Source organism: Puccinia triticina, chromosome 10A, assembly GCF_026914185.1.
Source record: "Puccinia triticina chromosome 10A, complete sequence".
In the NCBI taxonomy this organism is placed as follows: Eukaryota; Fungi; Basidiomycota; class Pucciniomycetes; order Pucciniales; family Pucciniaceae; genus Puccinia; species Puccinia triticina.
Window position 1 is genome coordinate 185,027 of NC_070567.1, and position 70,826 is coordinate 255,852.

The 70,826-nt window shown below is 46.3% G+C and overlaps 8 protein-coding genes across 8 annotated transcripts; 4 read left to right on the top strand and 4 right to left on the bottom strand.

Annotated features, from left to right (window-relative positions):
* Positions 1-20,010: 20,010 nt before the first annotated feature.
* PtA15_10A18 (uncharacterized protein) lies at positions 20,011-25,838 on the bottom strand (the record flags this gene model as incomplete). The annotated part of the gene is made up of 13 exons (XM_053160341.1): positions 20,011-20,042; positions 20,311-20,605; positions 20,684-20,764; positions 20,834-20,964; positions 21,048-21,224; positions 21,303-22,290; positions 22,370-23,122; positions 23,197-23,529; positions 23,600-23,745; positions 23,837-25,232; positions 25,322-25,416; positions 25,501-25,626; positions 25,697-25,838. The coding sequence occupies 13 exons, from the start codon at positions 25,836-25,838 to the stop codon at positions 20,011-20,013; spliced, it is 4,695 nt and encodes a 1,564-aa protein (XP_053024154.1).
* Positions 25,839-27,028: 1,190 nt separating this feature from the next.
* Positions 27,029-35,744, bottom strand: PtA15_10A19 (uncharacterized protein; the record flags this gene model as incomplete). Its single annotated transcript, XM_053160352.1, has 12 exons — positions 27,029-28,090; positions 28,167-28,207; positions 28,286-29,699; positions 29,877-30,164; positions 30,225-30,614; positions 30,677-30,835; positions 30,914-31,369; positions 31,451-31,678; positions 31,748-32,480; positions 32,547-34,977; positions 35,055-35,259; positions 35,334-35,744. 12 exons carry the CDS (start codon positions 35,742-35,744, stop codon positions 27,029-27,031), a joined length of 7,818 nt encoding a protein of 2,605 aa, XP_053024155.1.
* A 747-nt stretch (positions 35,745-36,491) lies between these two features.
* PtA15_10A20 (uncharacterized protein) lies at positions 36,492-36,864 on the top strand (the record flags this gene model as incomplete). The annotated part of the gene is made up of 2 exons (XM_053160364.1): positions 36,492-36,660; positions 36,764-36,864. The coding sequence occupies 2 exons, from the start codon at positions 36,492-36,494 to the stop codon at positions 36,862-36,864; spliced, it is 270 nt and encodes an 89-aa protein (XP_053024156.1).
* Positions 36,865-37,426: 562 nt separating this feature from the next.
* On the top strand, positions 37,427-38,488 carry PtA15_10A21 (uncharacterized protein; the record flags this gene model as incomplete). Its single annotated transcript, XM_053160374.1, has 2 exons — positions 37,427-37,549; positions 37,625-38,488. The coding sequence occupies 2 exons, from the start codon at positions 37,427-37,429 to the stop codon at positions 38,486-38,488; spliced, it is 987 nt and encodes a 328-aa protein (XP_053024157.1).
* Positions 38,489-40,687: 2,199 nt separating this feature from the next.
* On the top strand, positions 40,688-41,257 carry PtA15_10A22 (uncharacterized protein; the record flags this gene model as incomplete). Its single annotated transcript, XM_053160385.1, has 4 exons — positions 40,688-40,730; positions 40,815-40,854; positions 40,926-41,080; positions 41,148-41,257. The coding sequence occupies 4 exons, from the start codon at positions 40,688-40,690 to the stop codon at positions 41,255-41,257; spliced, it is 348 nt and encodes a 115-aa protein (XP_053024158.1).
* A 627-nt stretch (positions 41,258-41,884) lies between these two features.
* Positions 41,885-42,777, bottom strand: PtA15_10A23 (uncharacterized protein; the record flags this gene model as incomplete). Its single annotated transcript, XM_053160396.1, has 5 exons — positions 41,885-41,928; positions 42,048-42,112; positions 42,218-42,389; positions 42,501-42,593; positions 42,756-42,777. 5 exons carry the CDS (start codon positions 42,775-42,777, stop codon positions 41,885-41,887), a joined length of 396 nt encoding a protein of 131 aa, XP_053024159.1.
* Positions 42,778-43,031: 254 nt separating this feature from the next.
* Positions 43,032-44,151, top strand: PtA15_10A24 (uncharacterized protein; the record flags this gene model as incomplete). Its single annotated transcript, XM_053160407.1, has 6 exons — positions 43,032-43,106; positions 43,182-43,307; positions 43,389-43,436; positions 43,502-43,550; positions 43,643-43,764; positions 43,828-44,151. 6 exons carry the CDS (start codon positions 43,032-43,034, stop codon positions 44,149-44,151), a joined length of 744 nt encoding a protein of 247 aa, XP_053024160.1.
* Positions 44,152-51,013: 6,862 nt separating this feature from the next.
* PtA15_10A25 (uncharacterized protein) lies at positions 51,014-52,376 on the bottom strand (the record flags this gene model as incomplete). Its single annotated transcript, XM_053160418.1, has 9 exons — positions 51,014-51,021; positions 51,086-51,208; positions 51,293-51,425; positions 51,500-51,658; positions 51,733-51,742; positions 51,851-51,960; positions 52,069-52,084; positions 52,169-52,226; positions 52,343-52,376. The coding sequence occupies 9 exons, from the start codon at positions 52,374-52,376 to the stop codon at positions 51,014-51,016; spliced, it is 651 nt and encodes a 216-aa protein (XP_053024161.1).
* Between the last annotated feature and the right edge of the window lie 18,450 nt (positions 52,377-70,826).

A 70,826-nucleotide genomic window follows, 5' to 3' on the forward strand; every position in this document is an offset into this window, starting at 1 on the left:
CTCCTTAATAAAGGTGGGTAGGGGCGCTCAATGTTCAATATAATATCCACTTCATGGCCTATAACTGCCCCTAGTGGGTCTTTATCTGATGCAAATGCATTCTTGTTCCTATATAGCATGTTGTGTAACTGTACTAATTGGTCTACACTCAGTTTATCATTAAAGTTAGCTTCTGCTAGTTGTTCTCTTCCAAATCTCTCCTTTTCTTCATCCTGTATTTCTACTTGTTCTACAGGTAAAGGCTCTTTGGATTTAAATAGGAATTTCTTCTTTTTATTGTAATTTCCAATAGTAAAGTATCTTTCTCTGCTATTAGTTATGTCAAAGCCATAGATATTTAAGTAGTCATTCCCTAGTATGAAGTGTTTACTGACTGTGTCTTCTATCACAATAAATTCCACTGTCATTCTAACTGATCCTGTTGGGTGAGGGATTATTATTGGGCATTCAAATACTCCTATTGGCTTCATGATGCTGCTGGCACTGTTTATTCTTACTTTCCCTAGTGGTAGAAGGATGTCTCTGTAGTCTGGGCATAATTTTCTCAAGTATGTCTCAGGTACTACTGAGCAATATGCTCCACTGTCTAGTAACATTTCTGCTTCTCTACCATTGAACAATATGTGTGTAATGTTTGTTTTACCAGCTGTGTAGCCTTTCCCTCTTGTGGGTTTGGTCTTCATCAGTCTTGCTTCCTGGATGTTTCCTATAGGTTGTCCGGGATGCCATGCCTGTGGTAAATTCTGCTCTGTTTCAGCTTCAGCCACTTCTATGTCTATGTTAATCATATTACAAGACCCTGATGAGACTGAAGACCCATCATCATGTGTTTCCTCTGTGTCTGATTGGGTCTTTTCTTCAGCTGTTTCTTCTGCCTCTATTTCAACATTGTTAATGTTTTTCTTAGGTTGAGGGCAGTTTGGTGAAGTGTGTCCCATTTTGCCACAGATGTAGCACTTCTTATCCTTCTGATAACTCTGGTCTTTTGAAGAGGATGGTTTTTTCTCTTCTGTTTTCTCAGTTTTATCTCCTTGGTATCTAGGCTTATATATTCTGCCAATGCGTGTACGTGTAGTTATATCTTCTAATGTGTTGACTATATCTTCTGTACTTGCATTGTAGGGTAGTCTACTTTTAATGGCATGTTCTAGATCTCCTCCACATTTTTTCAGGATTCTCAGGTGGACTTCATTGTCTGTTAAATTAGGCCAAATGGCTTTCAGCCTATCTTTCTGAGATATTACCCATTTCAGTGGATTGTCCTTTTCAATGTCAAAGGTGCTCTCATCAAATTTATTTTCAATTTTGAAGCGCCATGCTGGGCTTCCCCATTTACTGTTAATTTGTTCTTTCCACCATTCCCAAGATTGTTTGCCATTTGTTGAGTGTAGGTCTGTAAACCAGCGCTTGGCACAACCTTTGAAAAGACTGTTAAGCCTTCCAGTGATTGAGGAATCACTCAGTTCAAAATCTTCTTGGTATAAATCAATTGTTTTAATAAAGTCCAAGTGATCATATTCTCCTTCACCTCTAAATGATGGCCAATCTTTAATTCTAGGTACATCTTTAGAGTTGTCTCTCATAGTTTGGATACTAGGATTATATGATTGTTCTTTGAAGAATGGTGTTGGTGGGACTGTGTACTCTTTTCTCAAGGGTGTTTCTTCCTCTGCCATTCTTCTGAAAGGATTACTAGATTGATGTGGTGGTACATCTTTCATTCCTTCTTTGTATGGTGTCTGAGTTTGAGGTTGCACTTGTGTATTGTGGCCAATTTTTTGTGCTATGTTATCCATGCTGGCCATGAGTTTACTCTGCATTTCATTAAACTTATTGTTAATATTGATGATTTCATCTGCCATAAGTTGTTCTAGTTTATCAACTTTGTCCATTATCTCAAGTATGTTTTCATCTTGAGTTTCACGGTTTTCTGACTCATGCTCACTATCTATTTTTAATTGGTCCAATTTACTGGTAATATCCAATCTGTTAATATCAGTATGTATTGCATTTAATTTGGCAATTACTGTAGTTTCTTTTGCATTTGGATGAATTTCTGTGGTAACTTTTTGTAATTTATTATTATAATCTACAAGTCCTAATTTAATATTGCTTATTTGTTGTATAATTCCTGTGGTTTTCTTAACCTCTGGTACAATAATTTTAATATCTTTAGCGCTTTCTACCGCATTTTCTGCTAAGTTTTTAATTTTAAAAGCGCTATCATGTACATTAAGGTGGATAGCATTGATTTTACTATCAATGTGCTCAATATTTTTAATCAAAATTTGATTAAAAAAATCTTCTACGCGTGCTAAAGGCTCATTTGGGTCAATGATCTCTTCGATTTTCTCAGTCTTGTCCTTTTGTTTAGGAATACTGTTCATTTCTTGGGCTATAGCATTGGATTCTTTATTGTTAACATTAATACTATGTTTCTCTCAAACTTGTGGATAGGAATTAATACTAGTTTATTTAGTAGACAGCAGGACAGGTTCTTTAACAGGTAACGCGGTCTCTTTATTGGACGGAAGGACATGTTCAGTGGTAGGAAAAAGATTAGAGTTTGAAACTACAGGTTCTGTGTTGACAAGATGAGGTTGTTTGCCTGTAATGTCCGGATTACTATTCTGATATGTAGATTGTACCGGTATATACTTGTCGGGATTATTACCTATTCCTCAATTGCATCCTTGACCTCCATGAGAACTCGAGCCATGCGGAAAGTTTCTTTCCACTTGTTCTCGCCCTTTTTTGGCTTTTGCTCGTAGGGTTTTGGCTTCGATCCCGACACTTCTGGTTTGGATTGGTCAATTTTTGGGATCTTGTACGGTTTCTTTGGATCGCGCTCTTTGCTTTCCTTTGCTGGCTTCTTGTTGTTCTCGAGCACTTTGATGTGTTTTCTCTCCGTGTACGGGTTCCACCCGTCCAAGTACTTCGCAAGTATTTCCTTCCAAGGGAGGAATTTCTGAATGACCCTGAACAAAGAGATTACCTGTTTGAGATAGGACTTGAGGAGGTCCATCTCCTTGTAGTTCTTTGCGTTGAGATAGGCAGCCTTCGTCGCTTTGAATATTGCTACCGCGTCCTCCTGAGCTTTGTTTAGGACTGGGGCCGAGCGACGTTAGTATGGAATCTTCTATGTCTCTGCTTATCTCTTTTGGGGGTGTGTAAACTGACCTCGAGGGGGTTCCTTGGTTACTACCTCGAGCTCGTCCTCCTTGGCCTCCCCTTCCTCGACCTCTTTTGGTGGGGGGAGGGTTCGCTGAGTGGTCTCTTCCTGATCTGGTGTCAACCATATCGTAAGAATACTAGTTAGCTTGGTTTTTGTTTTTGGTAGTCTTTTGTTTTTCTAATTACTAACCTTTGAGTAGCTCAAGCGCCGCGGCCTTTGGGTCAAACTGTTGTTTGATGATTCTGGCGGGTAGCGTAGCCGGGTGCAGTCATTTCCTCTCTTGGTACGGGCTAAGGAAGAAGCCCAGCGGGAGTGAGGAGGTGCGTTTGGCTTTCTTCTCCGGTTTATCGGAGATTGCGGTCTTTGGATCAGCGGATTTGGTAGTATCCGGGTAGTTATTGACTAGCTTAGCGGTTGGCACAGGAGCAGACACTAAAGTCAGGGTGAAGAGATAAAATGGCAGAAATATGTTTTTAATAGTTTAGTTTTTATGTGTTTTATATGTATTTTACTTTTTTTATCTCTGTTGCGCAATTAGTCAAAAACAAGGAAAAAAAACTCTTACTTGTTTAGTGGTTTTAATGGTTTTTTATGTAAAAACTGAAGTACTGACGGCAGAATTATGGGGATAATTGCTAAAAATAAGGAAAAAACTCAGGAAAAAATCAGTTTTATCCTTGACAGGTACTCTGGGTAAAAAAACACAATGAGGCCCCCAAATGACAGCTCTGTTTATGAAGCTTAGGGCAAAAACCCGTCAAAATTAAGGGTTTTGGGCCCTAGCACTATGACTGTGCTGATTTAAACACTAGTAATGTAAATTACTAAACTTGTTACGTGGTAAATAAGGCCACTACAAGGGTTTTAAACACTCTTTTAAAAAGAGGAGGATTTATTATGTAATTAATAATATATCCAAGTTTATTAAAGACACAGTTTTTCCAAAACTAAAAAAATCAAGATCAAGGGTTTCCCCTTACAATTACACAAAATGAAGAAAAAAAAAAAACATGGGTTTCCCCATTAACAAAATATCAAAAAACAGTTGGTGGGTTTCCCCATCACAAAAAAGACACACAATTTCTCAACCCAGCCTTCCAACAGCGGCAAAGCCGTGCCCACAGGCTCAACACCCAGCCCGTGTCAAGTGCACGGGTCAAAAGTGATGGACGTGAAGGCCCCCGGCCCACAGCAAAGGCTGCAGACCCGTGGGGGGCCCACTCTTTGCCCCTCAGACTGCGCACGCGCAACAGCGGAGGGGTTGAGGACAACGGATAGCTGGAAGTGCAGCATCTCCAATTGCCTGGGGATTCAACTCACTGTCAAACTATCTGCCTTTTAAGCTCCCCGCTCACAGCCCCTCGACTCAAATTTCAACCTACTCTGGCCAGAACGCCCGCTCCCCCCTACGCAAACGCCACGCCGCGGCCCCGTAACCGTTGTGGTGCTCCATTCCAAACCATAAGTAGTATTTTATTGCTTTCCTTTACATATATTCATCATTACATTGCCTATTACCCCATCACCCCTTCACAAAAACCTCATTATTATTGCATATTCAGATTCTACGCCAAATTTCACCTATAGTCACTTATACATAGTACCCCCTTATATTCAATGGTTCAATAGTTATAGAGGATATAAGACTTACAGAAACCCTACAGTCTTCATTAGTTACAATAATCATTTCATTAGTAACCTACTTGAATCATTACAGTACATTCCTTTTACATAGTTATTCTCACATACTAAATCCTTTACATACATTGCTCATCATGTACTATGCCTATTGTACACATTACATCATTGGATCTGTGCTTACCCTTTTCAGTAGTGCTCATCATTACAAGTTGTTACTATTTTCTCATCACTCTTCCCCATTAGTACATTCTTTTATTCCCATAACCAACATTCCCCTTTCAGCATTGCTCATCATTACATACTGTTACTATGTTCTCATCACTCTTCCCCATTTGTACATTCCTTTATTCCCATAGTCAGAATGCCTCCACTGTCTGTGCTCATCCTTTCTTCATATAAGAACTGTCCTTCCCCCCTCACTTGTACCCTATGCAGAGAACTATATGCAGAATTTATAGATAATTTTAGATACAGAAATTATAAGTGCCCATTCTCATCAACCCCTTGCCATTAAACCTTGCCATTGCATTCCCCACTCTCATCACTCCTCCAACTCTCTTACCCTCAGTAGTCAGTAGTTAAAGCTCATAGTACTAGCTCCTAAGATCAAGCAGAAATCAGCCACACCTTTTCTTTCTTTTTCTTAGTGTGACTCTCATCCCCTCAGCATTAGTCAGGAAGGCAGCCTCATCAGCACCCTTGCATAGCTTACATTAGTACTAGTGTTGCTATCCATTTCCCTTCCAAGCTCTATTCTCCCCCTTGAGTAGTTCCACAAGTGGTGTCCCAACAGTGGCCTTTCTATACTTCAGATATCTTCAGCTCTAGTAACACTCTTACCATCAGCTACATACTACTTCACCTACACTCCTCATACTCCTTTCTTTACAAATCAACTCCCTGCTTTTAGAATCAACTTCAACCAACAGTAACACTATCAGCATCTCCACTATCAACCTTCAACACCCTTCAGATTTAGAGTCAACTTATCTGCTTCAATCATGTCTGCCCAAGGATCTCCCAACACCAATGTTGCTCCCAGTCTTTACCCTCCAGTGGATCCATCCAGTAATGCTGCAGTTCAGGACTCCACCACTTCCAACACTGGTCAGACTCAGGTTCCTCCCAATGGTCCAGGTTATCAACCTTCTTCCAATGCTCCAGATCCCCAGGGTTCTTCTACTCCACAAGTCAACTCCAGTTCTTACAGACCTCCACCTGGACCTCAGACTTCCAGTATCCCTAGATACACAGGATATAGAGATACCAATCAGCTTTCAGAAGATTCAGAAGATTTAAATGCACCACCACCCCGCTTTCCCAGGTTCCAGCGCCAAATGGATGACTCAACACACTCTACCAGGTCCAACACTCACTTTTTAAATAGGGAACCAGCTATGCCTAGGTATGAGGATCCTGTCAGCAGAGGAGTAAAGATCAAACCCATGGACAAAGAGCTCTTCTTTGATGGAACCAACATGCCTGTGGAGAAGTTCATTAGAAGGTATGAAAGTGCTGGAAGAGATGATGGTGCTAACTCTAAGGAACTGGCTGGACAAATCATTGCTTTTATCAAAGGGTTGGACCTTAAGGATGAAGTGGAAGACATGTCAGGCCATGAAAACTTGGATTGGGAAACCCTGAAGAAACAGCTACTCACCAGGTTTGGAACTTCTCAGCCATTGGTCAGATATACCAGGGAGGATCTCAGGAAACTAGTCTACAAATCTGCCCAGGATGGAGGAATCAGCACCTTGGAAACCTTCAACACATTCAGAAACAAGTTTGAAACCATCACTCACTAATTGGTAAGAATGGGGTACAGTACCAGCCTGGAGGAATTCAGACACCTTCTTTTGGAAACTCTTCACAAGGATCTGGATCAAAGATTTACTAGGAGCTTGATGAGGGACAATCAAATGCTAGCCTCAAAGGATGGAGGTGATATCTTGCCAGACACTGAAACTCTTCTTACCTACATTCACCAGGAAGTTTACTCAAGATCAGTGGTCAATAGAAGGACTGAATGGAGGGCAGAAGAGAAATTCACTTTGGACAACTCACCTAGGACCTTCAAACCCACACCTGCTACTCAGGGAACTGCTCCTACTGCTTCTATTTCTCTGGACAAACAAGTGGAACTCCTTACCAAACAACTTGCATCCCTCACTGCTGGCAAAGGACTACCTCCCCACATGGACAAACCTGCTAGGACCTGGCCATTCAAATGCTATTATTGTCATCAGGAAACCCATGGAACCAACAGCTGCTCTCAACTTGCCCAGGACATGTCTAGTGGTGCTGTTATCAAGGATGGCAGAGATTACAGACTTCCAGACAAATCAGTTATTCCCTGGATTCCAAGCAGACCAATCAGAACCCCAGTGGAAGAGTACTCTAAAACTAAGCTCACATCTTCTTTTGGCCAACTAGAGGAGGACCCAGCCTATTATCAAACCCACAGTTATGAAGCAGACCTTGGAAAGAGGACCAGAAACAACTCTAAGGATCAGGATGAGGAGGAACCAGCCAAGTCAGACAAAAGGATCAGGAAGGAGAAACAGGACCTAATGGACATGGATACAGAGGAATTACTTCACATGACACAGCCCCCTACTCCTAGTGCTTCCAAATCCCCTACTTCAAAAGGCTCCCCTCAAGTCAGATTCCAGGATAAGGACAAGGATTCAACCACTGCACCTAAGGACAAACCAGTTAAGAAGACCTATTTGGAAAAGACTTTGGCCAAGGAGTACCCAGGAATTGAGGAGGAAGTGGCTAGTAGGATGTTGACTGCAGGAAAGATGGAGTTGGCCTTTGGAGAAATCTTTGCTATATCACCAGGAGTTACTGACTGTATCAGGAAGAAGATAACCAACAGAAGGGTCCCATTGGATGGTGTCAAATCAGCAAACTTCACAGACATGGAGGATGGAGAAGAACCAGCACAGGAGCAACCCACTACTCACTACTCCTGCCCCCTTGGATACATCACCATCACTATTGGAGGAGAGAAACATCAAGCACTCTTGGATACTGGCTCTATGGTCAACATTATTCCTGAAACTCTTGCACATAAACTTGGATTAGTACTCACTGCTAAATCTATGAAGCTCAAAGGAATTGGAGGTCACCTTACTGATATACCTGGAATTGCTGAAGATGTGGAGGTAACCATTGGGAAAGTAGTCAGGACAGTTCATTTCTGGGTAGCCAAAGGACCAGTTCAGATGATTATTGGAAAGCCCTTCTTGATGGATGTCTCAGCCAACATCAACTACAATGGAGCCAGAGGAGAAGCACTTTCAATTATGGATTCAGCTGGTCAGATTTTTTTGGTTCCAATCATACTCCCCAGTAATCAGAAGTGGGAAACCAGCATACCTTCCAATTCTGGACTGGTAAATTTTTTAGATTGAGACCAGGTTTTCAGTTCCCTTCCCTTACAACTGCAACCCTGGAAAACAACCAAAAGCAACAAACTGTAGTCACTCATTCAGCAAAGTATAAATCAACTCTAAAAAAAATAAAACCAGTAAACCAACCAATGCCATTATCTCTCAATCCCCCATTATCAAGGCCACCACTCTCAAGAGATCCTTACCTCACTCCTTTAAGCCCTTTTCCTCCACCATTCACTCCTACCTCCAAGATTACTCAAGAAAGGCTGGACCTCATCAATTTTGGACCTCCTGGATGGCTTTCTCCTCAAGAATATCTCCTGCTGGTATGGGTAATTGTGATTAGACAAGGTGCTTTGGCTTTTGTAGAAACAGAAAGAGGCCTTCTTAAACACACTTATGGACAGCCTTATATCATTCCAGTCATTCCCCATGAACCTTGGCAACAGAAACCAATTCCAATCCCTGCACCCATCAAAGACCAGGTTATAGAATTGGTAAGAGAAAGACTCAGCACTGGCCTCTATGAACAATCCTTTTCCAGTTATTCCAGCCCTATATTTTGTGTAAAGAAGCAGGATGGTAAGCTCAGAATTGTACATGACCTTCAGAAACTCAACAAAGTCACCATTAAGGACGCTGGACTACCACCAAAGACAGAGGAACTCATTGAATCATTCACTGGAAGGGCTTGCTATGGACTAGGTGATATTATGGGAGGATATGATGAAAGAGAATTAGCTCCAGAATCCAGACCTTTGACCACCTTTGAAACACCCCTTGGAAGATTTCAACTTACCAGATTACCCCAAGGAGCCACCAATTCAGTTGCAGTTCACCAGGCCCAAATGATGTGGATACTCCAGGATGAATTACCTCAACATATGGGAATCTTTGTGGATGATGGAGGTATAAAGGGACCAACCTCTGACTACAATGAAGAAACTCTAAAGGACAACCCCCAGATCAGAAGATTTATCTATGAATATGCCATTACTCTGGAAAGGATTCTTTTCAGGATTGAAGAAGCTGGACTCACCATCTCTGGGAAGAAATTTGCTTGCTGTGTACCTGCTCTGGATCTGGTTGGCCATGTGGTTTGTAAGGAAGGCAGAAGGATATCCATCAAGAAGCTCAACAAGATTGAAACCTGGCCAACTCCCACCACTCCTTCAGATGTCAGAGGATTCCTAGGTATCTGTGTATATGTTAGAATGTTCATCAAAAATTACTCAACCATCACTGCTCCACTCAGAAGACTCACCAGAAAAGACTCCTCTTGGGATTGGACTGAATATTGCCAGGATGCCTTTGAAGACCTTAAAAGGATTGTTGGAACTGATATCACCCTGAAGAAATTGGACTATGGACCTGATGCTGGCTTAATCAAACTCTCAGTGGACTCCAGTGTTATTGCTGCAGGTGCTGTACTTACTCAACAGGATTCTGATGGAATGGATAGGCCTGTGTTATATGAGTCAGTAGTCTTTTCACCCAGGGAATCAAAGTACTCACAATCCAAATTAGAACTCTGTGGTGTTGCCAAGATCCTCAAGAAACTTCAAACCAAACTGTGGGGTCAACATTTTCAACTCAGAGTGGATGCCCAGTGCCTTATTGGAATGATCAACAACCCTTCACTTCCCAATATGAACAGATGGATTGGATTTATTCAGTTATTCTCCTATGACCTTGTTCACACTCCTGGAAAAACTTTCACCTTACCTGATGGACTTTCAAGAAGACCCCCTGATTCTGATGAAGATGATTGTCCTAGCTTTGATGAAGATGAAACCTGGATCAAACCTCACCCTGGATTTGGAACTAAACATTCTTCTTTTGGCCTGCTTCTGGGGACATCAGCTCAGTTGGGGGAGGGGGTAAGTAACTTGCAGCAAGGAATTTGGAAGCATCTCCAGGAATACCTTTCAACCATGAACAAACCTCCAGGATGCAGCAGCCTGGAATTCAAGCAAATTTTGCACAAATCAGCCAACTTTTTCCTTTCCAATGGAGTCTTGCACAGGATCAACAAACCATTCTCCCAGATAGTACTCACCTCTCCTTCAGCTCAGAAATCCATCCTCAATTCCCTTCATGAATCCTTAGGCCACAGAGGTATTGCTGAAACCTACAGAAGAATTAAACTCAGATTTTGGTGGCCAGGTCTCAAGAGAGGTGTTACCAAGTGGGTCCAGTCTTGTGAAGCTTGCCAGAAGAGGAGTTCAAAATTGCCAATGGAACCCAAGAAACCTACAGGAGCAGCAACCATCTTTGGAAGAGTCAGTTTGGATACAGTTCACATCAAAGCTGGCAAATGGAAATACCTGGTAATTGCAAGAGATGACCTTTCTGGATGGGTAGAAGCAGTTGGACTAGAAAAGATTCAAGCAAAGAAAATCTCTCAGTGGTTCTTGGACAACTGGATCTACAGATATGGAGCCCCTTGGTCAGTCACTGTGGATGGAGGCTCTGAATTTGGACAACAATTTCAAAAATCCCTTCTGGAATCTGGAATCAAAATCAAAGTCACCACCCCTTATTATCCTGAAGCAAATGGTATGGTAGAAAGAGGACATCAGGCAATTAAGGATACCTTGGTCAAGCTCTGTGGAAAAGAAGGCAAGAAGTGGAGGAATTATTTACCTTTAGTTTTATTTGCAGACAGAATTTCCACCAAGAGATCAACTGGTTACTCACCTTATGAGCTAGTTCTTGGACAGCCCCCCATCTTACCCATTGATTTAGAATTGGAAACCTTCTTTGGAGTGGATTGGTCAAAGGTAGAATCAACTCAGGATCTTTTATTGGCTAGGACTCAGCAGCTTGAAAACAGGGATACCATCTTGCAGCAAGCACACCAGCAGCTCATGGATTCCAGGAAAAACTCTGTGGATTATTGGAACAAAAAGAAAACATCAAGGCAGCCACTAAAGAAAGGTCAATTAGTAGTAGTGTATAACAAATCTCTGGACTCTCAATTTGGCAAGCTCTTTGAAAATAAATGGAATGGTCCTTACAGAATCAAAGCTCAAAACCCAGGAGGATCTTACATCTTGGAAGAATTGGATGGCACAGAATTGGCCAGAAGGTTTGCTGCAACTCATGTCAAGGAATACCACTCCAGGTGAAAACAATAAATAAGGAATAATCAATTCATTTCTCTTCTCTTTTCTCTTTCTCATCTTCTTACACAATAACATAAAAACAAAATAAAATCAAATCTATAAACAAATCAGAAATAAAATCAATAAAAATCATTTTCAAACACTCTCAAATAAAATAACCAATTATAAAATCAAAAGCTCACCTCTTCTTCTTTTATCACTACATCACCCTCTTCCATTTCACTTCCCTCCTTCTCCTTCTCCTTCTCTTTTCCCTTCTCCTTATCTAAAAATAAAAAAAATAAAATCAAAAGACATAAAAATAAAATCAAAAGACATAAAAATAAAATTAAAGCATAACATTAGTAAAAATCCTCAATAAAGAATAAAAAAATAGAATATATTAGAACTTACCTTCAGCTCTTATCCTCTCCATTTCTGCTTCTACCCTCCAACCATCTTCTTCCTCTTCCACTTGGTCCCTCATCCTTAATAATTCCAGGGCATTCCTCTCCTCAGTTTCCTCTATCATGGCATCTATTATGGAATGAGTATCCATCTAAAAATCAAAATAGAAACAGGGAAAAATATCAGTATTATAATCAATCCTCTTTCTTTTCAAATTCTTATTCATATACATACGGAATCCATTCGACATACATGTGTAAAAGCGTCGTGGAACCGGCTATACAATTTAAGGCGTGCGTTTCGTGCGGCAACCGGGTCGTCGAGGTCCTCACGAGCGAAGGCAAGGAGTCCTTGTTGGATATAGTGGCGCAAGGCATCGACTTCTTCAGGTTTAAAAGAATCTCTCATACCGGCGTTGTACGCGTGAATGTTGTTGACGAACGAGTGCGCTCTGCGAATAGAAAAGGGTATTTTGTAGGAAGGTCTAATGACGGCCTCTTTGTCAAGCTGCGAAGATGATATGGACGTATTGGACAAAGAATCTATCGAGTTTTCAATGATACCTTTCGGCGATGAGGGCGTGGAAGTGGCGCTGGAGGCAAACATTACGGATATCGAATGCGATAACGGAACTTTTCCGTTGGCCGAAGACCTGGGGCCTTATAGATACTCATTCTTCTTCATTTTATGACGTCATGGACGCCTTCACCTTTCGAAGACGTTTGGCGCGGATTCTCTTTCATTCTTTTAATTTTTGACTCTGGTGTTCGACCCAGTTTAATTAATCCTTGGATCACTTTTGGATCGCCTACACGTAATTCATTATTCCTAAAATCTTTTTCAGTCGAATGGCCAGCTTCAGGAGTCCATTTGGACAGTTTCTCGGCGGTACCTTTGGCTTATTTCATTATGTATTCCTTTAATTTCAACTCCCTTGCGGCGGAAACCGCGGAAATTATAATGAAACTTTGAACCATTCCAATAACGATTCGGCCGACCTCAAAATTAACATTAATCTTTCCAGTTTTCATCTTCCCGATCTCACCTTTCGTTTGAACTCGGTTTCAGCCGATTCTATCGAGCGGTTTCGGAATTATACGCGCTCAAAGTCACCCTAGTGTTTCCACGGGCTCATTCACAACTTTCATTCAGTGTTCACGGCGACCTATCGGTTGAATTAATTCTAAATATACCGTAATCCTTAATTCACCTTCTCTTTCCGTTCTTTCAAACGAATCCGGAATTAGACAATTCCATCGACTGAAAGCTGAGTTATATCCGAAAACAGTTTGCCTTATATTGACGCGGTGTTACTACTACGCGCACCCGCGGATCTCGCTTGGATCTTTAACCGGCCCTACACAATCGATACTCAACCCTTAAAAATAATTAGTATATACCATTTTAATCTAGAGAATCGTATCTTTCGAATGAACTCGGTTTCAAGAAATTTCATCGAGCCGTTCCGAAGATACAGGTTGACCATTTCCTACTTTTCTTTTCGTCAGTCCGCATGCGCGCCTCCCGCACGGAGCCCCTGCTCAGACATCAGGACCCCTCTTGCGACAGCACACGCGCATGGACCCAGGTTCCATTCCTCATCTGGACAAAATTCAAGGCTTTTTTTTCGTAGAAATGTTGAAATAAAAGACCATTATCAATGATTCCTCCTGGGAGGGGAGGAGGGATTTTTTCCCCTCCATCATCAGAAAGAAAAGAAGAAATCATTCATTCATTCCTCATTGACAATTATCAATCATCCAATCATCCATCATCATTCCTTACCATCCCATAGCAATTACTGGACATCCAACCACCTCAATACTGGAATTTCCTCATCATCTTCACCATGTATTCTAAGAATTATTGAACCATCAATTCAAACAGTCATTCATTCACCATTATAATCAATTTCTTCCAACACATGGCAGCTCAGAAACCACTCAATTTGAGCAAGAATATTCTTTGGACAACTTATCAACTTCTCTGGACTTCAACTTCTCTTCACAGAACTCTACAATATATATTCAGATACTCAGAAATTCAGTCATTCAACTTCAAATCATTCACAACCTTCAGAAATTACAATTATCAACCCCATCAATCAATCATCATCAATCATTGCATTCTTCCATTTGCCTCAGTTAGGCAGGAAAATTAGTGTATTCTTCAGAATGGAATCTAGTCTAATATGTGTCTGTCTCAAGGATATTGCCTTCAGCAGAGTTAGATCTTCTTAAACATTCACCCCTCATTGATAATTGGACCTTCTTTTGGATACTGGACTCTTTGGATTGGATACTGGACTATGGATACTTTGGATACATAGGACTATTGGACTTTGGATTGGACTTGGATACCTTGGACTCAGATATACTGGACTTGGATTATACTTGGATTCTATTGGCTTTGGACACTGGACTTTGGATTTGGACTGCTACTCAGGATTTTGGACTTCACCTTTTGGAGGAAGAACACTGGGCTTTGGACTTTGGACTCTTGGACTCAACATTCTTCAACTCTTTCTGGATCACCCTTCTCTTTGGTGCATTGCCTGGGGACAGACAATAGGTTGGGGGAGGATGTGGTGCTCCATTCCAAACCATAAGTAGTATTTTATTGCTTTCCTTTACATATATTCATCATTACATTGCCTATTACCCCATCACCCCTTCACAAAAACCTCATTATTATTGCATATTCAGATTCTACGCCAAATTTCACCTATAGTCACTTATACATAGTACCCCCTTATATTCAATGGTTCAATAGTTATAGAGGATATAAGACTTACAGAAACCCTACAGTCTTCATTAGTTACAATAATCATTTCATTAGTAACCTACTTGAATCATTACAGTACATTCCTTTTACATAGTTATTCTCACATACTAAATCCTTTACATACATTGCTCATCATGTACTATGCCTATTGTACACATTACATCATTGGATCTGTGCTTACCCTTTTCAGTAGTGCTCATCATTACAAGTTGTTACTATGTTCTCATCACTCTTCCCCATTAGTACATTCTTTTATTCCCATAACCAACATTCCCCTTTCAGCATTGCTCATCATTACATACTGTTACTATGTTCTCATCACTCTTCCCCATTTGTACATTCCTTTATTCCCATAGTCAGAATGCCTCCACTGTCTGTGCTCATCCTTTCTTCATATAAGAACTGTCCTTCCCCCCTCACTTGTACCCTATGCAGAGAACTATATGCAGAATTTATAGATAATTTTAGATACAGAAATTATAAGTGCCCATTCTCATCAACCCCTTGCCATTAAACCTTGCCATTGCATTCCCCACTCTCATCACTCCTCCAACTCTCTTACCCTCAGTAGTCAGTAGTTAAGGCTCATAGTACTAGCTCCTAAGATCAAGCAGAAATCAGCCACACCTTTTTCTTCTTTTTCTTAGTGTTACTCTCATCCCCTCAGCATTAATCAGGAAGGCAGCCTCATCAGCACCCTTGCATAGCTTACATTAGTACTAGTGTTGCTATCCATTTCCCTTCCAAGCTCTATTCTCCCCCTTGAGCAGTTCCACACCGTAATGGATTCCTTAGCAACGGCGTCAGCCATTGAGAATTTCAGGATGCCTGTGTACTCTCATCTCGACCCAACCCACCCCGCGGCCCTCGCAACTGTTACAATTACTTTGATCCCCTCACCACAGGTATCCCCAGGCACATGCAGTGTCTGCTGGAAGAAGAACGGCTACCATCGCAACATACGACCCAGAGCATCCAAACAGGCCAATCAGCTTCGTTGGCCAGCCATCATCCCCACCCGCTCCTCCTCATCCCGCCCACGCCGTTCATGCCCCTCCGACTTCAACCCTGGCCGCGCCAGCGCCACAGCCTTCCAATCACGAACAAATCAACAGTCACCCAGGGGAACTTCAACATCCAAGATTGCATCTACCCACATGGCCTAACACCACGTCCAAAAGCGACGGTTCAGGAAGCGGCTCAACAAACGGACAATCGAGACCGTCGAGAGAGCGGTGGAGAGACTACTAGAGGAGGATGGCCGGGCGGGCCAAGTGATCATTGACATTGTCGACAACGTCCGCGATCTCAGCGACTTGGAGGGCGAGGATTACCAGCCCCCTCAATCGGCAACCGTCGGATTCGGAAACCAGCCGCCTTCCAAGATTGTCTACAATAAGGCCAGGCCAAGTATCAATCACACCAAACGCAGCTCCAGCCAACCATTCAATCCACATGGCCACCACCATCAACAGCAGCGTCACGACAAGCGTGCCAAAGATTTGTGATCCCGTCAGCAGCATCCGCAGGACCTTGATCCAGATGGCTCGGCCCAGACAATCACCGTCGAGACGCCAATGGGAGAGTCGCTCGGCGCGCCCACGCCAGCCAGAGAGGAGTTTGAGGATAGAGGGGCGATGGACTACAATGACAAGGGGAGCATTGACAGCTAACTCGCGGCGGAGATCGAGGCGGGCTTGATGGAGAGTGCAGCGGCGGAAGCGCGTGCGGCTGCCAGGCTGACGGGCCCTGAGGACAAGGAGGACAAGAACGACAGAGAAGACCTCTTCGGAGACGGCGATAACAATGACAATGATGATAAAGAGGACAATGACAATTACGAGGAAGAAACGAACGAGATGGTGGAGGACAAGTAACGGATCAGACTGCTTCAGCGCGAGCTCAAGGACCTCGAGGCCGCCGTCAGCCGGAAGAAGGTCGAGACCGCAGGCGCGACTAACTTGATCGTCCGCAAATGGTTCGAAGAGGCTCTCAAGAAACTCAACCTCGAGCTCAAGTCCAAGAAGAACCAACTTACCTCGACCCACGCCACCCTCGGGTACGCGGTCAACTTGCGCTTTGGCTTGGTCGCAATTGCCGTCCCAAGGTGATCCCGCACATCCAGCAAATATCAAATAGATAGTGGGACCGTTCGCGGATCTCAATCACTAGGCTATTGTTTTAACTGGAAAGGCATGCAAGATGGCTTCAGATGGCGTCCATCTATCTTCAAGTTTGCAAATTTCTTCGATGGGAGTGTGTGGCGAAGAGTGGAGCTGACTAGCTAACTGTTTTTAACCCTCACTCTTGCTTTTCTTCCTCTCCAGAAGCTTCCCAACTTAAAGAAGCATTGGAAACTTCGCTTGCCAGGGAAATGAGTGACAAGAAGGTGAACTGGGACCCTGCCAACCAGACAACCGCGTGTCCTTCATGAACACCATTTACCATCTAAACTACCTTTTGAGTGCGTCCTATTTGTTTGCTTCCAATCAAAGGCCAACACCAGCCGCAAGCTTGTTCCCATCCATCAGAGGCAGCCAAACTGAACCTCACAGAGTTAGCCGCTGCTCCTAAAGAGTCCTTCCAGTTATCCCTTACTTTGTTTCTCGTTGTTCAACCAAACAACTTGCTGTCAACAGTGGCAAATATAATTTGGGAGGGATCACTGGCTTGGGTCAAGCACTTGTGGGTGTCATAATTGCTGAATCACAACTGCCTCATTAAATCTGAGCAAACAATTGTATTGGTGAATCATATCCTACAACATGAGAAACACTATAGTGATTCTTTTGTTTGTTTAATGTAATGAGAATTTCATTGCATAAGCCATTGGGATTGGGATACATACTCTTTTGCTCTTTCTTGGCGGGGTTTTTATGGTACTGCTAAATAAAAAATGAAGCCATTTGAATAGCATCAATTTTCTATGGTAAATTTTCAGATTTGTGTAGGGAAGAACCTCCCTGTTTACAACATGTGGCAACTTTTCCCAGTAATTATACCAGGCACAATGGAGGACTTCTCATGGGCATTGAGAGACCTTTAGATGTGGCTGTAAATCCGAAATTAACCCAGTCATCAAAACAACAACCCACACAAAATAATATACTAAATCCTAGGCTTAAGAAATCAAGTTTTTTTTTTTTGCCAAAAGTTAAACTTTGTGGTGTGTAAATTGAAATCAATAGGGTTTGCAGACCCAAGGGGAAGTCCTCAAATATCATGTAGAAACTATCCAATTTTGTACATAGTTTGTGCTGATAAATACCCACTTTTTGTTGTGATAGTTTGAAATCTGTTTGTTTTCTATCTCTTGTTGATTAGAGAAACATTGTGGTTATTGCTGGTCAAATTTAATGGTCTACTACCCAGAGCCTGAGTTTAAGACTTGCAAAAGTTATCAGTTAGCAGAATGTTGAACTGAACAATTACTAAGATTACAAGAAAACAGAGGCCTGGGTGTTTTACCTTGGCTTTGCAGCGGCGGAGCCGCCTCGGCCTCTAGTAATTATTAATTACAGGGAATAAATTTGGCGTAAAAAGTAGGTGGTAAGCGCTTAAACTGATTGGCTACTTGTCAGAGGCGGGGGTCTTACGGCAACTACTTATAAGGATAAAGCTTGTAAATATACTAATAAGGGATTTTTGATATTTAAAGGTTTAATCCAGTGGATTTTACGTGCAGGGGATGGTTTTAAAGGGAAAAGGGGCTACAATAGTAGCAGGGGAGAATATTCACGGCAAACTTACAGTTTATGGGTGGTGAATGGTCTGGGGGATCTTTTCCTGAGGGCCAAATAGGCCTCTATTTATAGAGGAGACTTCAGTGGGCGTAATCACTGAGTCCTTTTCTCCCTATGGGAGTATCCAGAGGTGTAGCCGTCAAAAGGGCTTGGCTGTGGGTAATTTAATTGTATTGTAATAGACTAATTTCCCTGACTCTGTCACATGACATGTTTATAACCAATTGTCATGTGAAAGAGCTTCAGTAGAAGTCTACATAATACTTTCACGGGGTATTTCTACACGAGTAATATTACTCATTAATGTACAACAGTTTAATTTTATGTACATTGTTTGTTTTACTAAATTTATGTATGTAATACTATTTTTGGGCGCTTTCTGGGGCCAATTCTTATTTATACAATTATTACATGAAGGAATAGGAATAAGGGCTACTTTAAGTGGGTGGCCCCCCTTAATTTATGATGAGGAATCTGATTCTGCAATAATAGTTTAATAATTATTATTATTTACTAAGTTATTGCAGTCTTTTGGATACTTAATGTATCTCTAAGGCTGACACTGGCCGTTTGGAAAAATAATCATTGATGAGCTGTTCATGACCTTGAAGTTGGTTCCGATGAATTTCCTGTCGTCCAAAAGTAGATCCGCCTTGCTTGATAACTTGATTTCTTTGGTGAATGAGCAATGTAAGCGTTGTTTGAAGTGAAGCTAGTTCTTTGGTTTCATCTTTGATCCACTCCAGGTACTCAATCGGGTATTTGGACTGTTGTGATAGATGTGTGACAGTCCGGGACATCTGGTTGCGGGCCGCTAGAGGCAACCCAATCCACCCCGCACCGTTGGAGATGCTCTAACCTCACAGCGGCCTCAAGGCATGTCATCCCGGTGACTTCAGAGGCGGGAGCCTGCCGTCCTCAAGCCCGTCTACCTTGCGTTGCCGTAGGCGCCATGAGGCCATCCTCCAGAACGATCTCACAAGGATGTCAGCATGGACACCTGCGGGAGATCCAACCATGGCGGCCTGAGGTTGGCCCCCCTGCGCCTCGGTCGGGTTGGCGCCCCCTGGGCTGCCCTAGGTGCGCGCCACCAGAGATAGCCGCAGGGCGTGGCTTGATGGCGTCCGACGACTGCAGGGCCCTGCTGGCGTCCGGTTGGCCGCCCTGCTGACATCCCACTTGCCCCGCTGTGTACATTGTGTAAGACACTACTTTTCTGCCTGATCTTTTGGAAGTAAACTACCAAGCCTTATGAGGGTTTACTTTCAAAAGATTATCCTATAAAGACATGTTTTACCATATGTAATGTAGCACGTTTCCTATTATTACGCTGCGTAATATGACGCTGCCAAACAGGGCCTTACAAATAATCATCCGTGTGTGAAGGTGCAACTGACAAAACACCTTACAGCGGGGAATTGACTTCTAGGCTCTACCTAAGTATCTACATATTTAGAATGGCAGCTGAGGTGGTTTTCACATAATTACCTTGGCCTCCAAAGAATATAAACCAACTCATTCATTCTAACAAGATACAACGGATTATTTTCTGTTTTTCATGGTGTATTTACCACACTAAAGTGGTCCAAGTGGCTAACAATAAAGTCAAACAAACGAACAAAAACTGGAAACAATATTCTCTCCGATCATCTTACTTAGTTGCCATTAAATTCTACTTTAAATCAATACAAGCGAGGAGAAAGCCAAGTAAACAAAGTTTATAAATATAGACAGGGTTTGCTTCCATTATCTTACACATATCCTTGACGAGGCGGTGCCCAATCTGTGAAAGGACATGAAACGCGCAAAGTTAGATGTAATCGACTGTGAGTTTCGGCAGGACGGGGAAAAAGGACAGAAAGTGGGACGCAACCTGTGGATGGATTTGGTGGCGCGGGGGGAGGTGGATTTATATACTTCGTATATCCTTGCGGTGGTGGTACTGGAGCCGCAGCCGGAGGGTAGGTAGGTGTGGCACCGCTCCAGCCTAGAATTGTACATTCGATTCAGTGGATTGAAAATCATTGCGCGACGAGACGTAAAAATCTTACCCTGAGCAGGTGGCTGTGGAGGCGGGGCAGAATAACCCGGGGGTGCGGGTTGTTGATAGCTTTGTCCAGCAGCAGGTAGAGGTGGATATTGAGGTGTAGAGCCTGGGTACCGAGGCGTGACGAGTGGAGTCCGACTACCAACCAGGGGTGTGCGGTTGGTGAGCATTGGGGTGCGACCACCGTGGATTGGGGTGCGTCCGTTGGGAGCAAGTGACGGTGTTTGGCGACCATAGATTTCAGACCTGCCTCCATGCCCAGCTGCCGTAGCTGCTGCTGCTCGCGCCGTATATTGGGTCTGCGCAGATCAGGGTCGATTGGAGGAGTGTAAGGAATCAAGTAATAAAACTATTTTTTGGATCAATGGTACGCGAACCTTAAATGCATTACACAGAGATAGCATGTCACCAGCTTGAGTGCCATGAAGTTCATACGCCCCAGGTGATACCTTTACGTTCTGTAGTAAATAATGACAGGTAGATATCAGCAAGCAAGCCCAGAGAAGCCGAAAACTGAGATGCCTTACCCATGTCTGCATTGGCGAATTCTTGTTGGCTTTGAATCCAATCAAGAAATTACCAGCCACCTCCTTATCAATACAAAATGCATAGGTGGACCGATCGGGATTGGCCATCAGGTAAGTTTTCAAAAAATTGGCTGTTTTGAGATTGAGTTGCGTAACCGTTAGGAACCGCGGATCAACACAGATGAGGTAGCAAAATTGTTCCATGAACGCTTACACATATCATCGGAGCTTCCTTTGTATTTTTCGTGTTGGATCATTTCTTCTACCTTCCGTGCCATCGCCCTAACATGAGAGACAATCAGCTCGTCAAGATCTGAATACGAGTATCGACCTCCAATCTTCAAAATCCTCCCAAGTGAGAACTCGTTGGGTTTGTCAAGCTCCAATACGTCTAAAATATTCAAGAGGAAACCAAAATTAGCTTTGCGCGCCCCACAATTACAGTGATAGATGAATTGTAACCGCTGACCGATGTGTTGGTAAATACCCGTGTCCACCTTCCATGTGACAGCCAAGTGATCAGTACCCCTAGAGCTAGGCCGGATCACACAATCTCCTCGTTGTAAGTTTGCAAGATGTTGCTCGGCCTGTCCAGCATTGAAGTTGTGAAAGTTGGGATGCTTGATAACTCTCTGAGTCCGGCGACTGCCCGTCTTCTTCTTTGTCTCCACTCGGTCTTTATCTATTTCCATCTGAGACATATCAAAATATGGATCGGTTTCCACTTTTTTTCGACCTCCCGAGTTGGCGGCCACGTAGTGGGGTTGAGAATTGAGCTCCACCGAGAAACGGTCCTTGTGGATTTCGACAACTACCGCCTGTGTTGTCGAACCCACTGAGAATTTGCTCATATCGGGTGTCCCTTCGTCCACCATGTAGTTCTGGTCGATAAAGCCCTCGATTCCGGAATCCAGCCGGACGGCCAAACCACGATCACGGACTCTTGTGATTTTAACCGGTATGAGTGTGCCTTGAGAAAGTGTCGCTTCATTTTCGCCAGTCCAGAGGTCAAACATCTGATCGGGCGTCAAGGGCTCAAACTGAGCTCGCGTTTCTTGGTAAGGATTTTGTAACTCAGACCTAATCTGATAGAGCGTCAATCTTTTCTTCTGTTGCATCAAACGACAAAGCTCTTCAGCAAAATCATCTAGATTCAGATCATCCAACTTCGCCGCTCCATTGCCATTGTCACTGGCCAACAGATCGCTGACGACTTGTGACGGCGGCTGTCCGGTAAGATCCTCTTCATCCAGCTCTTGAGCATCAGCAGCCATCTTCCGTGCAACATCGTAATCTTCAGGATGTATTCTCGTATCGTCTAAGATATCCGGATCGATCGTCCGATTTGGGCGAAGATCATCCTGATTGATTCGCAAGAATCCGGCACAATTGTAAAAAATGTTTTTGGTAACCAAGTTCTCAGTAATCAATTCATTCCGCAAGCTGAGGGTACCTTCCTGTGTTACAAAAATAAACGCGCCATGGGTCAACAATCTTGAAAATCCTGTATCATCAGTTGCAAGATGAGTTACGTACAATTTTTGGGCTGGCGTTGATGGACTTGATCAATTTCTGAGCTTTTCGTGGCCCAAGCCCACACACATACTGGAGGAGACATTGGTAATAAGGGTCGTTTACAGCGCGGTTAATGTCAACACCGACAGCGTTGACGATGTTGACCAGAGCTCGTTCCAAGTACAACTGAAGAGTCTCCTTCGGTAGAAATTGTTGATCGGCGTGAAAAGATATCGCAGTCAAATCCGATGCAGCAGCAGCATACTCATTTAACGGACTCTGAACGTATCGGGCCAAGGCGACGCAATATCTTCCAAGAGGTGGTAGCTCTCCAAATTCCTCTTCGGCTCGTTTACCTTGCTGGTTTAATCTTGCGGTATCGTCTCGGGCGACGATAACCGGAAAATTCAACTTACTGGCGGCCTCAGTGGTTAATTGACCTTGTGCGTTTTGCATTTCGGATTTCATCCGTTCAGATAATTCACCCGAAACCATCTTGACGTCTCCCAATAGTCTGTAAGTCGATGCGCTGAATCCGCCAACGACAATGACGTCTGGTGTACGAGTCTTCAGTAAATCTGCAAAGGCCTGGCGTGGATCAGGATCACGCAGGTTATCGAGCTTCATGTGATCCCGAAATCGCCCTGCTCGGTCCAAGAAGATCACAAAAACAGAATCACGCTTTGGATCACCTGCTCCGTTCGAAACAGCAACTACCGAGGGAACTTCGCCGTCGAAGAGATGGTTTGGACGGAAGGGAGCTACATCTGCGCGCTATTTCATAAAGTTTTCCCTCAGTATGTGAAATGCACGAGAAACCTAATTATCATACCAGTACATTGACTCACAAACTCCAGTTCATCAGCGCATTTCTGTGCCACGAACTCCTCGGCTTCATCCTTCAAGTAGTTTTTAGCCCAACGGGCTGCATCTGGTAGTAGCATATGCTCAATCGCATACATCAAAATCTCTTCCCGAAGTTCGTTCCATTGGGCGGATTCGTCAGAAGGATCATCAGACTTGAACATGCTGAGTAGCTCAGTTTTGATGTCGCGATCAGTTTGAGGGCTGAGGTGCACTTGCACGTTGACTAGCAGCTCTTCTTCAGCGGCCATGATCTGAAGATATTGAGAGCAGTGCTTGAGAGCCGAGAAGGGCTTCTGACAGAGATATTTGAAGACCTGGAAGGACACAAGGTTGATCTTCTCAGTGGTGGGTTACTGGGGCTACGATTTTGAGTGGAGAGCTTACGAAATAAGGATGAAGTTCGTTGATCTTGTGCATACCACTTTCAGTTGGCGTGACAGTGACTACTCCGTGATCTCGAAATAACTGCCGGACATGCTTTTTGAGTAACGGGTCACGTCCAATGTCGGTGCTGAGAATAAATTTAGCCGCTGAAGACGATGAAGAAACAGATGGAGGAAGCGCCAACTTGGTCAAAACAAATCTGCGCTGTGTATCAAGTTTCAAGAGCTGATAGCTTACCTTCGATCACCTTTTTAGGCTCTTCAAACTCAGTATCTGGATCGCAGAATGTTTCAGCATACGAGAGTGGTTGCAAGGGAGGGTTGTCCTTTTGATGTCTTTTCTCGTGATTCAGAAAATTGGTGGTTAGTTCACGAGCAGAGATGCTGATTTCTTTGGATAGGTGATTGATATTTGTACTCTTGGCACGTTCGTATCGACTTTCGCGCAGGGCCTTTTTGTACCTAACGGCCTTTTTGGCCTCGATGGCAGGTCCACTGAGACCCTCAGCATCGAGGTCGGCCATGGCATCAGCGTCCTCGCGGACATCGGCTTGTGCTTCACGCAATCGATGTCCATATTTTAGGGTGAGCCACTGCATCAGGTCGGCAACTTCTTCAACAGATTGGATGCCTGAAAAGCATTCTTCGAAGTAATCGTCTTCAGTCCCCAGTTTGTCGAACAGTCGCTTGAGACCCTTTTTACGCTCAAGCAGAGCAACATATTTCAGGGCGAGTGTATGAGCTTTCCAGAGTTCTTCACGGGTTAGAAACTGTATATCTCGACTTTGAGCATCATGAGCTTTGGGGTCATGGTAGGTGATGTAATCTTGCCGGCGCATGAAAACGAAAGGGACTTCAAAGTATTTGGTAAGGAAGAAATCCAAAACTTCCTTTACGGCGAGTATGAAATGTTCCTTCATTAGGGGCGGAAATCCGTGTCGATCGAGCTGGATGAAAGATTCAGTACATCGTTGCGAAATCCGTGGCGCAACCCATTCGGCGGCGCGCTCCAGCTCTTCTGGTCCAAGAACTGCCTCCGTAGAGTTGATATTTGTTAGGCCAGCAGAAGCGAGTTGAGTGCGTTCAGGTATATCGAGAAGTCTAATTGCTTCATCGGCCTCGGTCATCATACGCTCCTTGAGTTCACTCGGTTCAAAAATATCTTTCAGTTGAACGGCCGGGTTTTTAGCTTGGATGTCCTCGCCCTCTAGATCTGGGTCACCATCTAAATTCAAATACGCATTCTCCTCAATTTCCAATGCCCAACCGTAATCATCGCCGTTACCGAAAACTTCAATGACTTCATCCCAGGACTCTTTTGTGATATCGGAGACATCGGGAGCCAGATCGCCCATCAAGCGACCGGCCTGTTTTTGGCGCCCGGTGTTGCCTTGCGAAGAGCGTACATGCTTATCTTTCCTCTTGTTGGCTCTTGATGGTATGTTTGAAGGCTCGTCCTCTGGGAATTCGTCCTCTTCAATGAAATCATCCAGATCATCTCCACCAAGCGTGTCACGAGGGCGAGCAGAAGTTTCGAATCCGTCATCTTCGTCATCGAAAATCCGGTGTAAATCGTCTTCAACATCTTGATCGATGTTATCAGAAGCAACCGACCCCGCGCGCCGCAATCGTCTCTGTTGTTGTCACATTCACCGTTATGTAGTCAGATATAACTTTTCAAACAAACTTTATCGGATGCAAACCAGGATGTTTTATGTAGCACCTTAGCCTTCCTTTGCGTAGGAACTCCAGTGTTCTCAGCCAGCAATTCTAAATCATCTTCATCCAGGTCATTGTCTTCATCGTCATCGTTGGCAACTAGAAAACACATCACAGATAGTATGGAGATTAGCATATTATTGGTGCCAGAATATTCGAACGTAAATCTAGTAGTGGACATACCAGATCGATGTCTCTTCTTGCGTTCTGAATGCTTGTGTCGATGGCGATGTTTGCGTTTTCTTTTTCGTGATGAGCGATCCTCATCCTCTGACTCCGCGTCTTCTTCGTCTTCATCGGCAATAAATCCTGAGAATTAAGAAGAAGAGCTTCGTTGGATTGGAACCTATTTTCTGGATACATCGATCATGATATTCACCTTCGCGTACTGCCCTCTCTTCTTCACTCCCCTCCTCTTCTTCTTCGCTGCTATCTTCTAGACCGTTCTGCGCGCCTTCATCCTCCTCCACGACTTGGGTTTGTTCCTCGTTTTGCTCAACATCGTTTTCCGTAGGCTCCATCGCCTATACCGTTTGACAGGCTTGCTTGAGGTGTGTGGGTGAGTGTTGTAGGTGGTTGAATGAGGTTGGGTGTGTCATGAGCGTCGAGCGAGACTGGTTATCTATTTATCCGGCTGCACTGGTGTCACCTGGCGTGACAGGGCCGTGATACTCTAGGGCGGCGCGCATTGGGTGCGGCACAGCTGTTTGGCAGAGGGGTCACTCCGGGTTTTCTGCCTCCGAGTCTTGAGTCCATTTTGACCGTGCTGCAGAAATATGTTTTCTTTGCAGCATCCCCTCGTTGACATCAGCTAATGCTCAGATGCGCTAGATTTATTGCAACTACCCATTGTGATATTTTTTTGGATCAGTCATTCAGCCTGTCCTATTTGGAGCCCATCACGATAGCGTATGGCGAATCTGACAATTGTCAGCCCTAGAGATCGGCATCAACTCTGTACATAAGCTCATTTCAGAAGAACCTTAAATTTATTCTTGGAAGAAGTTCTACAGTTATCAAGGCTTTCTTCTCCCCAGAATTCTGAACAGTATGCATTGTTCCGTGCTTACAGCCAATCCCAACAGATTGTGAATTCTTAGAGATCTCCTACATTCCGTGGGACTGTTACGAGACATCACGAGCAAATAAATTCACTCGTCATCAGTTGTTCCTCTTTGCCAGAAAACTCTTGCCTTTGACGAAGCGTGCCAATTGCCTGCACCGAGAGCTATGAAAAACATAAACCGCAGACGGGCCCATGCAACGCATCTGGGTACGGTAAGAGACTCTGCATATATAAGCCGTGCTCATATTCGTTCCTGAAGCAAAAGTCAAACCAAACGAAAATGAGGAAAGGAAACGCATATTACATAATCATCCAGAAAGGAAAAGAGAGAAAGAAAGGAAAAGGAGTAAGAGAGAATCGGGCATCGAGAAGAGGAGAAACAAAGCGTTGATCGTTAAGAAGAAACCGCAGCCAAATAAAATTAATAAATGAAAAAAGGATGAATACAAAAAACAAAAAACGTGAACCAATTCTTCCGCTTCCGATAATGCGTAATTACAACATAATGAGATAGTTTGCTTTTGTGCGTTTTGGTACATCCTTATAAGAGAAACGAGTCCAGAAAAAGATCAATTTCCGAAAGAAAAGAGGATAACGACGACGAATGATCTTAAGGGAAAGAGAGAGGGGGTGGGAGGAGAAGAATTACGGCTCGTCCCAGAAGGCCGACTTAGGGTAGTCGGTCAACGCGGCGGCAGCAAGGTCAGTGAACCAGACGACGGGCTTGAGGTTCGAAGACTTGACGAGCGCGGTGGGGTTAACCCGGTCTTCCTCCATAGGCACGTCGGACTGGATAGAGCGATCGAGGCCGTCGGAGACGATCTCAGCGAGCTCGGTGCCGACGGCCAGGAAAGCGAACTGGCGGGCGGCGTTGAGGACGGGCAGGGTGAGCGTGATCCGGTGGGAGGGCGGGTCCCAGGCGTCGCCGAGCCAGGCCACGAACCAGTTCGACTCGCCTAACATCGGGTGGGAGGGGTACAGACTGCCCACCTGACCCTCCTCGCCCACCGAGATCAGAATCAGGTCGAACTCGGGCGGCTGCCCCGTCTCGTGACTCGCCTCCGGAAACAACTCAATCAGTCGGTTCTCGTATTCATCCGCCAGACTGTCTGCTAAACTGTCCAGGCCTTCCGGGATCGTCTTGGTCTCCTCAATATCCGCCTCCGTTAATTCGGCGATCGAATGCACCTGGCTCCTCGGAATCGGCACGTGCTGGATGATCGACTCGGTGAGCGCGCTGAGCACTGACTGGGGTGATCCGAGCGGCGCAATCGCTTCTTCCACTAGGAAGATTTCCCATCGTTCCCATCGGATCCGATCGTCCCCTACAAGCCCTTCACCAAGGATCTGCGGCAGGATGGAGCCGCCTAGTGCCAGTTGAAATTTCCCGTGTCTTTGAATGGCCACCTCTTGGGCTTCAAAAACAAATTGGCCCAAGGCTTCACTGATCTCCGTCAGATCTTGAAACGGAAGTAAAATCGGCGATGGAGGAGCGGGGGTGGCTTCATCGATGGCCACTGATTCCAGCTGCACTTCGAGATCATTATTCGGGGGTGTCGGCGGACGCTTCGTGATCGAGGGTAATTCGGGCACATCTACTTCTTCGCTGTTGTCTGTCACCGGTGTTTGGCCGCTCAATTCACGGATACGGTCAAGACTGAACCCATTCGATTGATGTTCAAACGACGATTGCTCCGAAGGACTTGACTATAATCATACAAAAAAACAAGACTTCAATTTTCATTCACTTGCCTGGGGAAATTCGAAGAGAAAATATGTTTACCTCCACGCCGTGGGGGATGTCATCTTCTATGCCCGAGCGATCTATACACACAGAGACGAATATATAAGTGATCACATAAGAAAATTACTCTGTCCAAGAGTCAGAGGGGGGAAACGAACCTGTGGTTGCCGCAGAAAGAGGGTCGGACAGATCCATCGTCAGATTAAGTGGCGGGAAAATCGGCGAGTCGAACCGGCTAGACGACTGCTGATTGAGGCCAGCGCTCCCGAGGCCTCGTTCGACAGGCACAGCGGCATCGACCGTCAAGGCGTGTGTCGGGGAGGATTGGGCCGAGGAGCCGGGGTTGTTGGGGGCTTGGCTGGCGGGGCCTGGAGCTTGGTCGAGGAAGAACGGAGAGTCTGAGCGGGCTTGCTCGACCACATCCGTGGTTTTTTCCACTGATGGAATCGCCAGATCTTCGAGGATGGGAGCAGTAGGTGTTGATTCTTCCTCCTCGGAGATTGGTGAGTGGTTTGCTTCGGTTTGCTCAGCCGACGACGGCCCATGGGGTGCTAGGCCGTCCCGCTCCGAAGATTCGGCATGTGCTAGATTGAGAGCAAGCGGGAGAGTCCGTGGTGGGGAGGGCGCACTAGCTTCAGATAACGAGACTTGAGGGATGTGCCAGTCCGCTTCTATTTTGGGGGGAGACAGGAAGCTTTCCTCATCATCAGCGGTGAGAGCGGCGTCATAGGCAGGAAATTGTTTGGCAAAGCTGGGCGAAGCGCAAGGCGTTAAGAGAAGTCGCTCCATCAAAGGAGGGGAGGCCAAAGGGAGGGGCGAGATCTCTGAAACCATATCATCTACATCCATTTCGCCAAGCAAACGGAGTGAGTTCATTTGGCATTCAGACGAACCTGATGATTGTACCAATCCATTTTCAGCCGATCCTTCTACATCCTTCTGATTCCCTTCGGCGTCTTGTGGTGAAGCGTGACTGGGATTTGTTGGGGTAGCTTGTTCATCCGACTTGACCACAGTTTCACCCAACTCGAGTCCCAATCCATTAGTCAAACCAGCAGACTGCTGTCGAGAAACCTGAACCTGAGGATCAAAAACATGCGGTTGAGTTTCTCCAGGCAAAGGACCAAAATCCAGTTGAGTTTCGTCGATGTTTTCGGGGGATGTAGATAGCTCATAAGGCATCTCTAATTGAGGTTGGGCGCTAGCCCTTGGGGTAGACTCTGCATGAAACTCTGATAGATCTTCGGGATGGACATCTGCGATTTCGGACACCGACTGGTCGAGGAACTGTGCGACACTCGGGGTGATCATGCTAGCCTCTGCCATAGATGACATGCACACCTCCTGGTCGGACTCGATCAGCATGCTGGATGATTGATCACTGACGGGGGTCTCGTGAGATTTGAAGTCAGGAAACTGGGGCTGAATGGTGTTGATATCGGTCGAGCCCTTAGCGTGAGTAGCTACGGATGGGGTTGTTGCCAACCTACTCATCAGATCAGGCGATGGTAGCCGATCGGGTGAAGGTGGGGTAGGCGGCCAGTCATCATCGGTTAGCTGATGCAGGGTTGTCTGACTGTTCATCGACAAATTGCCTTTGGAAAAATGGGAACAAGATCCCTCGGATTCCCCGTCAACGTCAACTTGTTCACGACTCTCTTCTTCGGGTTTGCGCAGTTCCTTGATAAAGCATACAAAGCTGAAGTAAATATCCGATCGCCATTCCTCATTAAAGTTACAACCACATACCTCGACATCTATTTCTCTGACAGTCGAATCCTCGGCAGCCCCACCAAAGAAGGCAAAGCCTAGCGCCGAGGGGGAAGCCTTCAAGGCAGCCGCTGGAACGGCATGCGAGAACTCATTTTTGGCCGCGACGGGATGGGTGAAGGGCAGAGAGGGGGAGATGATCTTGCGTGACTGGCTAGCTGGGGAACGATCGGTAGGGTAAAATGATTGGGGGAGGTGCGATGGGATGATTGCAACCGGGCTGGTCAGCAGCGCCGATCTGGCGATAACATCGGTCTCCTGCTCGGACTGTAAGAAGGTTAAAGGTCAGTGGGAAAATGAGTGCAAAAAATTATTGATCAATCGAACCTGAGAATGCGGCGCCTCAAGTTCACCGTAGTACTCCTGCTGTAACGTCGAGGGCAAAGCGCGCAACGCCAAAGGGGACACGGCAGGGGTGAGACTAGCGCCGCCCTGAGAGTCGAGCTGAGAGTACTGCAACGAGGGGGTGAAGAGCCTGGCGGTTGGGGTTAGGGATGGCTGCGACGGCGAATGGAAGGCACCGGAGAGCGTGGTCTGCATGGCCGCCACCGGGCTCTTGGGAGCAATGGTCGCCGTCTTGGTGGACTGCTCCGTCGGGGCACTCATTGATTCCGGCCCGGGTGAGAGCTGGTACGCGATCCCTCGGGACCCATTGACTTGAGCCGAGAACGGTGGGAATGGCGCGGGTGTTCGTTTGGCTTGCCGTGTCACCTGCACCTGATGAGAAAACAAAAATGTTAGTGACTGATAATTGGGGAGCCGGGCGAAGAAAAGCCTACCACTTCGAGTGATGCGGAAAGACGGGGCGGGAGTGGTGGATATAAAAGATCCTCCATGTAGGGATAGACCGCGCGGTACACGATGAGATTGTACGGATAACCAAACGAACTCTCATCCTTTGGACAGCTAGTAGGAGCTTGTTCTTCAGGTTGGGGTGCCTATGAGGAGAAGGATACGGCAAAAAACGTAAGCGATGCGATGCAAAAGATATTTCAATGATAGTGAGAGACCCTTACCACGACCACCTGGCTGCCCATAGATGTTTCGGCGAGATCGGGTTGGGGGCAAACAGCGGGGGGCGACACGGACAAGTGCCTGGTCCGAGGCGGGGTGATGGGCTGGGTGAAGGCCAGAGGAGCGTACAGCAGATCTCCCAGATGGGGATAGACGGAAGGATAGACGCTCAGATTCTGCGGATACCCCAGATCAGCTTTCGACATGGAAACTATGGACCGGACAGTTGAATCTAATGTCTCCAAAACGGTTGCTTGATCGAGACCAATTGTCTGATCTAAATCTTTGACCTGCTCCAGCTCCACCACCTGCTCTGATTCTACCACCTCGTCTAGATCGACTTGACACTCTGAACTAATCACTTCGCGCTCTGCTTCACGCTCTAGAGCAATCACTTCGCAATTCTCTTCGACGACTTCAATGGCCTCCTCAACAACCTCTTGTCTCGGTATACAGGCCTGGGGCATCGCGACGAGAAGATTTTAATGCCAGTGTACGGAGCGATGAGAGGTGATCATGGTGGACAAAAAGTTACTCACGACTGGATTTAGCGTGGCCGGATTGCAGAGAGCCTCTTTGGACAGTGATCGTACCTCGATGATCGGTGGCGCGGGGCAGTAAAGCATCTGGTCGATGTAGGGGTAGACGGCGGGATAGACCCTGAGACTGTGTGGGTACCCAAACCCGGCCACATCGATTGCTCGGACTTCGAAGCTGCTGGCCAAGGGCGACGGCGGGCTGGCCGGCGCCTCGTCTTCAGTTCTGCACTGTGAAAACAACCCGTCCGAATTCTTTAGCGTCGAGAGAAACAACTAGACGAAAAGACTGAAACTTACCGTCCGGTCATCAATCATCCCTCGCTCGACGATGCCGGATGAATCCGTTGGTTTAGCCTGGACGATCGGACTCGGTTCCATGCCTTCCAATTGAAGGCCACCGAGGTTCGCCGCCTCAGCAGAGACTTGGGTCGAAGGAGCAGCACCGCCGAGAGGAGTGGTGCGCGGGTACTGGGTCTTAGCCGCGGCGGCCTGGTCGACGAACCAGACGACAGGTTTGTGGGGCAGCTTGACGAGACTAGCAGGTCTGGTGGCCGAGGGCTGGAGGTCGAGGACGTCGGCGAGGGCGGGGCCTTTGCTCGGGCCGGCACAGACGAAGGCGAGCTCGTGGGCCGCATTCAGCACCGGCAAGGTCATCGTGATCCGGTGGGCTGGGGGCTTGGGAGAGTCGTTGCACCAGCTGATGATCGCCTCGTCGTTCAGCAACTTGTGCGAAGGGAACAACGAGCACACGTGTCCGTCCGGACCCATCCCGAGGAGGATTAGGTCGAACCGCGGCAGCTGGTCTCCATCCGCTGACCAATCTAATTCTTCTAAGACTTGGGCCATGTAGATCGAGGACACTACCGGCGCCATCTCGTCTCCGTCTATGTCATCCGGCGGAAGACCCATGATGCTCACTAATTGACTTCGATCAATCGGTACCTTATCGAACAAGGCCTCCATCACATTGGCAAAATTCGAGTCTGGATGGTCCAAGGGCACTATCCTTTCATCGGCAAAAAACACTTTCCTGTAAAAAATAAAAATAAAAATGTCAGAAAATTAAAATTGACAGGATAGGGAAGGAGTGACTAACCAAGTTTCCCACTTAATCTTAGGGTTGTCGATTAACCCAGCAGCCATTAGTTTGGGCAAGCTTCCACCGGAGATTGCCACGATGAACTTTTGATGTCTCTTGAGGGCTTGATCTTGAGCAGAGACGATGTAGTTGCTGAGATCGTGGGAGATGCCGTCGGGGGTTTCGTAGCAATGCAAGATGGGCGCGAGTGGATCGACGACGAGCGGATCGGGTTCGACAGGCTGACTGCTGCTCTGGCCACCAAAGATGCTCGACAGCAGGTTGTTGCCGAGCGAGAGACGCGGCTTGAAGAGCGATTTCGAGCGCGTGGCAGGAGATGAGGTGACCGAGGATGGGGTGGATTTGGAGGCAGGGTTGGCGGCAGGCAAAGGCTCGATTTGGGTGTCTATCGAGCGTCGGGCATTGAAATGGGGTGTGGAGTGGGAGGAAGAAAAGCCTTGGACAACGGGTGAATGGGCAAGAAAGTCGAGGTTGGGCTCGGATTTTGGGGGAGGGAGCGGTAAGGGAGGGATGGTGGGTGAGCTTTCGAGGGTTCGAGTGCTACCCTTGGGAGAGGAGTGGGCCGAATTGGATGGACTCTGTTCGGAAGAGCCGAAGGACTTGGCCAGTTGGATCACTTTCGACCTGGTGGGTGGTGGGGGTGCAACCTTCGGAGTTTCCTTGACTGGTGGTAGCGGAACAGGTTCGTCATCACGAACACTCCTAATCGATGGGTTCGAGCGGATCAGGGCTTCCTTGGCCATAGCCTTTTCGTTGACGAGTCTGTTCATCTCATCGATCATCTTTTGGGTCTCTTCATCTCCCTGGGCGGTTTTCAACCGGCGTTTAATCAGTTCTTGTTCGCCCGAGAATCGGTTCACGGAACGGCCAAGGCTTGGCGAGAAGGATGAGCCTTCGGCGGATTTAGGGTGGCGAAGGGGTTCTGAGAGATGCTTGGACTTGGCTTCGTCTTTAGATACTCTGCTCTCAGGAGACAAGTTGCGGGTTGGGAGTGATGCACCGGTGTTTTCAGAGACGGAACGACTGAGAGGATCAGGTAATGCGAGACGGGCCTCTGGTTTGTTCTCCAGAACACTAGCCGAGGTGCTCCGAGCCATCGAAGTTTCGATTTGAGCAGATCTAGATATCCTGCTGTCTGTTGGTGCTGCCAACTCTTCCGTGGCCGTTATAGTGACTGTCTCGCTTGACTGGGCCGACGGGTTGTGGAACTGTGCAACACTAGGGGTGATCAGACTGGCCTCTGCCATGGATGACATGCACACATTCTGGTCGGACTCGATCAGCGCGCTTGATGATTGATCGCCGACTGAAGTCGGATCAGCTGAGCGAGTTTCCGCTTCGATCGACTCAGATGACTTGATGACCTCCATCTGCGGAGCGGGGTTATCCAGAGCAACCGTGGTTTGAATTTCAGGTAGTCGAGCCATCGTCGATCCCGACGCGGAGTTGTCCTTGACTTCAGTTGACTGGATTATGTCGACTTCAATCTCATTGGAAATGTTGATCTCGCTGCTTCTCGATTGAGCAGACTGGACTTTGCTCGTCATTCCAGACTCGGTAGCCGAGTGCGCAGATGAGGTGATGACAGTGATCGATCGGTCTGGCTTGTGGTGACGAACCGGTGTGGTGTTGGGTGATCCAGCTTGCTGACCACTGCTTGGAGATGCGCCCGATGGGGTCGTGAGAGGAGGGTTCTCCGCGGAAGCTGATTCGATCGACCGCTGATGGTTGGATGGTTCGGTGGGGTCGATCGGCTTGGAGAATGATCCATCATGTTGGGGAGTCGACATGGCACGCTGCTGCTCGTGAGCCTGGAGCGAGAGCTGCTGTTCCTCTCTGATAATCCTCTGCTCGTCCTCGAGTTGTTCGGCAAGCTCGATCTGCTCGCGCTCCAGGGTGGCCTGACGGAGCATGGTCTCCTGTTGGATGTGCCAGTTGTCCTCCTCGGCGGCAGAGAGTTCTTCAGACTCGACGAGTCGTTCGAGTTGCTGGCGATGGTAGGTTTCGGCTGATGAGATGGTGACTGGTGAGATGATAGCCGTCCGACCAGCATCATGGCTTCCTGAGACGTATCGGGACGGGGAGGCTTGGGTTGACTTGATCGAAGCGGGCGATCTAGGCTGGCCGTCGAGGTTCTCTGGGTGGCCGTTCGGGAGCTGCTTGTTGCTATCATCTGTGGCTGATGACTTTGCACTGCCTCGTCGGGCGGAGGTGATGAGCGTTCGGACTCCTTGGGTTGAGGATGAGGCTACGGGCTGTTCTGTTAAGGGCCGAGGAGGGAGGCCGGGGATGAAGTTGGTGGAGGTGAGCTTGAGTGAGTGTTGGATCTGAGTGCTTGATCGGTTGGATGGCTGGCTGGCGGCTGCCCAGGCATCAAACCAACGCGCCTTTTTCAGATCGATGTCGAATTCGAGCCGACCAGCAATGGCTGTAGGAGGGGGGGGGGGAAGGAAGAGGAATCAGCGTTGGATGTCGAGATCAGTCTGTGGTGGGCTGAGGACTGACGTAGACCGGTTGAGGCTTGGAGACCAGTGCAGGCCGGGGGGCTGTCTTCGAAGGCCCAGCCAAAGAGGACGCTCCAGGATTCGTCAGTCACTCTGGGGCCGGGGATCGGAGGCTGGTCGGCAGCGGAGATGGAGAGATGAAGGCTCAGCCCGCCGGTTGAGGGCAGTGAGAATTCGCGTGCGATTGAGGCTAGTTGGAGGGTCAACTGGAGGAGGCAGGATGGTGTGTAAGTTTTTTGTTTTTTGGGGGGTTTGTGAGTAGGATCAAGGGGGACTCAACGGTGGCTTGGAGGGGCAGGAGGAGGCCAGCAGAGTAGCGGCCGGATGCGCCGTAGCCGTGTGCGAATCCTGAGACATGGGGTGGCGGGGGGGAGTGGGGCAGGAGTGCTGGGGGGATGATGATGACGGTCCATCTGGTGGCGGGGCGCTTGGAGGGTGTTCCGAGGACTGGATGGGCGAGTGGGCGGGGTGCGGATCCGAAGGAGGCGTTTCTGGAGTGTGCTTCGGGGTAGAGTGGCGAGGGGGAGTTGTTTGGCTGGCTGTTGTTGGTGTTGTTGCAGCTGTAGGCGAGCATGCTGAATGGCCGTGCTCGTCTGCGGTTGGCCATCGAGGGGGAGTCGTCGAGGGAGTGTGGCGGGGTGCTGATGCCCTGGAGTTCCCTGGGCTGGTCGAGTGCTCTGTGGTCGTCCATTCCGAGGCTTTACGGGGGTGGTAGTTGGTTGGTGGTTGGTTGGTGGTGGTTGGTGGAGTGTTCTGTGTTATATTTTATCTAAATATTTGTTTTCTCGAAAATATAATATTGATTGTCGAGGCCATGCCGCTTCGCCCAGCAACCGAGCCAGGCCATCGCCGAGCCCGAGGGAGCTGACCATCGTCGTCATCTTACATCATCGCCATCCCAAATAGCCAATCCCCAGAGGCATGCCTTTTCCTTTTCCTTTTCCTGAGTTGGATACCCCTTGGCAACTTAATGACACCACAGAAACGCTGGCTGCAGAACGCTGGACTAGTTCCGCCAGCTGCTTACATATTTACATACAGTCTGACCAGGGAGACAGCTACCAGCCATGCAACCATGATCACTGATACCAGCGAATCGGCAGCCGGGCTCACCCGAACGCCGGCTCGATCAAATCTGTAACTAAATACATTCAGATCGTAAGAAACCCTGGAATCGAAAGAACTCACACCACCGGAACGGCACGAGTCACGCGCAGTAAGGCTGGGCATCACCATGCAGTCTCAGCCAGGAGATCTAGTCTGTAACGAACCGCGCCGATGAGTGCACAGCTCGGCAGCCATACATTTAGCTTGTTGTAGCCTCCCGGTGCCATCGGCCCTGGCCTCCCTCCCCCTTAATCCGAGCTCGCCGCAAACACAATCCGACAAATCTAGTGGTCCGGCGAGCTCTGCAATCTGATAGTCGTCCGGCAGACTCATGTCCCTAACAGCCGCTCCAGCCCCCACAACTCCGGGAGCTCCGTCTCCCGTTGAACTTCGCTCCAATCGGCCCACCATGGGGCCCTTTCGCAGACTCCACGCGACCAGCCGATCGAACCCAGACAGTCACCACTCGCCAAGCAGCAGCTTGCTCCCCGTGCAGAATCGTGCGCCGGGAATCCGGACTGGCTGGTTATGGCATGCAGAACGAACACTGACTGATATGTATTCACCAAACGGACGCGATTTTCGACCTGGCCGAGCCAACAGGGCAACAGTCAGCCGAAGACATCGGCGCATTGCACAACAGCAAATGGGCAATCGGCGACGCGTATATTCGTCGGCATGGACGAATCTGCTTGGTCGGATGACTATGTATCCCTGAAAGGATAGCTTTACCGCCGCCAAACAATCTGCAGGCCGTACGGCTGGCCACCTGGTTTATTTTCGCGGAAACATGACAGCCACTATCGTGTCTTTCGGCCCGGCCCAAGCACCGCTGCCCTGTCCCGGAGGGCGCTTGCAGGCCGGAAGGCTGGTTTTATCTCCTCGCTTGGGCCTCCAATCAGCTACAGCTGATTCCCTGGGGCAAATGTGTCTGAGGGCTAGACGGACACAGAAGCCAACAGGCAACAGGTCCGCAGGAAGAAGGCAGCATTACCGATAAGCTAGCGGCCTTGGTGTGATGCTTGCTTTGCAGCCTACTGCCCGGTTGGAGCCGGTATCGGGAGCCATTTGGATGGTATAAAACCCATGCCTTTCTCCGCTTTCTTCCAAACTCCACCACCATCCTCTTCGCTTTACATCCTTCCCAAGGACCCACTGTCCATCGCCTTATCTTGTTAAATCCCCCACATCATCACCACTTGCCATCCAACCGCCTCCGGTCTTGCATTAGTCTCCAGGTTCTCATACCCTCCACGCCTTGATAAGATGTTCAATTCCAGCAATACCCCATCACCCAAGCCTAAAAGCCGCTTCTTTTCTAATATCCGCCGGTCCCTGCGATCCAATTCGCAACTTACCAGCGTACCCGAATCATTTTTCGATCCACCCGTTAGTAAACTCGTTTCCGGGTACTGTTGATAGACCGTTCAAGTTCATTGACATCTCTCCCCTATCGGATCACAGAAAACGCTTTTCAGCAAGGCTGCCGAATCGCCCAGTCATGCTGGTACCAGCTCATCCTACGCGACAAGCGCGAGCTCGAGCAATCTATCGTCACCTGCATCGAACACTCCTTCGAGGCAGCTGAGTCCAGCCCAACGCCGGCATGCATCATCTTTTACCAAGATTACTTTCAGCTCGGCCGAGTTCCTCGAGGACCGCTATTTATATGCGCAGAGCCCCGAAAAACTGTGTCTATCCCACGAATTATTGTCGGATGAATCCCTTCCGGAGGATGGCTTGGATCGCACGCGTTTCTTCGCCGCACGGACCACCAGAGAGGCCTTTGTAGGCAAAGCGAGCATGCGGACCGATGAAAACTCGCCTAAAGCCCAAAGCCAACCGAACTTGACGAGGAAACAAGTATATTTCGCGATGTTCGAAGATTTCAAAGAGCCTGTGGACTTGTTGCCAGAGTTTGTCTACGAGGATCCTTCCAGCCCAACCACATCTTCCAAAGCTGGCTCGTCAAATGCTGCGGGTAGTCGGAGTGAAAATTCGTCATATTTTCAAAACCAGTTTCTGCAATCTTCGGGGGCAATTGATCACGACCCCATTTACTCCGAATCCTATCCCTCAGACATGGGTCTCAATGATTCCCCCACACTTGGTTATCATTCCGAATTCCCTAGCCCCTCGAGCTACTCCTCACCCCCAGCAAACAATCCGGAAGGTGTACAAAACACTCGAACAAGGCGAACCCGCATCGTTGACCCAGGAAGCTTGTCGATACCATGCGATTTTGATTACCTGAGTTCCATCCTCGACACACCGCCGCCGATCCCACAGGAGACGTTTGCGGACAGTCCGGTTGGCATGGCTTACTGAGAATCTATTCGCAGAAGACCAAAGCAGGGCCGAATCTCATGCCACATTTCTTCTTCCCGTTACAATTCGTGCAAGATTTTTTATTTTATTTTTTTCAGTAGTGTTTCTCAGATTTATGATTTTTTCGCATCCCTTTTGAATACTTTTATCATTAGTCTTGAACAAATTTTCTGTGCGATCTTGTTTTAGTTCATCAGTACCAGTGCATCCGTAGTAGAAGTACATCAGTAGCAGCATACAACAGTAAATTAGTAGCAGTTTTCAAAGTAAAATCAGTAGCAGTTAGTAGTAGTATAGTACAAGTAATGAGTCAGTAATATCACATCCTTTTTAAAATACCACTGCGTCAGCTCCTGACACGTTGCTAAGCACCCGGTTTGGAGCCATCAGCCCCTAGGAGACTTAACCACCTCCCTCCCACTGTCTTTCCCACGTGGAGGCCTACCCATACCCATGTTAACAATGACCAAGAGGCATGTTTAATACGGCAGCCGTGCTGGATCGGCGGCCTCAAGAGACACCCAATCCACCAGTCGCTTCCGAACCTGGCTCCCTAGCACGAGCCACAAATCCGGCTCGACGGCTTGATCAATTCGTAACGAAGCTTCTCATATGAATTTCTTAAACGAGCAAAGGAATGCGCATCGACAGATGAAAACCATCCCAATGAGTACCAGCTTCAGTAACAGTCATAGGTTTCGTTTTGGTTATGATACAATTTGAGGGATTCAGAATGGAAAATCCGGAGTGAAAAAAGAAACAAAAGTGATCTGAGGTCATCATAAGATTGTCACCGGAACGGTTAAGCTGGAGTCACGGGCCATTGCATCAGCCACATCATCCAGGGTGAGCATCACGACAGTCTCAGGCGGTATGTCCTCCATCGAGTGAGCCAGCCAACCTTTTCTATTTCACTCGCCAGCCCAACCGAAGGCCAACATACGAATGCATAAAGAGCTTACAATCGCATCTTTGCGAGATAATGCCCTCTGCCTATTGCCAGGATAGTTCCCACCTTCCCGGAAGTGGCTTGATTTTTGAGGGTAGTTGATCGACAGGAGGAGCTCATCTGAATCTTAAGTGCACACATAATTGATTGATTTCGGATGTGGCCACCTGGAGTACAAGTATTTAGAAGGTGTGTCACGCAATATTTTTCTTCAGAAAAGCTTCGATCCGGATAGGAGTCCCTTTGTCGGAGGAGCTGGCGCGACATGCCAAAGGGGCGCCAGATTGCGAGAGCGAGGGCCGTTATGTTGTACCTGGTTCAAGTTTGCTCGGGAATGCGGTTGAGGTGAAAAATCGGCTAAGAGCACGCGACTCCAAGGCTTGGGCAACCGAAAGTCTGTGCCGGTCAAGATGCATTCTTTCTGGGCCAGCTCATTCTGATTGATCACACCTTCTACGTACTGATCTTTCATAATCCACACGCCTGGTGAGATTGGAGCCGAACCCAGTGGCAGAACGAGCACATGGCAAGTCATGGCAGTTCGCTTACCGGACTCCATCTGCTTGTTGAACAACTTGTCCCGCTCAGGATACACACATGGCACGCTTCGAAATGTCAGGGACATCTATTCCTGGTCAGCATGTATGGCTTGCACCAGTCCTGATTTGCCACTAGGCTTGAAATGGCCACATCTTCCCTGATCAATTCCTCGATGATTTCGAATCCGCCATCCTTGACCAGAAGTAATCTCGGTACACCTTGTTGCCGATCATGAATCTAGGGCTAAAATGGACCACAACTCGCAGGCAACAAGGAAGTCGTTTCCTCGATCTATGAAAAGTTGAACTAAATATTGGCCGATCTATCACATTGGGAGCTCAGCTTACTCAAAACCAATGAGATCGTGTATCGTATCCAGCTTATCCCAGCTACCACGCTCAATCAACTCGGCTGGACAGCTTATCAGTGCCCAGAGAACTCCGATTATTTGCGCGCAGGGAACGATGCTCTTCGAGATTCCGTGGCCGTGAGGTGACCGTGGGCTTGCTGGACATCATCACAGAATCCTGTCCTCTTACACCATAGGACGGGCTCTATTTAACTACACTCGGTTAGCTATCTGGTTTCTGTTACCTCATCCACAAGCTGAATTCAATACCTTTTCCTACCAGGCACCTTTCAATCGTCACTCTTCAAATATTTAAAGCACCGTTTAATTTATCAACTCATCACCTTTCCACCAGCCCAACATGAAGATCACCATGTTCTTTACCGCTTTGTCCGTCTCCAGTGGTACGTTTACTCTGACTCATTTGTTCTTTTCCTGGATAATGACGTATTCACCAAGTGTCGATTGATTTCATGGGCCACTTGCAGCAGTGTTTGCCGCGCCTGCTGCAGCCGATGCCAAGGCCGCGTAAGCTCACCTTCCTTTCCATTCCCCTACCAAACTAAGCGTTGGTACTGATACAATTACCTCCTCCTCAGCGCCGCTAAGGACGCTAAAAACGTCAAGGCGTTCTACCCTGACTTCCCCGGCTACCCTGCTCCTGGACCTTACTATCCGAGCCCTTACTTCTTCGACGGCGGGTACCCGCCGGTCTATTACACTTACCAGTACCCGACTTACACCTACCAATACAGTATGTGCACTTTCTCAGAGAGTTCATCGTCACATCGCAATCTCTGACTCATTTGCCTTTGCTATAGCCTACCCAATCACAACCACATCTGCTCAAACCCAGGCCCCTGCTGCCCCAGCTACTCAGGCCCCCGCTGCTCCAGCTACCCAAGCCCCCGCTGCCTCAGCCCAGAACTAATTTACAGAGTTCTTCTCTAGCGTCTTAACCTTGATGGCCAAAGACGCTTGAACATGTCCTCTCTACTTATCACGCCCTACCTAATGTCAATTTGTTTTCTGCTAGAACTCGATCAAAGTGATGATTTTGACAGCGCCCCTTGCGTTTCTTGAGTCTTTGACCATGGTGAAGCACCAAGATTTTTTTCGAGTCCATTGAGGGTAGCACTGTACAGGGCAACTAGTCCAGTGAATCTGCCATGCGAAATGTTGAGACGGCGTGTTGCTGCGGCAGGCATTACAAAAACTTGCGAGCTGTTATTAAAGTTCACACCCCCTTCATCTACAAAGTTGCCAGTTTGCACTTAGAAAAGCTGCACATCTTCACCGTTGATCACACCATGAATTCCTTAACTCAGGTATGCGTACATACGTAAGACAGATATGAATGATTGATTCAGGTGGTACACTGGATGCATAGTGGGAGGTCAAGAGGGAGAACAAGAGAGCAGGTGGTAATTCCGGTAAGATCGAGCAGTACTTATGTTCATTTTCTTTTTGTCGTTTTTTTTTTTTTTTTTCGCGAGGTTTCCTTTCGTAACGGTGGTCAAGCCCATGCCGCTAATTGTACATTTTTCTTCTCCGAGTTTCAGAACTCATCCTTGGGTGAAAAGAAGTGAGAATACGTCACAACTGGCGCATTATATTGATTGGTGGTTGCGATATTTTCCGTTAAAGCCGAATTAGAACGTTTGGAAATTATGGTAAATTTAATCGGCAGAATCTCATGAATGCTGGAAATAAAACTCAACTTGTCCCATAGACTAAAGCACCGCCTGCCATACTCATGTAACAAGCCGATTGGTTGATGAGATCTCTGGAGAATGGTGACGACAAAAAAAGATTTCGACAATCAGAAAATGGTTCATGGAAAAGTGATGCACGAAGGGGTTCTCTAAAGAGGATAGCCGGCTAAACGTACGAATGAGCCAGGACGAGGGGCAATGCAACACCGGTAGTCAGCAGGACGCTTGTGAAGAAATCCGCCGTTTCTTTGGGGATTGACGAGTAATCAATCGATAGTTCGTAGTCTGCTCCACCACAATAGCTCGAAGCTATCATATTCGGTATAGGAGCTGTGAAAAACGTTAATGCTACAGAATATACGTGAGACCATCAAGGGTCCCGCGGAACTTTCATCAACTCTGGCTGGATTCCTCTTTGGGGATTGTCTTGATGGCTATTGGTGGGATTCTTTGACTAACCAACTAGCAGTGGTAGCCATTCTGCCCATAAAGCACAGCTTAGAATGACGAGGAGAAACCCGAGAGCTAGAATGATCGATAAAAATATGATGGCTGAATCGTCATTTTGTTTTTGATTTCCAAAAATAAATTTTAGTGCACATCATCGTCGCAGATCGAGGGCAATGCAAAGTGGGAAACATGGTGTAAATGGCGCATTCGATTAGCATTCTTCCGGATGTCCATGTCCCTCAATAGATAAAAATCTGAACTTACTCTTGAATCCAGGTTGAAGCATTTGTCGTTCGTTATCGGTTTGCTGTTTGTGAGATGGTGCGTGGTAGCTTGGACTCGGAGCGATGGCCGGTGAACGACGGGATGGGGGTGCAGAAGCAGATCACCAGACCATACGTACATATTACTGTGATCAGTCCGGGCGAGGATTGGACGGGCCAGCTACATGGGCCCGACCCGGCGCCAAGCAGGTATGATGTCATGACCAGAGCCTCGGTCCTCGCCGCTCGGCACCGGCTCCTCAACACCCAACCAGAAATGAATCCTGACACGGCGCACAGAAGGGTTTCGAGTGATATCATCAGGCAGATTGGCAGATTTTCGTCGTGCGATGTGAGTGCCTACTACATATAACCTCAATGAACCAAGCCAACTGTCTGTTTTCCCGATCTTCTTAATGATACATAGATTGCAGATGCGTTGATCAGATTAAAACATCCCAGTGGTGGTTATTTACCAGACATCAACCTTCAAACAGCCAACCATACAGATTCAATTCCTTCCAAGTTATGCGGTGAAGCCTTCACGGTCGAAGTACGAATTCTTATTTATTTCAAGACTTAGCAACAATCATGCCGATATTAACCCAACTCTGAGTCCGATTGGGGAATCTAGATGGTCCCAGTTACGGATACCGACTCTCCTCATCTAACGCAGCAGTATGTAAGCGATCCTTCAAAGCTATTTGATTCTTATGGCATGATTTCCAAGCTAAAGAGTCCCTGCAGGTTGACGCTGGGGTAACGGATACAGTCATGGTAATCTCCAGTCCGGCAAGTGTGTTCTTTCCACTTGCAGTGATCCTTCAAGTTCAAAGGCAATCACGTGACTAACATCTGATCGGAGCGTTTTTTTATATTGAAAACAAGACTCGAAGAGTGCCGTCTGGGGAGGTTTGATGACCGCAAGGGCTAAGATCAAGGGCATTAAGGGTGTTGTTATTGACGGTCGCTGTCGCGATCTGGCAGAACACAGGGCAGCTGATTACCTAGTAAGAAACATCATCTTTTGTTTGAAACAAAGATATGCTGCGTTTTTAATCATACATGCCTAGATCTTTGCCAGGGGACACTCAATTTTGGGGCAATCGACTTTCACCCGTCCTTCTAGAATTCAAGTTCCTATCGCGATCTATCCGGTCTGTGATAATTTTGGGAGCCCCCATGCGGGCAAGCAAGTTAGCTTTCCACCGACCACTGTTAACCCACACGACGTCATCTTGGGAGATGAAGATGGTGTGGTGGTCATTCCATACGCGGACATCGAAGAGGTTATCAACCTGTGCGTTAAAAGCACACAAGTTGATCAACAATGCCTAGAGGCTCTCAAAGCTGGTCAAACTACTGCCGAGACTTTTTCCAGATTTCGTGGGAAATGATGAATTCCTTTTCTTTAAATGATGATTTTGGAAAATCTTCAATACCATTCTAAAAAAATAATGAATAATCAGAATCAATAGATTGAAATGTGAAATGAAATTTGAATTATAATAAATGAAAAAAATGAAGTCCAAAATCCATTCTGAAATTTTGTGGGCAGTGAAAACACATCAAACACTGGTTTTTTGTTGGCTGTAGTGCAGTTTTGTGCTTTGTGATGTGTTTTTGCTGCCCACAAAATTTCAGAATGCATTTTGGACTTCATTTTTTTCATTTATTATCATTCATTTCACATTACAATCTATTGATTCTGATCATTCATTATTTTTTTAGAATGGCATTGAAGATTTTCCAAAATCATCATTTAAAGCAAGCAATTTTTGTAAGTTTTGTGATGTTCCAAATACTTTTTATTTTGTTATATTCATTCTTTTGAAGTCATTTTACACACTCATTCTTGAATCCTCATGACTTCAAGTTTGTGGACTGGCCTTCTAGAATGAGCTTTTGGGGGCACCAATGTATCTGTCCAGTGACTGTACCTCTCTCGACCTCTTCTTGAGCACTATTGTATCCCTTGGGTCTATAAATAGACCCTTCCTCCCCAGAAATGCATTGACAAATTAGTTTGCTCATATATTTCCTGCTCTTGAAACCGGTGAGCATCACAGCACACAATACCACAAACGCGCTAATCATGAGGGACATTTGACATCCCCAGCACTTTGGCGGAGGTTGTTGGGACCTATGTCTATATTCAACAGCCATTGGAGACCTCTTAGCAACAATTTAAAGTATGTATGTCTTAAACAAAGACTACAGAGTCAAAAATTCAAGCAATGATGAAATCAAGGCCTTTAGAGCATCTCCAGCAAAGCGGGGATGGGACCCGCAAGCTATAGCCAGCCGGGAACACCTTTCACACCAATTTCTCAGCTTTTTTACCGCAGCTCCACAGCAGACTGGCAATCACGCCAGGGGTGGATAGCCAGATTGCCTTGCAAAACGGCACAACTACCGGTATCTCCAGGATGAATTTGGTCAAGTTACTCAACTCCATTGATGACAACAGCAACTACCACATGGTTGATCAGATTATCTCAGGCAAGCATGATCAACCCCAAAGGGGCGGTGTGGTAGACGGAAAAGTGGAAAAATATAAAGTTTTTTTCTATACCACATAAGTACTCATACTAGGCCTCAAGATACCACCAAATTGACCCCAGAAATGGATTCTACGTCCAAATTCACCCCAAGTCACCACTGGAAGCACCCCGGGACCCCCTCTAGTGTGGAAGTTACACCTCATGGACACCTATCACACGGCCAGCCCCAGTAACCCAGCTGTCACCTGCTTCAACCCAAGTTTCACAGTAGTACACTTATACATATCACAGGATACAAACATACATCTCCCTGTCAGGCTACACTCATTACATATTAGCTAAATACACTCGTTTATATACATAGTATGACATCATTTACACTGTTTCTGCAGCCTCAGACTTTGTGTATACACTAATTCCCCCTGTATGACAGCTCATGCAGTCTACTGTCACCTTATTCATGCGTTAGAATTTTCTTTTGTATATTCTGACATCATGTATGCACCCCTGGCATGTTTAGAATGTTCTGTTGTATATTCTGACACCATTCATGCGCCCCTGAGGGGTTATGACATCATTTGTATCTACTCTCACCAGCTAAAATCCCTCACCCTGTTGTCTAGATTAGCTGAAACCCTAACCCACACGCCCCTCAGGGGCTCCACTTTTGTCTATAAAAGGAGCTCTCTCCACCCCCAGTGGTCGGCTCCCCAGTTTCTCACCCAGAACTCACAAGTCACCCAACACTCATCCACACTCAAATCCTAAAACCCTTATGACAATAAATCAACCCTTATAACAACAATTCAACCCTTATAACAAAGTAATTGAAACACTTACATGTTGCCATTCAAACAGATTTCATCTGGAACAGACCAGATCTATCACTTAATAAAACTTGCCAAGCTGAGCTTGGTGGGTCTTGTTGACTGATAACAGAAGGGCAGAGCTTGCAACTCCATCATACCCTTCGCCATTCAGCAAAAGGGTTTCATTACCACTTTTGAGTCTTACAGCGGAGACTGGTGGCTTGATAAGTCTCCCAGTTGCATTGAGACTCCTTGTTTTTATCTCTCTCTCAGTTGTTGTTCTCTTTGTTAGTTTTTGTTTTTTCTCCCACTTGCAATCAATCAACTTGATTGTTAAATAACATAAAATGCACTTAAATACTATGCCTACAGAATTGACAAGAGTACTACTAAGAGCTGGAGGGAAGCAAGCCATTATGTTTGGCAATCTCTTCTTTTCTTGCAGTGTAGAAAGCACAAGAGATAAGATCCAGGTCAGATCTTTAAACATTCTGGGCCATGAATAGCCAAGTGACTCAAATTAATTCTAATTTTCCTCATCATCAGCATCTCTGCCTTTGACACTAGTTGCCGCAAAGCTTGGGAGAGAGCTTGGGGGTTGTTTTTCTTTCTTCAATCATACTGCAAGTTTTTCAATAGTGCCTTGCCACTTTGGTGAGTGATGAAGAATCAGGCAGCAGTGATTGAGGTTGAACACAAAACCCATCTCAACTTTGAACATCTATTTAGTGTCAATGACCTGAGTTCAAAAAATACAGATGTAGTATAAATGATCAGATCAGTGAGGACCATAAAAAACTCACAATCTTGTCACGGTTCTTGCCACTTCCGATTCACCAGTAGAGGTAGCAGTTGCAGTGGACTTTTTTTGGTCTTCTGTGTTTTTTTTTTTGAATTCTTGTTGGCTTTCTTTCCTTGGGTGGGTTGATGTTCTTCAACTTGTGGAGATGGTGTTCCGGGTGGAGGACTAGGAGCATGATCTTCAAGAATTGGATCAATTGTGTTGTTGGTGCAGTGGTGAGGAGTTTGTGTATAGCAGCCTGTGTCGCGGGTGGCAATGGGATGGGGAAAATAGCCAATGGGGTTGACTTGGATCAATCAAAGGCTGTTTAGGGGGTCTGCTGGACCCCGGAAATGTTGAGAAACCTGTCAAACAATTCCAAAACTTGCGTGGTCCAAGCTCTGCTAGAGATTCTCTTATTCTATATCAGCTGGAAAAGATGCTCACAACCATGGGATCAAGTCTTTTGGGCATTGGTTTGAATTTTGACATACTGGACCAACAGTTTCTATTGAAATTACAGTTCAGAGGGGTTTATCTGTGGATGTAGCTGATTGGTGGATGATGAATGTTGAGCTGCTCAATCCGGCACAGAAATTTTTCTACACTTGTGTCACAAATGCAATCAATGGGACCAACAAGTCCATGATGTTTCATCTTGATGGACCAGGCGGTACGGGGAAAACATTTGTTTTGAATAAACTCATAGATTAATTCACGGTGCATGGGTTGAGGCCAGTGGGGTTTTCAGAAACGGGAGTGGAGGCTTTGCTATTGCATGGGGGTCAAACTGCCCATTCCAGCTTTAAAATCCCCTTAAATTCAGTGATATCACGACCTGTAACTTCACTGAAAAAAATATGATGGGCAAGAGGTTATTGAAAGAATTCAGAGAACTAAGATGTTATGACTATTAGTCTTCAAGTCTTAGTGATTTTGTATTTACAAATGTGTCATAGAGCAAGAGAAGTGAAATCTCTTTTTTACCTAAGAGCAGACACAAGACCACTATCTAATTGATAAAGTCAATGGATAGAAGCAAGTCTCAATGTGAGAAATTGTGAAACCACAACTGGTTCTTTGGATCAAGATGATCTGCAGGGATGAGATGAGTTCAGCGTCAGTATTTGCTGACAATTATCCATCCTGCAATCTCTCTTACTTGGATGAGGCTTTTGCCTTTTTATATCCTGCTTGGATGAGCAACAGCAAATCAGCGGAGAAGTATTGCAGTGTTGTTTGCAACAGTTCAACATTGCTTTTGATTTAGCCTTTTGCTTCTATCTGTCTAATCTAAACACAGACACTCTTACCAGTATTCCAAACTCTTTGAGCGGACTCGGTGTGTTTGGTCTGTTTTTCTCTGACAATGTCTAGAGTTATTGTATAGCGCATTAGCAGCTATTTTATCCACTATCCTTGAGTTTTAATTAAACCGCTTACCTTTGGCACTGGTTATGATTCTCTCAGATAGTGATTGGGAGCCAGAATTTTCCTTGAGCCTAATCCTGCTGCTCACATGGCTTGGACCTGTATGCATCAAAAGATGATTTCAGTTTTACAATCCCACGGCGCTAATTTGATTGCGGAAAATGGTTTGCTTTGCTTACCAGATTACGCAGCTGATTGAGATCCCAACATCTTTCTCACTTTGTGAGAAAGATGGCGTTCACCTAGGCGTGAAATCTCACACTTATTAGAGGCACAAGTAATTGTTTGGGATGAATCTGTAGCAATGCACCAACACACCATTGAAACTGTAGACAGATTGCTCAGAGATCTTTCTGGAAATCAACTGCTGTTTGGAGGTAGGCTGGTGATATTTGAGGGAGACTTTTGAAAAACTTTAACATAGTGAAGGATGCCATGTTTCTGAGGTCTGAATTTGCAACACCCAAGAGTTCAAGCTTGTGGAAAGAGATCTCTACATTTTCTCTGAAAGATAATGTGTGCTTGGGTCTAGGTAGCGGCAATGTTTCTGCAGCAAACATAGATTTTGCAGCAGAACTCTTGCGGATAGGTGAAGGTATACTGCAAGAACACATCATTTCAGTTGCGGGCATCAAGATGGAATCTTTGGGGAAATCACACAAATGTGGAAATAGAGCAATGGTGTGGTGTTTTAATGATATCAACTCCAAGCAGAAGTCAGATATTGTGACTTACTCAAATTACCTATTGGAACAATGTATCCTCACACCTTTGAATTCCAATTCTAAAGCAATAAATGACTAATTATTGAACACAGTTCACCATGAAGAAGTGGAATTTATCTCAATTGATGGACCAATTGATGAGGCCATGGATAAACTTCAACCTGAGGTGTTGGCAAAGATTGACTTTCCAGGCTTTCCCCAGCACATATTGAAGCTCAAGGCCAGAAATCCAGTAGTGCTTTTGAGGAATCTAAGCATCAAGAACAGTCTTTGCAGCGGCACCAGATTGGTGCTGTTGAGAGTCACAAGGAATGCTCTGTGTGGTAGGATTTTGACTGGTCCACTCAAGGGTAGAGAAGTAACTATACCAAAGATAACCCTGTTACATGAGGGTCATTCTTATGTCAAGGTATCTTTTTATAGATACCAATTCCCAGTTGCTTTAGCATTTGCCATGACTATAAATAACTGTCAGGGCCAAAGCATGAGGCGGGTCATTGGTATTGTGCAGTCAGGTGTTTGCGCATGGGCAGTTATATTTAGGGGTCTCTTGAGTCCGTGATGTAGATAATTTGTTAGTTGTGCAAGTGGCTGAAAGGGATGAAACAAGATTTGTAAATATGGTAAAGAAAGTTGTATTTACTTAATTAGGGGGATTCAAAGTTGGCCATGCACAACTTGCATGCACTTTTGCAAGTTGGTGTTCAAGGCTTTTATTGAAAACCAAATTTAAAAAAAAAATCAAGAAGGCTCAGGGGGTGGGGTACAGTGTGGCTTGCATGCACTTTTGCAACTTGGTGTTCAAGAATGGACTTGAACACCAACTTGCAAAAGTGCATGCAAGTTGCATCTGGCCAACTTTGAAACCCCCTATTATACTGGAGTAATAAGGCCCCGTTTGGAGGCAATATAATCTGGAATTTTGTGACATCTGATCAAGTTTTGGCAGACCTGATCAGATGTCACATAGGATGTCATGAAAGAAAAGTGACCAAAGGTTGAGGAAGAGAAGTCAAGAGCACAAGATACTCAGGGACTCAGAACAAAAGATCAGAAGGCTCCAAAGGAGCAGGTCTGTCTGATATGGGCCCCGAACTGAGTGAGTGTGTATTTCATGAGGGAACAGAAGAAATACCCTGTGGCAAGGGGCCTAGAGAGGGGGCCTAGTTGGCTATGGAACCCTCTGGAAAGGAAAAGAACAACAACAGAAATAAGCCGTCTTCTGGCCATGGGGCAGAATTCTAACATGTCACACAAAAAAACTCATATATTGCCCAGATTATATTGGCTCCAAACAGGGCCTAAAACTTATACAAGGTGGCTTGACTTGAGTCTTGGAGAGGGTGGCATAGCCGCCCTTGAACTCTAGTTTATATGTACTCAGAGACAAAGTTTCCAGATCTGACTTGATCATTGGTGTAAAACTGACCTTTCCCCAAATCCGCGCGGCTTTCATATTTGATTCAGTAACCAAAGTGTTGAAGAGTCCTGGCGCTCAATTATCACACCTTTCTTTCATCTCTAAAGGCTACATATTTGTTTTTGGATCAAGCAACAAAAATATAAATCAAGATGCTTTCTGGCTTGACTACCTGCTATAGTGGCTACTATCCCGATATCATAAATTCAAGATGCAGTTAAAACAGAATCTAAGTAATCACTTGCCTCACATGAACCAAGGGCGCTTGGAGCCCTTTAATAAGTCACACTAACCCAAGGATGAAAGCCACTTCGATTTCACTGTCTTTGTGAGCCAACATGTTGGATTGGTTGTGTAAATTTTGACCTACGATTTGAAAAGCGAGCAAACACAAGCAGAACAAGAAGGCAGAAAAAAAAGCTAGTTACTGTCAGGACAACAATGCACAAGAGTGAGTTGTGATGCAAGTTGACAAAGAGAAAATGAGAGAGGCTAATCTATTTTTTCGAGAAGCAGTCTTTCCAAATATTGAGGTTTCGAAGCTGATCAAGTGCAGTGATTCTTTCAAACTGAGTACCGTCTTCGCTCTTTACTGAGCTGGGGCCGGTTAAAGCATCTGAGTCTTCATCAAAATGGACAGATGAACCAAACCCAACCTTACTAGCACCCAGGATGTTAATCAATGCGTCATCCACCAGTAAGTGGTTCGAGAAGTCTGCACGTTCGAGATTTGTTGGGTTGGACTCCTGAGCTAATGATCTAGCTACCGCTTCCTGGTAGTATTCTGAATTTTGGATTTTTTAACGGATCGAAATCAACAATCTAGGGTCGAGAAAAGGTCTACTCGAAGAAGTAGAAATGATCGCACCTTTTTCGGGTTTACAGTGAAAGTTGGGATTGGTATAATCACAGGAAACTACTCCTTCAAACAAATCGGACAGATCCATGATTTTGAGCACTCGTAAAGCGTGTGTTTTATAAGCATTGGTAATACACCAAACCTGGTTGTAGAGCATGTAATAAGTTCCACATCAGCTTTCAAATGTAAAGCAGCAGGACGAAAATCGAGCTTTACTCTGGCTTTTGAGCGATCAATATCCAACAACAATTGCCGTAATTTCGGATCTGGTGATAAAATATCTTCCAAAGGGATTGCCAGGTCACAATTCTTGTCGTAATCAAGCGGATCAATGGAATGGTGCCTGATTAATCCTCGAATAGCCAATCCGTATTCCTGATTGTGCAATTGGGATTGAGAATGCCCTTTAGTACTTGCATACTGGCTCATATTCTTTCAAGCGACTCAACTTTGTAATATCTGAGAACGATACGATTTGAAGACAAGCGAACAAATTATTAAGCACTCAGAGGACAAGCGAACAAATTATTAAGCACTCAAAGGGCCTAAAAAGTGAATCAGACTTACCTCTCATGCAATTCTTGAGCTTGCTCTAGAGGTAGTCCCAATTTCAGAAAGTAAGCCAGAATTTTTTGGCTCATGAACTCGTTGATTTTACAGTGCCGAGAATACAAGGTCTGATGGAAAGCGACGCGAGTGAAAAAAAGTCAATTCATACGAGATCAGCTTATGAATCCTTGCTAAACGAAATTCATTATCGGTGTTGGATCTTGCGATAGACTCACGTTGTCAATATCAAACCTGCAAATTTCGAACAAAAAGAAGGGTCTGCTCAGTCGCAAGAAATGGCCGTTCGGAAGGCGACACTGCTCGAAATCAACTGACCATATCGTAAATTTGGGCCTCTCGGAATCTGATGGCTCGTGAAGTAAAGTCAAGTTGGCTGAATCGGGGTAGTTGGGTCAACGAAAATTGAAGTTACTCATGTCAGTTGAAGTCAATCGCCCACATGACTGTGTAAAACGCAATCTGTGATTTCTGCCATGGATCCTGACTTACTTGAAGGAGTAGGAAGCGTGCTGGATGAACCCATTGATTTGATTGACTCGAGAAAACTTTGAGGGTGCTGGCGGACGACGAATCGAGGTGGTCCTGCAGGTCGCTTGGGTCAAATGCCCCTCTATGTATGCACACCGAGCGCGCCGCCCTGCGCCGCCCTTTCTCAACAATCCATGCACCGCTTTGGCCCAGCATCTTGATCAGCAGGCCATGAGAGCCGATGTCATGATGTCACATGCCACAAACGTATATACATAATGTTACATACATATGTACAGGGGTGGATCTGGAAGCTCCCTATACATTCCCAGAAAAGGGTAACACGGTGTTACATTATTTATTTTGACTTGACAAAACTTGAGCCCTCAGCTTACTAGTAAAGTGACACTGGTGGGGGACTCTCCTTGACTCTTCCCATTCAGCTTCCTAAGGACCTAGGTCTGAATCTTGAAGAGCTTGATCCGGGACCCGGAGTCCAACAGGCTGGTGACTCAATGACATGTTATTTCATTCCTTTATAAGCTAGAAATCAGTACTGGCCAGTGGTAGATTCATCTCTTTCAAGCTCAGCTTGTTTTTCCGCTGTAAGACTTGCTGAGGATGCCTATCCCACTGGGTTTCCTTGTGCGGCCGGATGCCAAATGCATCATTCATCACCCAAACTGCAGCATAATCTTGGTTCTGCAATTTTAACCCTTTACCTCCCTTCGCTCTACGCAAGAGAGCATTCTACTCATAAAGTTAACCATTTGAACGTGTTCATAAACATGATTGCCGCTCCCAAGGTTGAGTTTAGTGGGATTGGATGGCCGAGCACTTCCGCCCCTCTCATAATTCAATCCGAGGTTTGCAGGGCTTGAATTGGGACTGAATACTTAGAGTGTAGTTGAAAATGGTTGAAACGGATTGGTATGATTGACGATTGCCAACAGATAGACGTCCTTCCTGCTGAGCAAGAGTGCACAATCACACGGTTAAGACAGAATGTGTAGCTTGGCGGTACGCAGAAGGAATACATCGCTATTCCGGAAACCCTGCCTTCGCTACCATGCTGGCCAAACGCCGTCAACCAATCCTCTGCGTGCGTTGGGCCTGCAAGTAGTGATCTGAGATCAGTGTATGAAGTCTGAGGAATGAATTTGCCCTCAAAAGGTATGAGCTCACTTCGTTCGCCGCGCTTTAAAACAATAAGTTAAGAATCAAGGCCATATCCGCCAGAGAGACTGATGATCTGATGTGGTCTCCTTGCTCGCAGCCTTCGGAGACAGTTCGTCCAATCGAGATCGAGATTAGGGCGTGTGTTTCGGGGCAAACTGGCACCCAGGCTGCCGGTGCAGCGCCAACATAATTGACAGTAGCCAGCAGGGCGGACATGAGGAGAAAGGAGCGCATTATGGTTACTTGATGTTGAGAAACGATGGCGAAGAGGTTTTGCAAAGTGTGACTGTGTGGCGATGTGGGAGGACGAGAGTGGTGGGTGCCCGGTGGCCAGTCGGGTACACCACGAGAGCGATTTCGGCTCCCTCGGACCGACAACCCGACGAGAAAGGGACACACGTCGGCCTACCGTGTGAATGCACGGCAGCACGGCGTCAGGGTGTCCATCCTGTCAGGCTGCCGTGCGAATGCAGGGCAGCACGTCGTCGGGATCTCCAACCGTCAGGCTGCCGCACCTCTTGACGACAGGCGACCACTGTGAGATTTCACAAGACTAAGATATTTATTTCTTGTGTGAGTGTGCGATCTAATCTGACATGTTCAGAGATGTAGATAGAAAGAAGAAAACGGTCATGTACCTAAGAGTGGATACAAGACCGACTAGTTATGATAATAAATAAAGAAAAGAAAACACTGCAATGCAGGCTAAGACACGAATTCGTGCTGAAGGAACTGAAGGTTCTATCGGAGCGGCTGATATCAGTATCAGCGCCTATCCTCGAACATAGTCGAGCTGAGAAGTAAGAAGTTTCTTACTTGGGCTCGATGGAGCTTAATCCTCACGGACTCCAAATTCGAGCTGCTAAGGAATCGAAGCAGCTGTCTTCTAACACATAGGTGACGAGCAGTCAGTCTCCTGATTCCCTTAGCTTGGCTTTTGGCTTCTACAACGATCAACTCACCTCCTGTGGAGGGGTCCGATATACGTTCGTTGAGGCTAGAACCCGTTGGGTCTGCGGTGGCGTCGGATGCAAGCTTGATGCTGTTCATACATGTAGTACTGATCAGTCATCTATGCTTTCCTAGCTATGGCGGACCTTATACGAGCGTGACTTACCTATTTAAGGGTCCGCTTCGATTTGGTCGCTTGGGCACTTCGTCTGATGTTGACGCGGCTATGGAGAGGAACAGAGTTTGAGCTTTTAGCTTCAAACTCCTGTCTTGGAGCCACATGCATATGCATGGGCCTCGAGTACGTTGACTCACCGCTGCCCCTTTCGGGGTTAGGGTTTTGATCCTTGCGCTTTCTGTGCGCTTGCGCACCACCTGAGTCTTGACAGCCCGCCGTGCTTCGAGCCGGTAGGCTGGAAGCAACTGATGACAAAGGTTTGATGCCGATGATGTCAAGTGCTCTTCTAATGTTGATGCGTCCGACAGGTTTTGTGAGGAAGTCGGCTGCATTCGCTTCAGAGCGAATGTAACTGAGCTGGATCAATTGCCGGACCACTAGTTCCCTAACAAAGTGCAATCTGATCGACATGTGTTTGGTACGAAAACTATTTTGCGATGTTTCACTTTTAGCGAGGTCGATAGCACCACGGTTGTCCACCAAGACTTGCACGTGCTGCAGATCGGCCCTCGTTTTTACTTCTGATGTCAAGTTTGATAGCCATGCTAGCTCCCGACCTAGATCGGATAACGCCTTGTATTCCGCCTCAGTGGTGGACAAGGAGACCGTAGCTTGCTTTGATGATTTCCATGCAAGTACGTGAGATCCCGCCAGAATAGCGAAGCCAGTTGAGGATTGTCTAGTATCGGGACAATTTCCCCAATCAGCATCTACGTACGCCTTGAGTGTGTTGTCGCTGTTTTTTAAGAATGTGAGACCAAGATCCTTGGTGCCGGCTAGATACCGGTATACCTGCACCGCCGCATGATAGTGATGAATTCCGGGATGTTTGAGGTACTGAGACAGTGAGCTGACCGCGTAGGAAATGTCAGGGCGAGTCAAGACACTTAAGTAATTTAGCGAGCCTATGAGGGCTCGATAGTTCACCCCCGTCTTGCGGAACTCTGAGATTTCTTGCTGCGTTGCCTTCTTCATGTAGACTTTCGGGTTTAGCGGACACAAAGCTGGATGTAAGTTGTTAAAGCCGAATTCTTCAAGCTTTTGTTCAACGAACTGAGATTGATTGATGTGCACCCCGTTTTCAGAACGCTCGATATTCATGCCCAGCAGGAACTTCGCCTCGCCAAGGTACTTAATCTTGAATTCCGCTTCCATTTCTTCCTTGAAGACTAGCGGCCGCTTGCTGACGAACACCAAATCGTCCACATGAGCAAAGACATAAGTGTCTTCCCTACCTGGAACACCCCGCCGGTAGAAGACACAAGGATCCGCTAGAGAGATTGTGAACCCAATTGATTTAAGGTACGTTGATAATCTATTATATCAAACTAGCGGAGCTTGGCGCAAACCGTAGATAGCCCTCTTGAGCTCCAGGACTGAATTCGGCGGAAACTCGAGCCCAGGTGGCGGCAGTAAGGTGACTTCATCATCCAATGGACAAGTCAGAAAAGCGCTCCGCACGTCGAGCTGATGAATCTCCAGATCGTTGTCCACCGCAAAAGATATAAGCAGCCTAAGCGAGCAGGGACGGCCGGTTGGTGCAAACCTAGCGAGAAAGTTCACACCATGCGTTTGACGAAACCCCTGCGCACATATCCTTGCTTTGAACTCGGTAACCTCGTTCTCCGCACCAAGCTTTTTCCGGAAAGCCCACGTTGCCGGTATTGGCGAATCCGAGGGGAGGCGAGGTCGCACTAGCCAAACCTTATGTTGTTCCATGTTTGCCGCCTCCTTCAATTCCGCCTCTCTCCATCGCGAGGATTCGGGATGCTGCATAGCCTGGCGATGGTTTTGCGGGTCGGTGACCACAGTTGTGTGGAACATCTGACGTCTCGCGTAATTCCGAATGTTCGCCGGGTCAATGTCGCCCGTGATGAGCGTTGGATGTCTTGGTCCAATCACTTTCAACACCCTCCTGGACGGAGGAGGAGCTGACGGAAAGTGGTTCGGATCTTGCTGCTGTTGTTCGGACACGAGACGCTCGAGATCACCCTCCTCTTCCTCACGCTCTCCGTCATTCAGTTGCGGACCAGGAGCCGAATCGCCAAGTATCTGATGCATGTCCTCCTCTTCTTCACGATTTAGCTCTTCATCCCTTCTTGCGAGTTCTAGCTCTTCTTCCTCGGTGAATGGAAGCGGCTCGTCGTCCGTGAAGGCCGGTAGCTTATTGATGCCATAAGCAAAGAGACTGCGATGTTGCGCTGGGCATTCAGGAAAGGTAGATTTGTCGAAATGTACATGCTTTGACGTTACAATGACTTTGTCTTGAGGTTGATACACCCTATATGACGAGAAGTCATTATCATAGCCTAGTAGAACGCCGTCCCACGCAATGGGTCCGAATTTAGTGCCTCTATTTTGTTTTGGTTTGACAATCCAGGCTCGACATCCAAACGGCCGAAATAAGCGCATGTTCGGTTTGATTCGGAACATGATCTCCATAGGAGAGGCACGGCTTTTCGCCAAGGAGGGTAAGCAATTGGTCGTAGCTGTAGCCGCTTTCACCGCTTCACCCCACCACTCGGGTGCCATATTCGCCTGCATCATTTGAGTCCTAGTCATTTCGATGACCGTTCTGTTTGCGCGCTCTGCAAAACCGTTGTGTTGAGGCGTGTACGGCGGTGACACGTTATGCTGGATACCGGCTTCCTTCAGAAGTTCGCTAAGACTTTTGTTAACAAATTCCCCGCCTCCATCAGTGACCAGCTTTTTGATCACGTGTCCGGTTTGTTTCTCGAAAAACATCTTGTATTCCGTGATTGCTGAAGCCGCCTCGCTTTTCGCCTTGAGAATTTTGGCATGAATATAGCCGGAGTGCTGGTCAACTAAGGTCAAGAAATATCGTGCCCCACCATTCGTAGCTGGTGTGATTGGGCCGACGAGATCGGCGTGTACGACCTCCAGAGGGGCTGCAGCTTCTTTGAAGTGACTGGTGCATGGCAGCCTGGTGATCTTGCCCTTCATGCACGCCTCACATGCCTTGGTCGGTACAGAGGCCATGGGTTTTTCCAGCATTGATTGTATTCTCTTCCTGCTCGCATGGCCTAGTCTCCTGTGCCACAAGTCGAAGTCGGTGACGCTAGAGACTGTAGTTACTTCAGTTAGGTTTGCCACTGGTTGCTCTTGAAGATCGCGCAATCCAACGAGCTCGAAGATGTTGTTTTCCGTGCTGATGCTTAAGGCGCTTAAGTTATCAATTTTCACCTCAAATCCACAGGGAGCAGGGGTGATGGCGGCTGAGTTCTCCATAAGCTGAGCGAAAGAAATCAGGCTTCGCGTGAGATTCGGGACGTATAAAGCATCCTTCAAAGTAATCGTTCCACCATTAGAGAACTTAAGCGTGGCATTCCCTTTTGCTACCGCGAAGAGCTCCTGTTGGTCCCACTTGTTACTGGTAGCTATGCTGATTCGAACAGGGGATGTAGTGTCGAACATTTCAAGAGTATTCAGCATGTGATGACTGGCGCCCGAGTCCAAGACCATCTTTAAATTCTTTTCATCGCTCGTTGGACCAGTGAGATATCCGAAGGTAGGTCGAGCAATGTTGACAGAAGGTTCAGTATCTTGCTGAGCAGTTGTGATGAAGCCAGTTGGCGGTTGCGCTTGCTTTGTCTTCTTGAATTTACTGGGATGTAGGGTCCAGCAGTCGTCCGCTGAATGGCCGGAAAGAGGATTGTGCTTCCCTTCACGGCAAGGATGTGGATTCACCCAGCGGCGCTTCTTCTGATTATTGCCGCTGTTGAACGCCGTCGCCTGGGTCGTCAGGGCTGTTGATGAACCCTCAGAGATCGTAGTGTCTCGCTGCATAGTCGCTTCGACAGCGTCGTGATGGGCAATGTCGCGAAGTTTAGCTATGATCAATCTAGGCTGAGAAAGTTGATCGGCGTTGCTGATCAGGGTTTGCATAAGAGAAGGGCGCTTTCGAGAGATTCGAGCAATAATGGTGCAACTGAGAATCGTAGGAGGAATGTCTAATCCCATAGCTGCAAACTCGGCGAGAGTTTCTTCGAGTTTTGTGACGTAGGAATTAATGTCCTCCTTGTACTGAATGTCCTCCCACTTCCGCCAGACATGATAGATGGCGAGGACTGAGGAGGAGGCATATTCGCCCTTAAGCTCTTTCCAGATTGCAAAAGCATCGTTCTCGTTCTCGTCGGTGATCACGTGATTGTAGATGTGATCTTCGATGTGCTGACCCAAGATGGCGGCAGCTCGAACATATTGCAATTTAACTTCATCCGAGGTGTTGAGAGGCAGTGGTTGTTCGATACACTTCGTGAGACTTTTAACGGCTAGATAGGTCTTCACCTTACGTTGCCAGATGGGAAAATTTTTGCCAGTGAAGTTAGGACATTTGAACGTGTCTCTGTCATCGTTGCTTGGAGCAGGAATCGCTGCAGGAGCTACAGGAGCGGGGTTGCTACGAGAACCGGCCATTTCGATCCACTCTTAGTTTTGCAAAAGTGAGGTAGGTTGGTTCGGCTATCGAGACTGTAAATCTGTGAGATTTCACAAGACTAAGATATTTATTTCTTGTGTGAGTATGCGATCTAATCTGACATGTTCAGAGATGTAGATAGAAAGAAGAAAACAGTCATGTACCTAAGAGTGGATACAAGACCGACTAGTTATGATAATAAATAAAGAAAAGAAAACACTGCAATGCAGGCTAAGACACGAATTTGTGCTGAAGGAACTGAAGGTTCTATCGGAGCGGCTGATATCAGTATCAGCGCCTATCCTCGAACATAGTCGAGCTGAGAAGTAAGAAGTTTCTTACTTGGGCTCGATGGAGCTTAATCCTCACGGACTCCAAATTCGAGCTGCTAAGGAATTGAAGCAGCTGTCTTCTAACACATAGGTGACAAGCAGTCAGTCTCCTGATTCCCTTAGCTTGGCTTTTGGCTTCTACAACGATCAACTCACCTCCTGTGGAGGGGTCCGATATACGTTTGTTGAGGCTAGAACCCGTTGGGTCTGCGGTGGCGTCGGATGCAAGCTTGATGCTGTTCATACATGTAGTACTGATCAGTCATCTATGCTTTCCTAGCTATGGCGGACCTTATACGAGCGTGACTTACCTATTTAAGGGTCCGCTTCGCTTTGGTCGCTTGGGCACTTCGTCTGATGTTGACGCGGCTATGGAGAGGAACAGAGTTTGAGCTTTTAGCTTCAAACTCCTGTCTTGGAGCCACATGCATATGCATGGGCCTCGAGTACGTTGACTCACCGCTGCCCCTTTCGGGGTTAGGGTTTTGATCCTTGCGCTTTCTGTGCGCTTGCGCACCACCTGAGTCTTGACAACCACCTCGGTCAATCCGCCGCAAGCCTGCCGGTCAGTTGCCTGGGGGCGACCCGGTGGCTTGACCCAACTCGCGCTGCCTGTCAGCCGCCCGGTAGCCGTGCTTGTCCTGGGCTCCCTCGGAGCGACAACCCGACGACATAGGACACACTGTCGGGCTGCCGTGCGAATGCAGGGCAGCACGTTGTCGGCGTCTCGCGAAGGTCAGTCTTTTTTCTGACACATCTGATACTGGAGACTTGAGCTCACAGGGCTGTCAAACCAAGCCGGAAGCTGTCTCCCCGAGGCTCACCCGGGTCAGGATGACCGCGTTTTGCCGCCGGCTTGCCGTCGACGAGCTTAACTAAGCCTCTCCAAGGAGGCGCGAAGCGTCTCCGAAGGAGAGGCTTAGGACTAATGTCCCATATTTGGCCTGAGGCTGACGGGTTTTTCAATGAAAATGTGTGATTTTGTGTTTACAACTATCCTACAACTTGGTATCACCTTGTAATCCAAATCCCAATTGGCCATGTCTAGCCCTTGATCTCAGCTGTCTTGTACATGTTTTTTCAAGTAAATTCATCAAGAACTGGCCGCTCAGCAGCCATTCTTGTAAGGGCATTTTCTGAGAAATGTGACAGACCCGCCGGGCCATTTGCAGGTCAAGTACAGACACTTTCTCACGGTTTCGGCCTTGCAAGGCCTTGCAAGCCATGCTTTTACAACAATTTTTTTTTCAAGGGATGGGGGCAGGTGTTGTGCTAAACACACCAGAATATGTAGAAAGAAAACCTGATTCTAATGATGCCAGAGGCTGTAAAGAAATCCGATGGGTATACGGTGATATGGGGGATATAAGGAATTTTTAGATGTTTGGCTGGGCAGCCTCAGGCCAAATATCGGACATTAGGCACAAGTCCCTCCCGCAAGCAGGAGGGTACTCGCGCCCCGCGAGCACAGGGAGGGACTTGTGTTAAGTTCGTGCCGTCAAGGCCTCCCTCAGCGTTTCATTTCCTATGCATCTCAGAGGTTATTATTTCATGTGGCAGCTCGAGAAAAAAAAAATTGAAGAGTCTTTTTTTTTCAGATGTACTTCGCGCACTGCGATAAACTCGTTGCGCACTGCAGGGGGCGTCCACTCGACGTCCCGGCCACAGTGCGCGGAAGCTCAAAACGCTTTGCGCACTGCAGAAAATAAACCATCAAATTCTCATTTTCTTTTCTGCCAGCCGGCAGAGGGAATTTTTCTTGCCCCTACTCCATTTTCTTGGGGTATTTGGAGCCCCCAGCATGACATAAAAAAAGGATGATAAAAAATACAAAAAATAAGCGGAGCGCCTAAGAGTTCGAGGGGCAGAAGTACATACCCCATGACTTCACCGTGCGGATGGCTGGCACAGGCTGGTCCCGGAGCGGAGTACATGCACACTCCCCCGATGACCGGCCAGCACGCACGTGGAGTGCAAATCACTGGTCATCAAGGGGATTACGCATTCCTCTCGATGACTGGCACGGTCCCGGTTATTGAGAGGAGTAAACACTGCTCCTCTCAATGACTGGAACAGACCCGGTCATCAAGAGTGTTCCTCCTCTCAATGACCGGAACAGTCCCGGTCATTGAGAAATAAGCATTCCTCTTGAAATGGAACAGACCCGGCCATCAAGAGGAGGAACACTCTTGATGACCGGGTCTGTTCCAGTCATCGAGAGGAGCAGTGTTTACTCCTCTTGATGACCGGGACTGTTCCGGTCATCGAGAGGAATGCTTGATCTCTTGATGACCGGAACTGTTCCGGTCATCAAGAGGAGGAACACTCTCGATGACCGGGTCTGTTCCAGTCATTGAGAGGAGCAGTGTTTACTCCTCTCGATAACCGGGACCGTTCCGGTCATTGAGAGGAATGCGTAATCCCCTCAATGACCAGTGATTTGCACTCCACGTGCGTGCTGGCCGGTAATCGGGGGAGTGTGCATGTACTCCGCTCCGGGACCAGCCTGTGCCGGCCATCCGCACGGTGAAGTCATGGGGTATGTACTTCTGCCCCTCGAACTCTTAGGCGCTCCGCTTATTTTTTGTATTTTTTATCATCCTTTTTTTATGTCATGCTGGGGGCTCCAAATACCCCAAGAAAATGGAGCAGGGGCAAGAAAAATTCCCTCTGCCGGCTGGTAGAAAAAAAATGAGAATTTGATGGTTTATCTTCTGCAGTGCGCGAAGCGTTTTGAGCTTCCGCGCACTGTGGCCGGGACGTCGAGTGAACGCCCCCTGCAGTGCGCGACGAGTTTTTTGCAGTGCGCGAAGTACATCCGTTTTTTTTTTTGACAAAAAATGACTTTGCAAAAAATTGGGTCAGCCCATCTTGAGGATGCTACATCCCATACTCAAATTCTACCTGCCAACTGCAATCAATCCGTCTTTGGCCAATCAGTTGGCTGATGAACCGCCTCTGAGCTGGGGCTGCAGCGCAACATCAGCTCAAGCCTCACTTTTTTTTTTAAGTGAAATTTGGCCTTAGGCATTGCACACTATGAATCTAAGTAACATCTACAAGACAACTTGAGAACAACAACTTAAACCTAACACAACTACAGGGCGCTAGTGATATGGAAAACTTCAGGGGTTATGGAATTGATGACGTGGTGGAAGAGTAGAAGAGAAAAAAGACGAGAGAAATAGGAAATAAAAAACACAACAGAATGTAAAGCAACAACATGTTTCTGGTTATCAAGAAAAATGTTCAGGAAATCGGTTCGAATTGCGAAGGAAGCCAGAGATTGCCTCCTCCGCCCGTCGATTTTTGAGGACCAAGTCAAGCCTCTTGGCCTTGAAACAAATCTTGAGCTTCCATAAGTTCTGCCTAAGGGTCATCCTATGAGCCTTTGCTTGGGGGCAAAAATTCATAAAATGAAAAACTGTCTCCCTCGCCCCGCAGAAGGGGCAGAGGGGGTCGAGAGTCCTGCAAATACAAAAGAGATGGCTTTTCAGTGCACAATGACCTGATGCCAGTTGATTGATCAACGAGCTTGAGGCAATATGAAGACCCAAGGGAGTCTGGGACTTGACAGAGGCCGTGAGATCCGCCAGCGCAGTCTGGTGGACCCTTTTGAAGTTCCCTTGAGCCATCAAGGGGGGCGCAGTAGATGATTCCAGCGCCTGCTTGGCTAATTCGTCCGCAAGTTCATTCCCCAGAAGGTCTCTGTGTCCGGGACACTACACAAAAGACACCTTCAGACGACTCGGAAGGTCCGCCAGAGCCTTATCAATCTCTTTGAAAAACCATTGCCCAGGTTTGGGGGCGCCAGGGTCCACACTGCCAATGTGATTGCACCTATGGCAGTGGAGAGCTGCCATCTGAAAGACGAGTTCCCAGATGCTTGGGAAGGCGCCTTTTAGATGCTCTTTTCCGACTTGGCGGGCGGCTTAGAGCCGCTCGAGCTGCACGGAGTGCGCCTGCCAAATCCCTCGACTCCATTTCTGTGTCCGTAGTCCTGGCTCCACCGGACCTGGCACTCCAAACCTGTGCTAGCTTGTATGCAAATACGTACTTTTATGGAAATACTACATACAATCCGTTGTAACACAAAACAATTCTGATTAAATTTTTACATTTGACTTTCACTTCCTTCAACCTCGCCTTGGCCATGGTATCCGACAGACACAAATTCCACCGTTCTTCCCGACTTCCCGCGCGAGAAACTCGGCTACAGAGGCAATACCGACTCGCAAAGAAAAAAGAAGCTGAAGATGAGATGGCAGCGTACCATGCGGACAATGCTCGACGGGCTGCCGAGCGAGCCGTACGAGTTTTAGATGTGAATCCGCCCGATTTTGCCGAGGACTATTCCGCTGGCCCGGCCACGTATGACGGACCATCGTACTGGGAGGATGAAGAAAATGTTGATCAACATGAGGAGACACGCGCCGAGATAGGTTCATATTATCAGGGTTTGATTCAGCAACAGAGATGGCGCAACTGGACCGACGTTTTTGATGCCCTTTTTCCCGCATACACCCTGTTAAAGCAAGTCACGAACGACTGGACCTTGCCTGGCTCTTTTGATGATAACTCAAAAAAGCTCTGTAACTGTGAATCTCACCAGAAAAAAACTCGACCAGTCGACTTGGTTGACTTATTAGGTGTGTATTTACCTGATGATTTTGATTTTTATCTCTAATTTAACTGACATTTAAATATGATTGTTCTATGTCCAGGCCAGCAACGCAAAATGATATCGTTTTGTCTTTGCACCCCCGACCCGGTACAGATCATGGCACACGGTTACCTGGCCAGCACTCCAATATTTCCCCAAACCGCCTTTTCACTGCGACTCCTAAACTTTTACGATCTACTCTGGAACTTGTGTAATGCAGCCGCCACGCCATTTGCTGAAGTTCTTCGTCGTTGGAACGAGTCAATTTCAATGCAGCTTTACAATAAAAAGGAGACTAAGGTAGAGGGTATTTACTTTTCAATGGGGTTTGCGTATCTTACTCCTTCCTGTCAACACCTCCTGTAGCCCCGCGACCTCCGCCGCACTTTGATAGCCGCAATTGATGTATATCGCTTGCTTTTAGCAAAGCATCGGACTGTGGTTGAAACGTTCTCGTCAGATTGTCCTCAAGATATACTAGCTCAACGATCATGCCCAGCGTGTTTTGGAGCAGCCCTCCCAGTCGCCAATCCCACTCAACCTGCCGATACTCAAGAGATTTTTGTTTGCCTCGATGGCAACTTTCAGCACAGACATCACGAACGAGCCTCAAAGAACCACCTCCCTCTACAAACTCCAGACATGTTTCTGAAACCCGAGGAAATTGATGCGGCCGAAAGGAACATTATTTCTCACAAACAAGCTCAAAAGAAGACTCAAATTGCGGTGAGGGTTATATCTGGTACCTGTTGCTTGAACGTTGGCTTATGGTTATCACTTAATTGAACGCAGAAAGATCGATGTTCCGATCAGCATAAAGCTGCAGACGACAAGCGGAACGCAAGCACTTGGAAGGGCTGCGATGACACAGGCCTCATGGGTTGCTGTTGCCGTCACGACTCTCTAGTCTATTTTTGTAATATTAACCGGGCGGGCGAGGGAAGATGCTTGCCAATGGCTATCCTCGAGCGGCTGTTCAAAGAGATACAGCCTCAGATGAAACTAAGAGTACTTTACGATATTGGCTGCTCCCTCGATAAGTTCATCAAAATAGTAAGCTTCTGAGTCGCATGCTAGAGCTTCATTCAGCGTAAAAAAAGTAGTCTCATTTTTTTGTTGGAAACACAGCGTAAACTTCTTCCATCCGAAACACCCAGGATGAAGTTTGCGACATCAATATTTCATTCATATGTACATGAATGGGAATGCCAAATGAAGTACAATCCCAGGTACAACGTTGGGTGGGGTCTTTCCGATGGAGAAGGCTTGGAGCGGCTCTGGTCTTACCTCTCTCCCCTTGTCAGCTTCCTCCGAAATGCAGCAAGAAACCATCGGCTCAATTTGCTCAACCATCGCAGCCTGTTCCACAACCAACTGGTAGTAGAAAAACTTGGTTGGTCTGTCTCATTTGATGATTCCGGCAATGCTTTCCTAATGATCTTGTTTGATTAGTCAACACTCTGCAGCGAAAGTTTATGCTAGCATTTGCCCATCGAAAACACTCACAAGATCTACTTTTCAAGCTGCAAGCTGAGCCAAACAATCACGCGCCAGATCAGTCAAGATTCACTGTAGAATTCTTTAGAGCAGAGTGGGAAAAGCAGTTATCCTTTCAAGGAAATAGCCGTAGCGATACCGAGGTGATGGAAAAACTAGCGGTATTCTTTGAACGGGAGGAGTTCTTGAAGTTATTGGCGTAAGCATCTATGAACTGCTTTTGTTTCAAGCAAATCTTCTTTTGAGTTTTCATTCCTTTCCAAACATCAGCGATCTATTTCTTTCTACCCTGGAATCATCAAATTCGAACTCTAATCGTGCTCATGCAATGAACATTCTGCAAGACATCCAAACGCTTCAACGTGCTCAAGAGAACGAAGTCTCCTCTATTGGCGGTGATTTTTCCGATTTAAGTCCACAAGACAGTAAGTTGATTGTTTCAGTGCAACAAACGAGCATCATCCAGCTTATACCAATCTCCCCCTCCATATCCAGAAGAACAGCAGCGACAGAAGATATTGCTCTGGAGCGCAAAGTCTGCTTTATTTAAGGTAGCAATTGAATTGCAGGCGGAAACGCAGCCTTTGCGAGCGTCGAAGGACCGCGGCGAACAACTTGGCACTCGACTGAAAGAAAAAATCTACGCTGCTCTTAAAAGACGAAAAAACGGGGTCGTCAAAGTTATCCAGACGTTCTGTGATCGCCGGGAGTCTTACCTCACAAATTATGCGCCTGAAGACTTACAGTTACCCAAGAACAAGGTCTTTGGCTACAAAGAGTTCATGAAGATGAGTCTCAACCACCCATTCTGGAACGATGGTTACATGTGCCTCTCAAAGGATCCCTGGGCAGTTGATCCAGTTGTACGCACAGGGATTCATGCCATGCTTGGTCTGGATCGCGCTTATGAGGAGATCATCCAGCTCAAAGTCGAGCTGAGACGTTCCCTGTCTTGGGGTATATCTCATTGGAATCGACTCAAGAAAAGTATAGATCAATCAGTTGAGGGTATGCAGAACTCGATCATCAGTGTGCTTTGTTGTCTTTTAGCTAAACAATGGTTACAACAGGTGACAATCAACTCGATAGCCGCTTGAAAAAGACATTTGGTGAAGTTCAACTTGCTGGAGTAAGCAATTGTCCAGGTGGGATCTACCAGCTGCTAGGTGGTGATCTCTGCTTTGCTAAAGTCGACCATGAAAGCCTCATGATCCACTGGAACAATGCGATTTCAAACATGCTGGACGCCAAACTGATATCGCGTGAAATCTTACCCGACAAATGGTTCTGCATGATTGAATCATTGATTTCCCCTGTTGACACCGAATCAAGCAGTCTGGATGTTCAATTGGAGCAGGAAGTTCTTAAACAACAAGACTCTGATGGTGAAGATAATGAGGGGCCAAACGAAGATGATAACTTATTTGAAGATGAGGACTAAGACCTTGTATAGAGGATTGTAATAAATTTTGAACATCCATATTCTCATTCACCAAAATTAATATCCTGTGGTGATATGTGTATCATATTGGACCTTAAGAGAGAGCACTCCAGAAAAACACACACATGCCGTCTTTGCCTGTTGGATCACTCAGCCCAACTGGCTCCTCAGCCACAGACGGGTCATTTTCCTGCTTCATCGCTGGAACTGCGTCCATATGGGAGGTTTTCGCCTTGTTTTGACCGCAATGTTTAGATCTGTTTCTGGTAAACGGCGGGGATGAGAGATTTTATTTTTCCTGCGCATCATGTTCAAGTGCAAAGAAAAAGTGTGGTATGTTGCACACAATGTTTTTTTTTTCAAGTTAGATAGGAAACCCTACTAGGAAAACCTACAAGTGTGGTAATCATGTTGCAGCCTAGCTCCACAGCATCAATGCCACATTTCCCCTTCAAAACATTGGTTAGAAAACACATTTGCACCAAGTTTAGATTCAATGGTATAATAATTGTGTTCAATTAGAAAAATTCTTTTATGTGGTCATGGAATAATTCTAAAAGAATGTTTTGACATCATATTGACTTTGATATACTATTTATTTGATGAAATATTGATGCATTCTTTGTAAGCACAGTCATAGACTCTCTCCAAACATATGTAGAGACATGAAATATGTTCAGATAGTTCAGACATGGCCCTACATTGAAAGGGACTGACTAAAAATATTTGAGCGCTTCCAAAGTATGTATTAATACTTCACTAGGTTAATTAAAAAATCTTAAATGCTTTGGAAGCACTCCAACATATGTAGTCACTGTTCCAACATATAAAGAGTCTTGAATCATCCTAAATGTGTACCTATTTCAAACCTGGCCCCTATTTTCAAATGGAATTTCTCTACTTTGATAAGATGTCAACTCTCATGTCTTTTGAGCCTCTTGATTTTAGTGCATGCAAAGTTAACAGTTGTAACTGAAGTCAACTTGATTTTGCTTTCTTGTCACTCCCAATGCTTTTTGCAAACCATCAAACCCATAAAATAAATATCTAGCACCACGATTAAACTGCTGCCTGTGATGGGGAAACACTATTAAAAACATGTTTGGTTTTTCCATCAAATCTTATCAAAAAGGTAAGAAATTATTGACATTATTTCTCCTAAATTTTATTCATTCAAAGTTGACTAGCATTGAATCTGTTATAATTTTCAGGGGTTAGATTTCTCTTTCAATTTGCATACAAATGGCAGGTGCTGCCACTATCAAGCAGTTTTAGATGGAGATCCTTGTTGGACAATTGATTCCCATCTTGCAATCTACTTCATCAAGATAAAGAGTCAGATCTTGTGCATAACTTTCCTAATATAATACTTGATGAAGATCAACTTAATCAGCCCTATCCAACTGTTAGCTGGCATGACTTCAGCAAGAAAAAATCACCTCTTCCCTGGAAAACTGGGCTTGTTGTATATTGTGCAGTTGTACCCTCTCCCTGCACATCTTGTGTCTCAAAGCGCCCCATTCTGCTAGACCTAAAATAAAAGGGCAGGTGTACCGCCAGAACATCAGCTCCTTGGCCTGATACTCTACTAGAAAAAAAAGGAATAGAGATATTGTGCTGCCATAAAGGAGCCAAAAATTCTATAGTAGTTGTGCATATGAGTCAGCTCATCATCCAGAGTTTCACTTGACTGAACCACATTTATCACAATCTAAAGGGGTAAACTAACAATCAGGGACTCAATCTTTAAATGAGGAAACCATCAAATTGATCATGTTACAATTATCCCATGAATAAATCTTGTTAAACAATCATCTGTGTAGTAGATTGGCAGCCAAATCCAAATGCCCAGTAATTTGCACTCAATATCCCAAATATAATCATTACATCCAATTAAACTATTTCCTTCCATCAACAAAATCTTGGCCTGGAATTCCCATATGTCTGCAAATAAACTTTGAACTGATGTAAAAATGTCCCTCTTTGAGCAACACTGTAACAGATACAATACAGGTATTGGTATTGTATCTGTATTGTATTGTTTTTTGCTGCCAATACATGTATCTGTATTTTATCGCCAAACCAATATGATACACAGAAATTCCTTTCTGTGTATCCAATACACACAGATACATGATGTATCAGAGTTATTTTGATTGGATTTGCACACAATCAAATACAAATAGCTTTGAGGTACCCATGTCCAAGACAGTTTTTTCAGCCACCATTGTGCGCGCGGGCCGATACAAGTGCTACAAGCACTGAGGCTGCTCACCACCAACCACCGTGTGCGCGCAGGCCAAGCGCGCCTCAGCGCTTGTACTGTTGGATTACACGCAATCCAACATTACGAGCGCTGTAGGCGCTGACGCTGCTCACCAGTCACCAACCACCAGGCTACGCACAAACTAAAACAACACAATTCACTTTTTATGACTAATTCTGTTCATAATTTTTTTTCCTGTTCATTTTATATGGGAAACAGTAACAATTGAAACAAAAGAAAGCAAGCTGAAACACAGAAAAGAAAACTGCAATGCCACAAGTCTAAGTGCTGTCGCAGCTTGTTTTTTGGTTTGCATTTAAACTACAGAGCTATTTGCACCAGATGTTTCAATTTGTTCGATAGGTAGCAGTTTTATCCATCCCATTTGTAGCCCACGCAGGATCTTCCAGGTCGGCTCTATCTTCATGCTTTTGATTGGCTTGTTCCGCAGGCATTCTTCAACATTCAGTGTGTTTGGTGAAACGACAAGTTTGAGCTTGAAGGTTGCAAGTCCTGCATCGGTGTTGGTACCAGGCCATCCCCGAGAGTCACCCCCACTTGCAGCTAAAGGCTCAATTAGTTATGCATTTCGCCGGGGTTAACAGGTATGAATTGTTTGCATATGCTCACAGAACATGTTCCCTAGCACTTCGGTGAGGTATTTCTTATTTTTGACAAGGCTTCCTGCCGAAGTGATTGAGGAGTAAGTAAATTGGCCAACAAGAATGCAACCCAAGATGAGCCAAGAGCCATACCTCTGCATACATTGGCATATTCATTGAAACCAGAAGGTTTCCTTTTGTTACGGGGAGTTCGGGCCATGTTCGGAACGTTCATGCTCGGAGGAACTTCAGTATTCAAAGTGACCTCGCTGCTAGGACCGACCTCCGTGCTAGGACCGACCTCCGTGCTAGGACCGACCTCCGTGCTAGGACCGACCTCTGCGCTAGGGCGGACCTTGGTTATAGGACCAATCTCAGCGCTAGAAACAACCATTGTACTTGGGCCATCCCCCGTACTCGTACCAAACATTGTACTCGTACCAACCATCGTACGCGTACCAAGCACGGGACTCGTACCAGCCATTGTACCCATACCTACCATTGTACTCGTCCCAACCTCGCAGCTAGAGACGACTTGGGTGGTTGCACCAATTCGGTGAGGTGGAGGTCCCCTCCCTTGTGTTCCTGCTGCGTACGAGTGGAACCCGCCAACTGGATCACCCTTGTCCATGAGAGTCCGCAGGAACTGATTCGCAATGAAGCTACCTCCTTGAGAAAAGAAATTTTTTGTGTGATCTTGTGATGCGAGTACGAGAAAACCTTCGATATGAGCCTCATCACTCAGTTCTTTTAACTTCAGCGAGTCAATAAATCAGCAAATAAACTCATAACGTGTTTGATCAAACATGTGAAAGACTCACTTGACCCTCTATGTCGTCACGCCATTTACTGACATTGGCGATGACGGTCCGAATTGATTTCACTTTCTTGTTTGCATCGAAACACTCTTCCAATTCTTCAGTACAAGCAACAGGCTTAGGGAGAGTTTCTTTGTAAG